The 60,948-nt window shown below is 45.6% G+C and overlaps 1 protein-coding gene across 1 annotated transcript; it reads left to right on the top strand.

Moving 5' to 3' along the window:
* Positions 1 to 3,085: 3,085 nt before the first annotated feature.
* On the top strand, positions 3,086 to 30,572 carry FAS (Fas cell surface death receptor). The gene is made up of 9 exons (XM_030335287.1): positions 3,086 to 3,195; positions 16,580 to 16,745; positions 21,105 to 21,242; positions 22,272 to 22,380; positions 25,050 to 25,108; positions 25,263 to 25,331; positions 27,013 to 27,074; positions 28,160 to 28,184; positions 28,894 to 30,572. Exons 1-9 carry the CDS (start codon positions 3,166 to 3,168, stop codon positions 29,178 to 29,180), a joined length of 945 nt encoding a protein of 314 aa, XP_030191147.1. The 5' UTR covers positions 3,086 to 3,165; the 3' UTR covers positions 29,181 to 30,572.
* The last annotated feature ends 30,376 nt before the right edge of the window (positions 30,573 to 60,948 follow it).

The raw sequence follows: 60,948 nt of genomic DNA, 5'->3' as shown, positions 1-60,948 counted from the left end.
TGTGGGAAAGGAGCTGCAAGCCCTGTAACTTGTCTGGCTTCCCATCTGAACTTTGACCCCAAATCAGCAACCCGCCTCCGGAAGGCCCCACATTCACGAAGAGCAACGGAGCAGTGAGAAAGCATTCACTGGTATTCTTGGAATGCGCCTGGTGCTCGGCGATTGTCTTATCTTTAACCCTGTAAGACCTAATACGTTGTCAGGGAGATGAAAATATCTAGGTGATGAGGCTCGCAGACTGCCTATCTAAACCGAAGCTCTCTCTCCTCCCTCTTCCCTCTCCCAAGAACCGAAATATGTTTCCATTAATTGATAGAAACAACAGCCAAGTTCATCACTTGACTGGTGTGGTATTTGGCGCCCTCTAGTGGTAGGAAACGCTTCCGTCATACGTAATGTCCGTCCCCCCCCCCCCCCCCCCCCCCCCCCCCCCGTCTTGAGCCATCTTGACAGGCTTGCTCAGGCAAACATCCCCTACGTGAAGCTGAAAATGTAACAGTTAATTTGTAACAACTAATTTTGGTACCAGAGGACTTCTGAGGCTGATGAGAAGCTCTGATGAGATATCATTCAGGATTCTTTTAGTTGCAAGAATCTGGCTTAAGCAAACACTGAGAATGTACCGAGTTTGGTAACTGGGTGGTGCAAGGTTCCGGATCGCGACCAAATCAATCCAGGATTCAGCGACATTACCAGTCTCTGCCTCTCAGCGTGGTTTCTGCTCAGCAGGAGCTGACTGTTCCTTCAGCCCTGGCGGGTCCACAAGCTCTCTTAACAGCCACATCTGTTCTGCATTTCACGTCTTCCCACTTCAAATCCAGTGGAAAAGAGAAAGTGTGTCCTACTGTTTCCAGCAAAGGTCACAAGGTTTATGACCTTCGACACAAGGTTTATCTGGTAGAGTGCCTGAATTTCTATTATTGAGATTGTTATTTTCCCTTGAAGGCTTGGAGGCCCTTAGGAACGTGTTGTTAAAAATAAAAATAACTAGGGGCGCCTGGGTGGCGCAGTCGGTTGGGCGTCCGACTTCAGCCGGGTCACGATCTCGCGGTCCGTGAGTTCGAGCCCCGCGTCAGGCTCTGGGCTGATGGCTCAGAGCCTGGAGCCTGCTTCCGATTCTGTGTCTCCCTCTCTCTCTGCCCCTCCCCCGTTCATGCTCTCTCTCTGTCCCAAAAATAAATAAAACGTTGAAAAAAAAATAAAGTTGTTTAAAAATAAAAATAACTTGTAGAAATGTCCAAACTGTTTTCCCTAGGACGCCAATGTATTCATGAGGTGTTCACTCGATACGTGGTCTTGAAAGGATCCCATAAAGAAGACACACAAGCGTGGGCCACAGTGTATATCATACCCCCTTGTAGACAGTCACAATGCATATTAGCCTATGAAAGGCTCTGAGAAGTCTCGGATTAAAAGACCTGTTTACATTTTTTAAATCTAGAACATTCTAAAATCGTTTGGCCCCACACGAAACACCCGTCTCCCCCACAAAACACCTATTACCATCTCACGGAACCTGAGGGTAATTGGGGGAGTGCGGGACAGCAGGAGCAGGGCCCAGGAGCAAAAATATCTAAGCTAATTCTTGGCTCTGCTATTGATTAACCAACTTTGCCAATGTTGCTTAACCGTTTTTGGCTACAGTTCTTTATGTGTCAAGTCAGCTTAATAATCACCCACCTTGCTGGCCTAAAATAGTAAGTACCACGTCAGTAGGAACCATTTGTGAAAGTTGCTGGCTCATCAGTCACACTCAGGAGATGTTGATGTTGTCATGGCCTCTCTCTCTCTCCTTCCTCTTGCCTCATTCCTTCCTTCTTCTTATGGTTTTGTTTTTTATTTCAATGAACTTTTTTTTAAAGAATGGTTTTAGATGTATAGAAAAGTCGCAAAGATAATACGCACAGTCCCCGTGTGATACCCCCCACGCCCATTTACTTCTTTTGTGTCTGTTCTGGGGGGGAACAGTGGCACTTGAAGGGGGCTGGCCAGCCAGTCTTCACAGGGCTCGCTGACAACCTTCTGGAAGGTGAGGCAGAATCAAACCAACACCTACAAGTCAGGGCCTTAAGTGCAGGCTGAACCACAAAGTGAGCGAAGGCATCCAGGAGGGCCACCTGCCCCAGGCTTTGGGGGCCTGAATAGTCTTCCAGAAGAAAATGTCTACAAAGACGAAGCCGGCCAAGGGGAAGGAAGCAGAAAGGGGGGCGGGGGCGGGGGAGACTGAGGCTCAGAACTCCACGAAGGGTGGGAAGAAATGCTGAGTACTTCACTCGAGCCCCGCCTGGGAACCGCTTTCAGAGTCACACTCCCAACGACGTCATACAAACTTCCCTTCTGTAAAATTCTTGCAAAATACTCTCTGACCAGACAGATCAATTTCTCCAAAACAGTAAAGACTTTGAACTGTGTTAACGCCATCACTAAAGAACTGCAATTTTAAAGAGAGAGAGAGAGAGAGAGAGAGAGAGAGAGAATTGGCCAGGAAATGATGAGTAACAAGGAGGGGAAGTCCTCGTGAACACGAAATGCTGCTGGAGCTGCGTGATGTGTCCTAACCCGTTAGCTTTGTCCTCTCCTTGAGCGATAAAGGCGAATCCCCAGGGCACAACATCTGAACCCTTTGCGGGACAGCTGTCACCGGGTACCGCAGTCAGGGGCTCTCGGGAGCCTCGATCGCAGCCACCGCCCGCGAGCGGAGGGAGGCCGGGTCTTCGTCGGACGTTCCCAGCCATCGGCCGAGGCTCCGGGTCGCAGCAGGACGGCCAGCCGGCCCCCGGGGTCCTCACCTGAAACCCCGCCCGCCGGCCGCTCGCGGAAACGCCTCCGCGCGGGGAATGCCCGTCTGTGCACCCGAGCCTGACCGCTCCCTGCGCCCCGCGCGGCGCCTCCCCCGGTCTCCCCCTGCCCCGGGCGCTCCCCGGCCGGGCTTCCCCCTGCGCCCCGGCCCCGGGACGGTCTCGGGGAGCCGCGGCGGGGCGCGCGCAGGTGCTGGGAGACTTCCGGGGCGCGGGGAGCGCGGTCGGGGCGGGCCGGGCGGGGAGCTCCTTCGCGGGCTGGCGGGGCCCGGGGAGGGGCCAGGCGGCGGTCACTCCTCCCGGGCCCCGGGGCGGCGGCGCTGGCGCTCGAGGAGGCTCTGGCGGGCCGGCGGGGCGCTCCGCAGCCATGAAGGGGCCCTGGGCCGTCCGTTGGCTGGTGAGTCCGCGGCCCTGGGGCGCACGGCGGGGGCGGCGCGTTGCGGGGTGGGGGGGGCTCTCCGGGATCTGAGAGCCGCCCCCTCCCCGGGGATGGGGGACAAGGTGGGGCGGGGGGTGGGGGGTGTTCGGGATCGGTGCTGCGCGTCCGGCTCCGGGGCGGGGGGCTGTGCGCGCTGGGCCCGGGGACCGACCCCGCGCGCTCCGCGGCCGCTCCGGGATTTGGGGCAGAGAGCGGCCTCCGGGCGGTGGGGGACCTCGGGCTGGGGTTTCCCGAGCCGTTTGTGGCTCGGGAAAGTGATTTTGGGGCTGAATGCGCCTCTGGAGGCTTGTGACTTTCTTATCAGGGGACAGAAAAAGAAACTGGTTTTATTTCCCTTCCGGGAATCCCTCTCCTTAAGACTGTAAGTCACCGTCTCAGGTTTGTGTTCTCTTTCGTCTCGTTTCTTTTTGTCCTTCCTTTTCTTCTCGAAACCTGGCTGCGCTGGCGCCCCTGCCGCTTCTGTCTCTGCCCCCCGGGGCGGGAGGTGGGACCTGATCCCAGCGCGCCCGCACCCGGGCGCCCGACCTTGGCCTCGAATCCCGGGCAGCAGGGAGAGTCCCCAAGCTCAGAAGTGCCAGCCTGGTGGCCCGTCGAAGGGACTTGGGTCATTTGAGCTCCATGGGAGTCCACGGATTCTCGTCCTATCGGGACCCACCCAAGCTCCCAGCGCCGTGATGGGGCCGCTTATAAATGCCACCCCAGTCCAAGCTCACCGCGGGTGCGGGCCGCGGAAGATGCCTTCAGCTCCATTTCACAGATGGCGACATGGAGGCCAGAAAGCTCACGTAAATGCACCCGAGATCGCACAGCGCGTGTAAGGGGCAGAGCTGGGCCTGGATTTAGACCTAGGTCCAAAGCCCAGGTAACTTGTTGCTGAGACCTGGTTTCCAGACCACAGACCACACCAAAAGTTGAAAGGGAAGGGGCAGGGATGTCTGGAACCATCTTATGATATGGGGGGGGGGGGGGGGGGGGAAACCAACAACAACAACTCACTGGGCCTTTCGGAAGTAACGCGCAATATTTGGCTTCCTTTAGAAGCTCTCTTAGAGAAGGTGTAAGATTCAAAATTGATCTGTACAAATCAGACTACACTCTCTTCTTCCTATCCTTAACCACTGCTTTATCGCAGGGCCGGTTGCTTTTGCAAAATCTCTCCCAGTTCTTGGGACAGCAGCACTAGTGAGTGTAGCAAAGTTATCCAAACCCAGAAGGGCTTCGTTTTTTAACTTGTATACTATTGCATCTTTTCCAGAAGTTTTTGCTTTTCTGAAAGAATGCACACACAAATAATGTGTGTGTATACCTATTATGATGGTATCTGTAATGTTACATATTTGTTTATTATAGTTACATATAATATATGGCCTAGCAGATTAAGAAGTTTCAGGTTTATTCAATAAAATTTGTAAGTGCAGACCAATAAAGAAAAAAATCTGGCACAACCCCATCACGTAGGCAATCGCCGTCTCTATTTTGTGGTGTGCGTTCTGTTTCGCCCCTCCAACGTGGCTCTTAAATTTAATTACACAGAATCCCGCCTCGTGCCCACTGCTCGCCCAAGAGCACACCTGTATTCTTCAAGATGTTTCCACGCTGTCTGTCGTGTCACCTCCTGTGTTTCCAGCAAATGCTGGCTTTTGTGCCTTTGCAGGTAGCAGTGCTGACTTACTAGTAACAAGAATGAGAAAATGGCGGGAGGAGTGGAACCCAGAAGCAGATGTTTAACCTTGGCAATGGGCTTGCCTCATGTATTCTTCCCCTCGGTGTTTTCCAGTCTTCAAGTCTCTGTTGCTGCCCGTGGTCCAGGGATGCGCCCACCTCTTACCTCCGCACGTCTCTCTCTCCCTTCTTGGAGCCTTCTCTCCTCCAGCTTCTCGCTGCTGTTCTGTGGCACCTACAAGAAATAAGTTTGAAATCCCCAGACAATTCACGAGTGTCTAAAGGAGACAGTAAAAGAGTCAGACCTCGTGTAGAAATGTGTCTGAGAAAGAGCTGTGGGGACATCTTGCTTGTTTCCTTCCTTTCTTCTTTTCTTTTCTATTCTGTTCTTTTTTTTTTCTTTTTCTTTTTTCTTTTTTTTTAGCACGTGCCTCTGGTAGGTTTTATCTTGTACTGTTGAGGTCTGTGGTCAGGCAAGTACTAGGTACACAGTTTCTTCTACATTTCTTAGAGCAGTTGTCTTAAAATTATGGCCAAGAGAAAGGAGAGGGCATTTGAAAAGAAACCAGTGTATTTATAAGCGATCATATGGAAGATTTTTGGTGGAAGAATTAAGAACGATTGCTTAATTTATAATTTAGTCATTTTCCTTTAAACCAACCTAAGAAACATGAAATGAGTTGTAGTGTGTGGTTTTTTTTTAATTTTTAAATTTTCTTATTTTTTTATTTTAGAGAGAGAGAGTATGTGAGCAGGGGAGAGGGGTAAAGGGAGAGGCAGAGAGAGAGAGAGAGACAGAGAGAGAGGGAATCCCAAGCAGGCTCCCACGGCCAGCGTAGAGCCCACTGCAGGGCTCGATCTCACCAACTGTGAGATCATGACCTGAGCCCAAATCAAGAGTCAGACGCTTAATGCACTGAACCGCCCAGGCATCCCTGTTTTATTTTTTTGACACAATGTGTTTTTTAATGGGTTTTACTTCTCTCACAATGGACTCAAACATTTTTAGAAAGAAATGAAATTACGAAATGTAATTTAAAACAATAACCACCAGGATGTAAAAACACAGACTTCTAAACGATGGCAAGATTGGGAGGCAGAAATGAAATTGCTACACGGAGCCCATCAGGGCCCCAGTCTTAGCTCCAGTTAGATCAACAAGTGTCCCCTCCTCCCTCTCTGACACACAGTTACCACCCCTAGTGGCAAATCAGAGTTTAAAACTTTAGAAAACGAAATTTTAGTTCTTGCCCTAAGTTTAGAGGGGGAAAGGTAAAAAGAGTGAGAAGCAAAGAGGACCCAGGATTTGGATGTAAGTCTCTTTGGGACACTAGACAAGTAATTTATTTCTAAATAGCTCTTAGAATAGAACTGTCAGGATTTTGAAAAAATCTCTCAGAAGGCTAGCGAAGCCAGATGACTCCAGTTATTACAACTAGCAGTTAGAGAAAATAAACAACACTGAAGGGATGTCTAAAAACCTGAATAAGGAAATCCCCCAGTTGAAAACCCCTAGTGAATGAAGTGCCTTTTGGCAAATCATCTTGGTCCCAAAAGTCCCTCGTGAGCACATGTTTTGTAATAGGTACTAAAGACCGTTGCCTTAGGATGAAAAATCATAAAAGGGCATATTTAAAAAGTGGACCCATAAGATGAAAAGCAAGGCGAAACCAAATTTAGGACAGTGAATCTCTTTCTTCCTTTTAAGTCAGTAGAGAGAGAGAAATTGACTATATGATGTGAAACAAAAAGTAATTCTTGAGAAAATAAAGCCACATTTTTTTTTATTTTTTTTTCTTTAACATTTATTTATTTTTGAGACAGAGAGAGACAGAGCACAAACAGGGGAGGGGCAGAGAGAGAGGGAGACACAGAATCTGAAACAGGCTCCAGGCTCCGAGCTGTCAGCACAGAGCCCGACGCGGGGCTTGAACTCACGGACCGCGAGATCATGACCTGAGCCGGAGTCGGCCGCTTAACCGACCGAGCCACCCAGGTGCCCCATTTTTTCACCACCAAATACAAGCAGTTTTTATTTTATTTATGGCCTCTTGGTTTCAGCTACACTTGCACATAATTACATGTTTCCTCAGTGGTGTTTATAGTCTGCTTTCTGTCCCTTCTTGGGTACACAGTTTTTATCTTTTAATTTGTATTGGATGTGTTTACAGAGAGGGCATTTATTCAGTGCACTTGGATTTCTATAATGCTCATCACTTACTATTTTATTTATTACCTTGTAATAATCTCTTATTATAAAGAAAACATTTCTAATTGTACTGGGATCGATCTCTATACGTCTTATCACCAAAAAAATTATTTGTAAATCACTGTCAGGACCTTAGTGTATATAGTACTATATTCCTTTTGCTGTCTGTGTGTATCTTTTCCCAAATGTGGGGAAATGGCATTTAACTACCTCAAAAGTCCTTTTCATTTCCGGAAGGCCCTTGCTTTGAAAAAGAAAAACAAAATGCCTTTAGCTTCCTAACACCAGCTAAGTGTCTTCAGCTCAGTCCTGAACAGGAACAAAACTCAATGCACTTGCGCCCTTTTCTTTCCTTTGAAGTGAGATGGAAACCGTAAAGCTCTAATTAGGAAGAAACTGATCGTGGTAGCATCGGTAACCCCACCTTCCCCCGAAGGAATGAGCTCCTTCTTGCCTTTGATCTGTTCCCTTCTTGTTCTGGAATGAACTTCTGTGCAAAGTACGATCTTTGCACCACCGCAGCCGTCTGTGGGCGTTTAGAAACAGCCATCTATGTTGGACAACTGGCCCGAGTTCCACCAGGTGTGAGGATGATAGTGAATTTAGCATGGACTTGGGCATTTGGAGCAAGACCAGCCTTATAAATGAGCAAATCAGACTACAGGTCAATGGGCAGACACGCTGAGCCCAGCAAGGCAAGCGCGCCTCTTGTGGGTTTTGTTAAACTGTGAGCTGGGATAAACTTGCAACATTGGAATAAACTTGGCCATGGAGTCATTAATGACAGGTTGTCCCCTGGTCAAGTCGTGCAAGATTCCAGATGTATTCACCTCTGTGCTCTGGGAGGCTGTAAAAATACAAGGTGTGGGAAACATGGACGCTTTTGATTTCTGAAGGCAGAGATCTTGGAAGAGAGAGACAGAGACAGACAGACAGAGAGAGAGAATATGTACTCAGAGCGTGTGGATTATGCTCTTGCCCCGTGCTGATGATTGAGCTTTGGTTTTTTGCCATCCTCACAAGGAATCCTTGATCAAAGTAGACTGTTTTTTCATATGGATGTCTTAGTAGATTTAGGCCACTGTCCCAGACTGGTTTTTTGTTGTTTTTCTTTTTTTGTCCACATGGGATTGACATACACAGTATATATGTATGTTAGTATGTATTTTCTTTTGACACAGAGAGAGGGTGCATGGGAGGGGCAGAGAGAGAGAGAGAGGAAGAAGGAATCTTAAGAAGGTTCCACACTCAGCATGGAGCCTGTTTCAGGGTTCGATCCCACGACGCTGGGATCATAACCTGAGCCGAAATCAAGAGTGGGAAGCTTAACTGATTGAGCCACCCAGGCGTCCCTGTAGGAACGTATTTTTAATATTAGTTGCTACCTAAATGGTGGAGGATTTGGGTTTCTCTTGAAAAGTGGGAGACCTAGGCCCACATGCCCTACTCCCCTCCCCGTTGCCTGTTACGTACTCTTGTGCTCCCTCTGTGGCCCCCTGGGCGTTTAAGGACTCCAGGCTCTTGTTCAGAATTTTGTAGCCCTCCCATTATGTGTTTCCTCCATCAAAGGTGACTTCCCTTCCTTCGGGCCTATTTTTGGAAGGGTGATTGTTTCTCGGGGAGAAGTCAACTTCTGGTTTGCAAGGGCAGAACACAGGCTGTTGGTCTGTAAAGCTCTCAACTTGTCACTTGTAAACGTCATGGCTGGCTCCCCTCAGATCTTCCTCTAGGAGGACAGCCGTGGTGAACATCCACGGGACTGAGAACTTGCTGAAGGTGGCCATAGGGAGAGCCTTGTCCTCAGAGACTCTGATTCTTTAGGTCCGTGGCAGGACCCGCACGTTATTATTATTATTTTTTTAATGCATCACTACATGATTCTGATCTCCATCACAGTTTTGAAAACTGTTTTTCTAACTCTAGTCAAAATCTAATCCCAGGTAGAATTTTCTAGATTCCCTCACTGTATTTTGTTCATTGCTTGATCACTCAGAGATCTTGCCAGTCCCTTACCGCCGCCCCCCCCCCCGCCCCCCAACTGCCTCAACTCTTTCTCTCTCTCTTGGTCTTTTCAGAAGCTGGCCTTAAGAAAGAAAAGAGATTACACCTTTTGAAAGAGTAAGAAGGAGTGGAATCTTCACTTATCTCTTTCATGCAGAAAAATTTATTCTATTTCTCTGCCTCTCCATGTTTCAGTAATGTACCTATTGCAAAAGGACATTACTGTTGCCTGATTTTTTTTTTTTACCCAAATACATTAGAAATGCCTTTCATCATTGGAAATGGTGGACTGGCCATGGCCGAAGACGTCTTTCTCGTCCTTTGTTTTAAGTAACTAAACATCAAAAAAAGCAAGCAAGGAAACAGAATCATTTCTTGCTCCATTTATGTCCTCAGCAGCAGGGGACAGGGCGAAGTCCTGAAAAAGTTCACACTGTTTCGATGCACCTGTTACTCATTCTTGCCATTCGAAGGGCAGCCATTTTTCACCACCTCACCAACATTATTTTCCCGTTTGCTTTCAACTTCACTAAGAATAGAAAAAAAAAAAAAAGTTGTGTGTGTTTTTTTTTTTTCCACTTCCATTTCAGATCCTATTTCCTCTCTCAAGGGCAATGGATTTCTCTGGAGTAATCCAAAGGGAAGTCCCAGTGTCTTCCAGCAGCTTGCTTAATTCAGTCACTGAGACGTCACTCTCTCTGAAACTACCGTGTTAGACCTTGAGTGTTTGCAAGTCCGGGGAGCGTGTGGACAGCTTGCCACACTGCGGTGTGGTGCGTGGTGCGGGGCCCTGATCAATTTCCGGGTCTGGCCGTCCCCACCTCAGTTCTTGTATTGAGGGACGTGGTGGGCTGTGAAGGGTGATCCATCACTGATGCTGGGGACTAATGAATGTCCAGTTACTCTCTCAGTGTCTCGTCACCTGCTACAAGGATTAGACTCTCATGCAGCCCTGTTTCTGAGTCTCAAAGGGAGCCAGTGCAAAGATTCTAGTGGGGGGGGAGAGACTTGGGGTTCCTATTTGTGCATTGCAGACCCCCACCCCTGCAGGAGACCACAGACCCAGTGAGCATCGTGCCAGTGCTCAGAAACTCAGCACCCACGTCGGAGGAAAGGAGACGTAAACCCCACTTCTTCCCAAGTTGCAGACCAGGATGCGGAGTTTCGCCTCTTGTGCCAGCCAGAACCCCAGCCAGGAAGAAAACTTCCTGCCTCAGTTTTCTCAGACTTGGGACTGACTCTGGTTCTCAGGGAGTTCCTGCCAGACCCCCTCTTTCCACCCTCAATATGCATTTCCTTTGCAGATTCTTTGTTTCTTGTCAACAAGCGTCTGAAAACACACTGAGTTGTCTGTGTGCCTAAGTGGAGTAGAAATAGTTAGGAAACCATTTTACAAACCTGAAACAGAGCCCAGGTTTAGGTCAGGAGTGCTGGGTTTTCCCTTGGCCCTTCCCAATCGTAGATTATTGGACGAGTCATTTCGTGTGTTCTGGGCACTATAAAATACGACAGCAGGGGGCGCCTGGGGGCTCAGTCAGTTAAGCGTCCAACTCTTGGTTTCCACTCAGGTCATGATTTCACAGTTTGTAGGATCGAGCCCCACGTCGGACTCCACGCTGACAGCATAAAGCCTGCTTGGGATTCTCTCTTCCTTTCTCTCTGCCCTCCCCTGACCCCCTCTCTCAATAAATAGAGAAACATAATAAAATAAAATAAAATAAAACAGTAAAGTAAAATAAAATAAAGTAAAATAAAATAAAATAGTAAAGTAAAATAAAGTAAAATAAAATAAAGTAAAATAAAATAAAATGAAATAAAATATAAATAAAAGACAGTGAGAATTCCTCATGCAAAGGTTTGTTGTAACTACCACGAGGAGATACATATTGTTGAACTTTGTACTGGGCCAGGCAAATGTCACACCGGAGCGGGGAAAACGGCCTTCCGAGGGACCAGAGCTCCCACTTCACATTTTCGTGGATAATTCAGGAGAGAGAGAAACAAATATTCTGATTTGCAGAAAATACTAAAATCCAGGGGCGCCCGGGTGGCTCAGTCGGTTAAACGTCCAACTTCAGCTCAGTCACGATCTCAAGTTTGGTGGGTTCAAGCCCCACATTGGGCTCAGGTCCTGGAGCCTGCTTTGGATTCTGTGTCCTCCTCTCTCTCTGCCCCTTCCCGACTCACACACTGTCTCTCTCTCTCTCTCTCTCTCTCTCACACACACACACACACACACACACATAAATAAACATTAAAAAAATTTTGTTTAATGTTAAAATCCTGTAGATAAGGAACGACTCCCGGAGATCCACTTTTTAAAGTCTGTCTTGCAGCTGAACACGTGTTTGTGGCCCCTCTCTGCTCTGACATTCCAGGGGTCCATGAGGTTGCTGTGTCTACGGTTATGGTGGCCATAGAATCCCGCTGTGGCTTGCTAGTCAAAGTGCTAATGACTCGTGTGGCTCGGGAGACGTGATCTTCACTTATTTTAACAGCTAGTTGTTAGTGATGATTTCGCTGAGGACCCCAGGCTCTTCCCTACTTTGGCAGGTCTGAGTGCCACCTGCCCAGAAAGCCACCCGTTGGCTCTTCCCCACATTTCCATCCACTCACTGCGCAAACATCTTATTTGGTGGCCTTCCCAGACCACGCTTTCTCAAACAGCACCGCCCCGCCCCTCAAAGTCTCCACACCCCCTAAGCTTTCTTTATTGCTTTACATAGCACTTACCCCTCCCTGGCATAGTATGTATTTCTCTGTGTGTATTCACGTCATATCCTTGCATGGGATGCTGAATTGTATGTGCCAACGTGACTGGACCACAGAGCTCAGATATCTGCTCACATGTTATTCTGGGTGTTTTGATGACAGTGTATTTTTGGTGTTGTGTTTGTTTTTTGTTGTTGCCACTGTTTAACAAGATTAGCATTTAAAGTGGTAGACTTTGGGGTGCCCGGGTGGCTCACTCAGTTAAGCATCTGACTCAGCTCAGGTCATGAGGTCATGATCTCATGGTCTGTGAGCTTGAGCCCTGTGTTGGGCCTGTGCTGACAGCTCAGAGCCTGGAGCCTGCTTCGGATTCTGTGTCTCCCTCTCTCTCTGCTCCCCCCACCCCCGCTCATGCTCTGTCTCTCTTTCTCTCTCTCTCAAAATAAATGAACATTAACAGAATTAAAAAAAAAACAAAGTGGTAAACTTTGAGTAAAGGAGATTTTCCTCCCCCGTGTGGGTGGGCCTCATCCAATCAGTTGAAGGCCTTAACAGCACAGAGACTGCAGACCTCGAGGAAGAAGAAATTCTGCCTCCAGACTTGAACTGGAGTCAGCTCTTCCTGACTTCCCATCAGATTTTGGACTTGCCAAGCCTCTCTCTCTCTCTCTCTCTCTCTCTCTCTCTCTCCCACACACACAAACACACACACACCCTCTCTCTCTCGGAGTCCTATTTCTCTGGAGAACCCTGACTAACACAGCTCACTTACATATAATCTGTATGAGAATAGAGTCTTTACGTGTTCACTGCTCTGTTCCAGGCACCTGTCTGGCACATAGTAGGTACCCAACAAAGTATTTGCTCAGTTAATTAATGGATTAATGGATTAGAGAATATTCCCAGCAGAATACACAACTGAGGTTCTCTGACTTTCTCATCTTTAGGATGATGGAGACATAAAACTCTTTTTCTTTTTCATTGTTTCCCATTTGGTTATCATCTGACTTAGTTTCTTCACATTTCAGACCTTTAATTTAACCCATTTTCGGGCCTTTTCAGCTTTTCTGCAAACATTTTTTTTTTTTTTTTTTTTTTAGCATTCAGATCATTTAGTTCTTTGTGGGTTTCCTGCCTTGTCACAGTCCAAATGCCTCAGTTCCTGCCCGGACAGTTTGGGTTAAATCTTTGCATACTGCAAACTTGAGTTAATGCAACCATCAAAAAGGAAATACAAGCTGTATGGAGCACGGGGCACTGCCTACATCACATTTTGTACCAGTCACTGCTTGCCCTTTAGATCAGCTTTCTTTTTCTTATTTAACGTGAGTCTCCGAGGCTCACTTGAGCTCAACTCTGTGAAGCAGATGTGATCAGACATGAAATGAAGTTGGGCCTGATGTCTGTGCTCGTGGCCAGTGATAGTCGTGTCTTTCCATGTTCTACCCTGGGTTTTACATGTCTCAATGTCTTGATGGATTTGGGACAGTGGATTTTGATTTCCAATGAAAAATTTCAAACCTGGGGCGTCTGGGCGGCTCAGTCGGTTGAGCGTCTGACTCTTGGTTTGGGCCCAGGTCATGATCTCACAGTTTCATGAGTTTGAGCCCCACGTTGGGCTCTGTGTTGGCAGCACGGAGCCTGCTTGGGATTCTCTCTCCCTCTCTCTGTCTCTCTCTGCCCCTCCGCTGCTCGTGCGCTGTCTCTTTCTCTCAAAATAGATAAATAAACTTAAAAAAAAAAAACTGTGAAACAAAAACAACGTGAGTTAGAAAGTACATTGGTTTTAGACAGCTCTAGAAAGTCGACTAGACGCATGGTTCTCCAGAAATCGAATTCGTATCACAACCCGTGAGTGTAAGATGTGAGCACTTATCGCCTAAACCAAGAATGACTCGTGGACCCGCTCGTAACACTGTCTCAGCAATACTGGATGGAATTAGAATACCAAGGAGGATGGGGCCCCCTGGGCCTAGGAGACCCCCACGCACACAGGATTGGGTATCAGCTCTCAGCACTTTTCACTTGTCAATTTGGGCTGACTCAGTCCCCATCAGTCTCTTCTGAGTTTAAATATGTACCATTTTCTTCAGTTTCTGGTGGGAAACCTGAGTTGAAAGAGGAGAGCGAGTGTTACTCACTGTGACCTCCGTCTTCACAGCCGTGGAGGTGCCTGACGACGGGAAGGAATTTGGGGTGCTTACATCCAGTCTTGCGTTACCGGTTGCAAACAGCACTCCCTGGTAACTTCCGGCAGTGGGGAGATTTTTACACTGGCTCGAGACTTTGTACGTGCTGGCGACGCCTGGAATGTTAGATGGCTACTATGTTTAATCCCTGACCGTCATATAGAACAGCCAGACGGTTTTGGAATAAGGATCCTAAAAATTTGGAAAATTTTCATTGGAAAGCCCTTCCCATCTCAGCAGTCAACACTTTGCTATGCTTACCGTCACGTTATTTTTCCCAGGACGCCCAATTCAGTTACTATGCATTAGCTTTCGATTCTCTGATCTAGCAGAGGGACTGATATTAACCGGATGACAGGATAACCCACAGATAAAGTAAGAAGTGGGCAACAGTCACCCGGAAAAGAGAGTTGGATGCTAATAAAGATCTTTTGTTCAAAGTTGCACATTTTGGCTTAGAAAAAGCTCATAGATTCAAAAGTCTTTTAAAAAACCAAGAGGCATCCCGGGGCGCCTGGGTGGCTCAGTTGGTTAAGCGTCAACTCTTGATTTCGGCTCAGGTCACAATCTCAGAGTTCGTTGAGTTCAAGCCCTGCATCAGGTTCAGCGCCGACAGTGTGGAGACTGCTTGGGATTCTCTCTCCCTCTCTCTTTGCCCTCCCCTGCTCACTCTCTGTCTCTCACAGAATAAATAAACTTAAAAAAAATTAAAAAGTAAGAGGCATGCCAATATAAAGTGTAAAACATCCCCAAATTATTAATGCACCACAACCTGCCTGCAAATCTGTTTTTGGACACTTAATACTCATTGTCTATTACAATCAATGTTACTTTGTATTCTTGGAACCTGGCGTATAGTAGGTGCTCAAGGAACGTCTGTGGGATTGAAGAGGCAGTGAAGCCAGCGTATTTAGGCATTATTCCTCTGATCTGGATACCAGTTCTTTACGCAGAAGTGTTCACATAGAAAGCATATGTGTAGGCTATAGCCTGTAGTAAGTGCCCCTGTCTCTTGGGTGCAGGGAAAGAACGCCACCGTGAAAGGCATTTGGAGACTCAGACAAGTCCTACCTTTTGCTGGCGAGAGACCCCGGTCAAGTGAGATATTTTCTTGATATTTTGGTGCCATTCGCCCTCTTGGAAGAAGACCGAATTTTAGAAATGCATTTTTAAGCACAACCGTCCCAGGAGGAAAAGAGGGCCACCTCATCTCCTGTAAGGTTCCGTGGTATCCTGTGACCTGAAGGGGACACAGGCTTTGGTGACATGGGGGGAGGGGCTAGAAGGGAAGACGTAGGAACTTGTGTGCAGGGGCTTATACGTGAAGAACACTTAGTTCTGTTGACTCAGAAGGTGCCGGTATTATTACTATGCCGTAAAGTAGAAAAAATAATATGTGCCATGAAAACGGTGAAAAATGACCTTAAAAAAAAGTCTTCGGAATTCAGAGTTTAAATTTTTTGGATGCTTAGCAATAGAATTCACATATTCCACCTAAAAGAAGGAATTATTTATATTTATGGTTAGAGACACCAAAAATACTTAGGCAGTCAGAGAAAGGAACCAACCAGAGAGTATGTCCAAATGCTTCTGTACATTTTGGGGGGCTCGTTTTTCCAAGGAATTCTGGTGTGTAACTGACTAAGATAAATTTGACACCGATATCACTTAAACCGATGGACTTTTATCTCCAGAAGAAGGGAACTGAAAATAGATTAAAGACTGGTTCTCCACTAAAAGAAGTTCATTTTTTTTTTCTGAACAAAGGTGAAGAAAATCCCATCGGATTCATTGTATGGTTGGACAACCAGACAAGACTTCATCAAAACTGTTTGTTCTGTGGTTAGGTATAAAAAGAGAAGAAATAGAACTTGTTATAAACTAAATGCCAGGTTTGGGAGAAGCTATCACTTCTTATCCTCCTAATAACTCTCCAAGACACAAAGTGCTGTCGTCACCTACGAGTCAGGAAATTGAGGGTCAGGGTGGTTTTATAAATTGCCTGAAGCCACACTGTTGGTAGAAAAGCCGGGATTCACACCGCAATCAGTCATTTTGAAATTTACTGGTTTTCGTACGTCACGACGTCCCTCACTAGAGCTGTGTGACAATAACCATAATGGTAATTAAGAAAACAGTAGTAATACAATTTACTGGGCACCTATTTCTTATGTGCCAGAAATCGCGTGAAGAGTTTTAAGGGCGTATTCCGTTTAATTATCACAACAAACTCATGAAAAGGACATCATTTCCACTCTATAGATAACGCAATGGAGACTGGGAGCATTTGAGGGACTTTACCCACAGTGATGGGGCCGGTAACTGGGGGGGCCAGGGTTCACTTGAGCCCAGAATCCTGGCTCCTATCATCCCCGATGCCATTAATAGAGTAGTTTGGATTGTCACACAACCAGTGTGCTCCTTTTCTGGAGGCGAGTCAGCAGAAGGAGGCAGCCCCGCGTGGATTTTGCCTGTGCGACACCAAATGTAACCATTCGGGGCAGGTCACCCCTGTTTACCACGTTGCCTGGTTGACAAGTCAGTGTTTGCTCATGCTTTCCTTTTTCAGATACTTACCTCTGTTGCCGGATCACTGTTCAGAGGCGACAGTGCTCAGGTCACCGATGTCAACTCCGAGGTGTTGAAATTGAGTAAGAACGCTACCGAAGGGGAGCCTGGATGCAAGGAAGGTCTGCATCGTGGGAGCAAGTTCTGCTGTCTGCCATGCCCTCCTGGTACGTGACCCAAAACATCCAGCCGTTAGCTGGAAAGTCAGGGTGAGGCGTAGCACGGAGTAATAATGGAGAAAAAATGTTTGCAGTGTTTGGTTCTCCTCTATCAGCATTGCTGGAAAGAGGAAACAACTGGGAAATTACTTTCCGGACGCTAATGTAGTTCAACTGTATCCTGCTTGTTGGGTGCGGGTACAAATAAATACCATTTATAAATGACAGGTGCCGCTGGAGGGAGAACATTTCTTCAGCTCTGTTTTTCAGGAGCAAAAGAAGACTCATGTGTGGATGTTAAAGGTTATCACAGGGGCGCTTGGGTGGTTCAGTCAGTTTGACTTCGGCTCAGGTCATGATCTCATAGTTTGAGTTCGAGCCCCGCATCTGCCCTCTGTGCTGACGGCGTGAAGCCTGCTTGGGATTCTGTCTTTCCCTCTCCCTCTCTGCCCCTCCCCTGCTTGCTCTCTATCTCTCTCTCAAAATAAATAAAAACACACTTAAAAAAAACTCATCACAATGGGCCTGACTAAAATATATCATAGTATATCATAGTAATTGTGGGGCTCCGAAAGCAAGGGACCCTCCACCCTTCAGAGATGTGTCTAGCAATTCCCTTTGGTTGGAAGGTCTCTGGAGCCTGCAAAATACATTTGCATTTTTGCAGCTGCGACTCGGTGAGCCAGAAAAGCAGTGGACAAAGGCCAACAATTTTAGAACACCAGGGTTTTGAAACGCAAACCAATTTCAGATCGGAAATCCTTCGAACACGAGCAAATTCGAAGCTTAGCAAAAACGCAGTTGTGGGGCAAGCCTGGTTTTCAACATGGAGTAGAGTTGAGGGCTAGTTCCTGCCGGCATGAACCCCTCTCAGCTGCACGGTGAAGGGAGGCAGGAGGGTAGGGGGAGGAGCACCTGGGCTGCCGTAGATTAACACAGCCAATAAGGACCGAGCGTGGTAGGTTTCGTAGTGGGTCTGCAGGCTTCCAGAACTGCAGCAGCTGAACAGGCTTAGGTCCTGTGCCTAAAGATGCTACCAGCCTCCCTTGGGCTCCTGTCCAGTTTTTAATAACCTTCATGGAAAATCTCCCTTAGAATCCCACCCACTTAGACTTAATCCTCTTTACATTTATTTCGTCTTCTCCAAATGGGAATAAAGAATGGCTTCCTAGCTTTTTTATACCTTGTTAAACATCACCCATGGGGCCTCTGGGTTGAGATCCTTATGTCTTTAAAGCGTAAGTTGCAAATTCAAACATGGATAAGAGGCTCTGCGTATCAGACTGTCAAGAACTTTTGTGTTTGCTTTTTTTGTTTGATTTGCTTTGTTTTATTTTCTCTGAAGAAGTGCTTTCAGCCCCGCTGAGCTGGCTTGTGAGATAAGAACTCTCAGAAACCACGACTGGAATGTAAATTATTACTAACTTTTTAAGAAAGAAATTTGGACACACGGAACAAAAACTTGAAAATGTTCATGCCTACTGTTACAGTAATAAATTTATGGGGAAAAGGTCTTTAAAAATCATCAGACATAGGGGCACCTGGGTGGCTCAGTCAGTTGAGCGTCGACTTCAGCTCAGGTCATGATCCCGCGGTTGGTGAGTTCAAGCCCCGCATTGGGCTCTGTGTTGACAGCTCAGAGCCTGGAGCCTGCTTCAGATTCTGTGTGCGTGTCTCTCTCTCTGCCCCTCCCCTGCTTGTGCTCTCTCTCTCTCTCTCTCTCTCTCTCTCAAAAATAAATAAACATCAAAAAAAATTAAAAAGTAGTCAAATGTAAAGGAAAATATTGTATGCATGGCATTTCATTGTGGTACCCTGTGATGTGGGATCAGTGAAGTAAATCTGGGAGTATTCAAAAGTTAGAATGTCTCGAGCAAATATATCATGTTTTCTCATAGATTTCTGGCATGAGCCTCAAGGTGTAAATTCCCTGAGGGGATTTCTCACTGATCTGTCGATTGGATTCCCCGACTGTCTCTGCTGCATCCCTAAGAATCCTGGGCGGTGACGAATGCACACTGATCCGCTGCCCTTCCTTCTCCCTCCTGTTGAATTGTAGGCTTATCGCTATTCACATTGCTTCCAACTCTTTTTATGCTCATGGGTGCTGTGATATTCATGTGTAATTTAATCAACTATTATATAAACCCATGCTATATGAATACGGAGAAAAGGCAGATTTTATTCCTATGAAAACCCATTTCCATGTTTGCAGGATTTCAGTAAAGGCGAGTCGCTGAAAGAATTGTTGATGAACGAGATGAGATCAAAGTCAATGGAACAATCACAAAGTCCTTGAAAGCTTTTCGTACAAATTACTGGTACCTTGAAGGTTTTATTTCCATCAAAAAGAGGAAGAAAAGAAAAAAGGGAGGGAGGGAGGAAAGGGAAGAAAAACAAGAAAGGAGGCATTTTGGATGTCACTTACATGAGGAAGAATCTGGAATTATAACAACTTTTTCTGTGCCATCAGACTGGGAAGTCATTATATAGTTATGTTTCATAATTTGAAATATTTACAGTATTTTTTTCAATGATTCTCTACGTGAACTGACTTTTGATTGACTGATCAAAAAGCCATCCCTTCACCATATCCGATAAGAAGGATTCTGTGGTACACTGAATACATCACACACACACACACACACACACACACCGCATGCACATAGACTCGCATGTACGTGTGCGTGCATATGCGTTAAGAACACACCAAAATGATAGTGAATCTCTCGGAGTGGTTGACATATAGGTGCTTTTTAGACTTCCTTAACTTTTCCAAAGTCTCTACGGTGAGCAGGTATACTATCACATTCAGAAACACATGTATTTTAAAATCTGATTTGCAAGAAAACAACCGCTCACTTTTGATACTTTGATAAATTTAGGTTGTATACATCGGAGGAGAGAAAACTCTGGGTTTCTTGTATGCCTGTCATGCCCTAGACCTTGGGCTGGGCATGTTGTGCAAGGTAATCCGCTAGGGAGGCCGATTCGTTTAGAAATAAACCAGTATAACACTACCACTGGCAAGCGAGGAAAATTGAACTTTGGCTCAGTTTTCTTAAGCATCCCTGTGATGTTATACAGCACTGTATTTGAATTTGAAGTTGGTTCTGGGTTTTCACAATTGGTTTATTTTTTTCTATCGGCACACTATTGTCTTAGTTTATGATCATATCATCCATGTTTAAATTGCATAATTTGCGTATGTAGTATTTTGTTTTATCAGAAAGAATGCTATTGTGTTACTAAGAAAGTTACGTATCCAGGAAAAATAGCTTAAATTATTGTTGCTGTGCACATGTGTGTGGCAGACAGACTCTGTTTATTCTTTTAATTTTTTTAATTCTTTTAATACCATGAATAATTGGGGTCACGAGCCCTGCTTCCTCTTAGATTTTCCTTCTCTAGCTCTTGCCCAACATAGCACTTACCCCCGTGTTTTCCCCAGAACACTTACCATCACCTGACATCATATACTTACTTGTGCAGTTTCTGCTTCTTCCCTGGAAACACGGAGCCCCTGAAGATCTAGGCTTTGTCTTGTTTCCTGCAGCATCTCTGGCTCCTAGAAAGTGCCTGGCACACAATAGGCATTGAATAAACACTTGTTAAATAAATGAATTTTCAGGAGAAAGCATGGTTGTATAAAGCTTACTAACACCGATACAGTGACTCACTTTATTTGTAAAGGAAATGTGAATATTATTCACGATTGTGTGTACTGAGATAAAAAAAAAAACCTGATGATAAATGTTATAAATACGTTCACGCCTTCCCATCCAAACGTACTCTATCCCTTAATGGCAAAGGAACAGAAAGAAATTGAATGAATACCAACCTCTGACCTCCTTGCAAAAAAAGTTGCTAGAGGCATTTCTTCAAGTGCATTTGGTCATCGTAAGCTTTTAAAAAAGATATACTCCTGGGGTGCCTGGGAGGCTCAGTCGGTTGAGCGTCAGACGCATGGTTCGTGAGTTCGAGCCCCGTGTCAGGCTCTGTGCTGACAGCTCGGAGCCTGGAGCCTGCTTCGGATTCTGTGTCTCCCTCTCTCTCTCTGCCCCTCTGCAGCTCGTACTCTGTCTCTCTCTCTCTCAAAAATAAACAATAAAAAAATTAAAATTTATAATCCTATTGTTAATCATCCTACGTCTGTAGGCATATTCCTTCAGTCGCTCTTTTAGGTTTAGTCTTGGGAGCCGTCCTGTCTGTTGACGTGATTTTCACAATAACCTTCTCCCCCGTTGTATTTGTACTTCGTTAGCCTAACAACCCTGACCCCCATTTTGTTGTGATACCTGCATGTCTCCCATGCTGTTGCGTGACCACCTTGTGTTCAAACACTCGTTCCATCTCTCTCTTGGGCAGGCACACGAAAAGCTGCCGACTGTGAAGAAGATGGGGGTAGACCATCCTGTATATCCTGTGAAGAAGGGAAGGACTACACAGACAGGAGCCATTTTTCTCCCAGATGCAGAAGATGTAGAATTTGTGATGGGGAGCATGGTAGGCGTCTTTAAAAGCAATCAAAAAGACCAATCATGGGGCTCCACGTAGAACCATGCATAATCCAATTTGAAATTGGGGCCTACTCTCGTACTATGTGCGCACACAGAAAAGGGCAGCATGGAGCTGGTCGGGGTGAAGCGGGACCAGGTACCAGGCTAATCACCTGTCTACACATTTGCGGGTCAAATCCAGGCAATTCTCCCAGAATAACTACGAACCTGGTGAACAGCGTTCATCAGCTCCGATCAAAATTGCATACATTTTTTCGCCACCTTGATTTATGCTCTTGTCGTGGCCCTCAAGAGCTCAGAAGCCTTCTGATACAAGGACAGAGGAATCCAGAGGTGCGTGGGATGCTCCCCCTTCTTTGAGGATCGATTTTGTCCTGATAATTCCAATGGGGGACCTGAATTTTTACGACTGTCCCAATCTATTGTGAGAACCTAGATTCAAATGTAACAAATACTCCCAGTTTCATTTGATATCAAGAAATCTCTGGACATGAAGCTTTCCTTGGCCCCACGCAGGCTCTAAAGCAATGTTTCTCAACTGTGGCTGTACATTAGGGTCACCCAGGGAGCTATGAAAAATGTCAACTGTTAGGTCCCACCTCAGAGCAATTAAATAAGGATCTCTGAGTGAGGGCTTTGGCCTTGGTCTGACTGACTGGGTCTGGAGCAGGGCCTGATATTCTGCATTTCTCACAGCCTTCCAAGTGCTGCTGATTGCTGCTGGTCTGCAACCCAGGCCCTGAGCAGCCAGGCTCCAGAAGAACAGGGGAACTATTTAAGCCAAAGTGAGGTGGCATTAATTGCTGGATTGTCTGCCCACTTAAAACTCTGCTAAAATGATTTCGACTATTTCCACCTGGGGTTACCCGTTTGCCATGTAAATACTCTCTGTGTTACGGAAGATGCGCCGATTTAAGCGGTAGATCTCAAAACTTCTTGTGGCCCCTGCTCACCATCTGCAGGGTCCACTTACCACCAGCTGCTCTAATTAATAGTCTGAAAATTGGCTTTCTAGGCTTAGAAGTGGAAAAAACCTGTACCCGGACCCAGAATACCAAGTGCAGATGTAAATCAAACTTTTTTTGTAACGTCTCTCTGTGTGAACACTGTAACCCGTGCATGATGTAAGTTTTCATCTTTCTTTGATCAAAATGCTAGAGATCTACCTTGACAGACCATGTCTTCCTAGGGGGGAAACAACACTGGCTGGGAGTCAAGAATTTGGGTTCTAGTCTTGCTTTGCCTCGTCGTTCATTCAAACATCCAGTATCCGAACGTTGATTGAACATCTCCTATGTGCTGTGTGCGAGCTGTGTAAGCTAACAAATGTTCTGAGCAAGCCATGTTCCTGGCATCAAACGTCTCAGGAGAGAGGCAGAGGCAGAGAGAGTCAAGAAAAACAATGGTTATGGGGCCAACACCGTGTGTCGAACAGCAGAAGAGACTTGCGCCCAGGGTGTTATGAGTTCTACGGGAGGACCTTTCCCCTCGGCCTGGGGAGGTGGGGGGCGGGGTGTGAAGATATGACACGTGGCCAGAGTCTTGAAAGAGGAAAGAGAACATTCCCAGGAGTACACAGATGGATAGGACATCTCGAGCAGGGGACAACATCTGCCGAGAGACAGGTGGACGCTCCAGAGAGCAGGGTAGCCGGCCGGGGGTGAGAAGGAGCCAGGGCCAGATGACAAAAGGTGTTGTCTTTCATGCTACAGATCTTAGTTTTGACCCAACGGTAGAAAACCTGATGGTGCATCTCACTTTCCTTCTGATTAATTGGGGGATTTTGAGCAGAGTCAGCTAGCCTCCCTGACCCCCAGTTCCCTCACTCGGAGGACGCAGATAATACTCACTTCTCCTGTCAGCCTCACTGCTGTGACGTCAGGGTGGGTGTTATGTGTTGTATATTAGCTTTTGCTTTGTAAGTTATTGTTCTGTGCAAACAGAAACGTTTAGCATTATGTTCATGTGCCTGGCCTTAAACTTGTATTTCACCTTGGGAACGTTGGCTTGACAAGTAGGGACATGATGCCTTATGTCTCTTACTTACTAGAAAATTCTAAATTACGGGCAGTCAACCTAGCCCTTACTTCTAGTCCCACATGTCTGAGAGTGCCTCATGGCGACAGGATAGGTAGGGACTACTGTAAGAAAATAAGAAGAATAATAGTGTGGGTTCACTTATGTGTGAGTTTCTTTCAAGAAGTCTAGTGCAGCATTGTAAATGTATATTCTCTTCCTTATGATTTTTAAGTGTCATTTTCTTTTCTCTAGCTCACTTTATTGTAAGAATTCAGTATAGGGGTTGCCTGGGTGGCTCAGTCATTAAGTATCTGACTTCGACTCAGGTTATGATCTCACGGTTCGTGAGTTTGAGTCCCACATCAGGTAAGCTCCAGCCCCTCTTTGGGTGAGCCCCGCTTCTCTCTCTCTCTCCCTCTCTCTCTTTGTCTCTCTGCCCCTCCTGGGATTGTCTCTCTCTGCCCCTCGCTCATTTGCACTCTCTCTCTCTCTCTCTCTCTCTCAAAAAAGAAAAAATACAGTATAGAATGCATACAGTATACAAAATATGTATCTTTAAGTTTATTTATTTGAGAGAAAGAGATAAGAGTGTGAGAAGGCAGAGAGAGAGAGGGAGAGAGAATCCCAAGCAGGCTCTGCACTGTTATGACAGAGCCCCATGTGGGGCTCTATCTCACAACTATGAGATCATGACCTGAGCAGAAACCAAGAGTCGGATGCTTAACGCACTGAGCCACCTGGGGGCCCCAGTGTACAAAATATGTTAATCCACTGTTTATGTTATCAGTAAGGCTGTTGGTTAACAGTAGGCTGTTTAGTAGTTAAGTTTTAGGGGAGTCACAAGCTGTATGCAGATTTTCAGCTGTGCACTGGGGGGGCTGGCGGTCAGTGCCCCTAGCCCCATATCCTCGAGGGTCAGCTGTAATAATAGTTCTAAATACCTCATAATCTCCATTCCATTTTCTTCCCACCATAACTGTTGGATGCAGATGGTATCTCTTTGTTATTGATGGGGAAACAGGCTCATGGTGGATAAGCAACTTATCGTAGCTCGCTTACTTAGGGCGTCGGCTGAACCGATCTCATTCAGGCAATCGGACAATCTGACTGTCAGGGTTCGGCTGTCTGAAGAAAACCCCAAGGATTTTCCTCTCGAGTGTCCTCATCACCACCGGATGCCCTGACATCTCTACTGGCCAGCTGGGTGGGATTTCTAAGCAGTATCCTGGGTAGTGCTTGTCCTCGGGTCTTTTTATAATTCAGTGGGACTGTTTTGAAATAGTTTTTTGGCAGTTTATGATTTCAAGTTGTTTCCTACCAGTTTTAAGATCTTTGTCCATTTCATCCTTTTTCCTAATTGCCAATGTTTTATTACCTTTCTGTAATTCTTGGCAGCGTAAAGATTTTTTTTTAAGTAATCCCTTCGCTCACTGTGGGGCTCAAACCTGCGACCCCGAGATCAAGGACTTGCGAACTGTGAGATCGTGACCTGAGTCGAAGTCGGTGGTTTAACGACTGAGCCACCCAGGTGCCTCTCAACTCTTTGTCTTTTAAAACATAGTCCCTCTGTAGGATATTTCTCACCCGAACATATAAATCATGTTATGAATTTGTGCCAGCGTTAGAAGCTAATCTAGCGACATTTGAGGGAATATGTTTGTCAGAGATGCGAAGATAAATAAAATGGCCCTGCGTGCATAGTGTGTCGTTGCAGACGATCAAGGAGCCAGTCCACCAGGCATTTTGAATTTCCTCTGTGTTCTTTGCTTTTTAGGTGTGAACATGGAATCCTTGAGAACTGCACACCAACCAGCAACACCAAATGTAAACAAGGTGACTATTTCTTTTTATGACTGCATTCTCCTTTCTCTCGTCCCGCCTGGAGAATCTGACGAAAAGCCAATCCCTTCTGATTCTTTGGGAGCACTCTGTTTAATCTCACAGATGACTTGGTTTCACGTTCAGTGCTCCATGTTTCTCCCTACAGGACCCAGCTCCAAACTTCTGTGGCTTTGTGCCCTGCTCCTGATTCCACCGTCCGCACTAGTATGTTGCCGTAAGTTCTTACTGTGTTCAAACTGCAGGATGAAATAACTTGGGAGGTAGTAATTCACAAGAATTCCCATCTGTCTCCTACCCATAAGAAAACTGCCAGGTAGGCAGCCTTGTTGTGTTGTTAAATTCTTGCCACTAGATGCGCCCCCCTGAGACCTGATAAGAACGAGGGGTACGGCCATCCCTCGGCTGCTGTTTTTAAACAATTGTTCTGGAGTCCCGAATGGATATTCCCATCCTCCCTGTGAACAAGGATGTTTTCATCCAGGCCCCAGCTGAGTTGGCCAAGGACGAGAAGTCATCCTTTACTGCTCACTGAGACGGTCCCATGCATTAAGAGAACAAGAAGTGGGGCGCCCGGGTGGCGCAGTCGGTTAAGCGTCCGACTTCGGCCAGGTCACGATCTCGCGGTCCGTGGGTTCGAGCCCCGCGTCAGGCTCTGGGCTGATGGCTCAGAGCCTGGAGCCTGCTTCCGATTCTGTGTCTCCCTCTCTCTCTGCCCCTCCCCCGTTCATGCTCTGTCTCTCGCTGTCCCAAAAATAAATAAACGTTGAAAAAAAAAAAAAAATTAAAAAAAAAAAAGAGAACAAGAAGTGGGGCGCCCGGGTGGCTCAGTCAGTTAAACGTCCAACTTCGGCTCAGGTCACGATCTCGCGGTCCGTGAGTTCGAGCCCCGCGTCGGGCTCTGTGCTGACCGCTCAGAGCCTGGAGCCTGTTTTGGATTCTGTGTCTCCCTCTCTCTCTGCCCCTCCCCTGCACGCACTCTGTCTCTCTCTGTCTCTCAATAATAAATAAACATTGAAAAAATTAAAAAAAAAAAAAAAGAGAACAAGAAGGTTCTTCCTGGGCAAGCCTGCAGGGAACACTTAATAAATTCATCCTCTCTGTGCCTCCTCTCCTTTTTCAAACTCCATGGGTTTTTCTTTTAATTTTTTATTTCTCCCCCTTAATTTAAAATACTTTGGCAGTGTAGTTGATGCCAGGGCTACCGAGAAAGTCAACACATAAGCCCCAATTGGGTATGTTCGTAATTACTGCAGGAAAATCGCTCATAAAGGCACAGAACGGTGTCAGGTTTTGAGAACTCTAAAGCATCCGGTTTTTCCTTCCCCATTGGAACAAATCACTGTCTCCGGTTCAGGTGAAGATGAAAAGGGTGCTTTGCCTTCGGAGACCAGATAGACACCAACTGTGCTTGGAGATGTACCCACTCCTTTCTTGCATCTCCTACTGACTTGAAGGCACACGCACACTGAGTGTGTCTACTTAGCTATTTGTGTGAGTATGTACTTGAACTGCCAGGCGTGAAATGTCACCCCGTGGCAAGCTGATGCCAACTTTCCACATCCTCTGGCTTCTGTGTTCTGCAATTGACACGCACCCACCTCCAAGCTGGTGAAAGGGGGCGGCGGGGCCCCACGATAAGTGAGAAGCCAGTCTCAGGCTAGGCCAGGGTGTGATGAACGGATGACTCGCGTGAAATGTGACATACCTCTAGAACATTCGACCGAGGGGGCTGGGATTTCCAGAAACGGGACAATGCTGCCTGTTGGGTATTGGTCACGTTAAGTTTCAGGGAATTGCTCCCTCCTTCTCACGCTTCTCTTCGTGGGAGAGTGTGTTCGCACAGGCTTCCTGCAAGCCTGAGAACCGAGTCTGATAGAAATCTCTTTATCTTTCAGGTGTGTTGAAAAAGTACAGGAATACAAAGAATGGCCGCCGGGAATCTACAGTCTCAATTACTGTAGGTGTTGAAACGTGCATCGGCTTCCTTAAGAAAACAGAGAAAGTAGTCATTCAGCTTTTTATTTGTTCTTTTTTTTTAAACAAACACCTATGGTGGGTGCGTGTGCGTGGGCTAGAGGGGCATCAAAAATGAACTAAGGGGCACCTGCGTGGCTCAATCGGTTGAGCATCTGGCTCCGGATTTCAGCTCGGGTCATGATCTCGTGGTTGGTGGGATCGAGCCCTGCGTCAGGTGCCGCACGGAGTGTGGAGCCTGCTTGGGATTTTCTCTCTCTCTCTCTCTCTCTCTCTCAAAATAATAAAGTTTAAAAAAGAACTGAACTAAGATATGGTGCCCAGTTTATAAGAAGCCTCGACACAAATAACGTAAGTACGAGAGTGTGCTCAGCGTGAGTTGGAGAGAGAACGTGGCCAAGCTTCTGTGTTCTGCGTTGGTGTTATCCCTGCAGACGCACGGCGGACAGACGTTCTTTACGAGAGCAGGGACTCATTATCCGAGCCCCGGGCACACAGAAAACTCTGAAAGCCTGTCGCAAAGGCACAACTCAGCTCGCTCCGGCCACTTGTTACCTTCTCTCTCACCGTATCTTTTATCAATGTGGATCAAAGCATTTCAGATAGCAAAAGATAACAGTGGGGAGAGAAAACAGTTCACTTGATGAGTGATGATTTCCATTTGGGGTCAGGGCTCGGTGAAAGTCGGGATTTATTAACTAATTTCAACTTAAACCATTTTCTCAGGTCAAAAAGAAGAATAGTAACTGTAAAGAAAATTGTAGAATAATTATGTTTGTCATGTTTATTCTTACGAGTCTATATGAAAAAATCATCTCAGCACATTCCATGAATCCTTAGATTCCTTGCCTGCCTAAAAAAGAAGCTAATATTCCTTAGTTTCGGGCAGCATAAAACTTTGGATGGTGGGAGAATCCTTCTCAATCATGTAGTCTAGCTAATTTTATACATCAAGCTACTGACTGTGCCTCCTTTGTATTAAGGAAGAATTAGTTACATGTAGAATATTATATACAAATGTATTTTTATTTATCTTGCTCCTTCCCTCCCTTTTTCTTGTCTCCTCAGGAGAGTATGCCGATGAATTTCGCAGGTAAGGCTTCTGTCTTTTCATTTCACGGAGATGGCTTCCTTAGGCGTTTACGGGCCAATTTCAGTGACATATCGCGAGGTCTTCCTCCTCGTTAAACAGTCCTTCCTGCTCACCGTCAAGTGTTTATCCGACAGTGTGTTTGAATGTATAACTAATACTCACGGTGAAAACTGAAATTGGGTAGCAAGAAGACAGTATATTCTGAGGCTTAAGAGAATTTTCCTCCATAAACTGGTTTTTATAGAACGCCTGCTTAAGTTGACCTAGGGGCCAAATCAGCTGAATTGCAGACTCTGTTATTAGTGGTGTATTCCTGGTTCTGTAATAATATTCATGATTCTGTTCAGTCCTGCTCCTTGGCCTGTGAGTCAGAGAGAAGATCATAGAGTCTTGCCTACCATTGAACTTTGTGGGTCATTGATCATCCAATCCATAGGGAACGTCAGAGGTGATCTCTCCCAACGCTCTTAGTTTATAGCTGAGAAAGGAATCTGTACCGAGATGTTATGTGACTTGCCCGGGTCATCGAGCGCATTACTGGGGTCACGGGAGGGGTTGGGTTTTGCTTCCTGCCCACCCCCTCCGACCAGCTCTCTCGATCTCTAGGACTTAACGAGTATCTTTAATACTATTGGAGAAGTAAACATGGTTTTCTATGAGCATTTCATTTAGAGAAACCAATGTTTAGAGACTGTCCTCTATTTTGCAGACATCGACTTGAGTAAATACATCAGTAGCATTGCCGAACAAATGAAAATAACTCAAGTCAGAGAATTTGTCCGCAAGAATGGTATCAACGAAGCCAAAATAGACGAGATCAAGAACGACAACCTCCAAGACACAGCTGAACAGAAAGTCCAACTGCTCCGGAATTGGTACCAGCTCCACGGGAGGAAGGGCGCATATTACGCTCTGGTGAAAGGTCTCAGGAAAGCCAATCTCTGCGCTCTTGCCGAGAAAATTGAAGATATGGTCCAGAAGGACAGTGCGAGCTAACTTGAGAATGGAAACTGCAAACACGAAAATAAAAGACAAAGTCTGGCTGAATGTGAAAAACAACTCAGTTCTGAGTATCTACTAATCCATAGAGAGCAAAATGAGCATCGGAATGAGTTCTTAATCGCTGTTGACCATCCACACCGTTCGTGTGTTTACAGGGCGTGTTTACTTTTTCATTCGTTAGGTTCTAGAGCTAATATATTTACGGGTTTGGAGGGTCTCATGATTCTGACGTGAAGGACATTGGGAAGACAGAGCCGGTTCAAAGTAAATATAGTAGCATGACTTGTGTACAAGTGTGTGTGCAGAGGAGAAAAGATTGGGAACACACTCTCGGGTCTAAACTCGAGTCAGAGGGTGTGGGTGTGAATAGCATCTGTGCATGTGAATGCAAATGTCTATCCCTAGGTTGATTCCCCTCCATAAATCAATAGAAGCTATGAGTTTGTTGCGATGTCACAATCACTGAAAAGACCACTTCGCCTGTACCTTTTCGTCCGTACTGACTCTAGAGATCCTATTGTTTTTGTAAACTTTCCACTCCGAGAAGAATATCCGAGGAAAGTTTGCATGTGCTCTGAATGTTTCTATCTCAAATATCTTTGTACAGGTTACTGGCATTTCCTTGTGAGGTATTTCCATGTTGAATTCACACAGAAAATGCAGACTGGATTATGACGCTTGGATATTTCCTATTCGTCCGTACGCCATTTTTCTGGATCGTGATAACTCACTCACTTCTCAGGTGTCGAAATGTTTTCAAGGAAGGACTACTGGAGCTTTGTTGCCTGTCCATTCTCTGCCTGATTGGCCTTGTTGGCCAACACGCTCTCCAACCCAGAAGTGCGGCCTAAGAGACACTTAATGATCCGCTAAAAGCCGCTTAATGATCTATCTGCCCATAGAAACTTCTGGCCTGCTTTGGAGAGACTAACTGCTGTTACAGAAGGTGGCGTCGTGGTCTTTCAAGGACCCATGTCTACCACCGAAGATGATAATGTAGATTCCTATCTTGTCCTGTTCCTCGAAAAATGCTCAGTAAGGCTGCACGTGTCCTCTCTGGCGACAAACCTACAGACGCAGCTCAGACACGGAAAAAGGGTGAAATCATCCTCAGGTTTTAGGAAGGCTCTTGTTACTCCCTGCAGCTTCCGAGACAACGAAGCCCCCCTCCCCGCTGCTCCTTCCTTTTACCTGTAAACACTTCTGAAAGTTTGTGTTAAATATGAATTTTAATAAACGCTATTTATATGTAGGTAGATGTAAATCGAAGATAGTGATAAACCGAAGCAGATAGTTACAACCACCTAAAGAGCTTCCATTGGCAAAAGATCTTTTTTTCTTATGTTTGGAAACATAAAATGTTTCATTAAAATCCTGTTTTTGGAAGTTCTGGTTGTCTCTTTTTTGGTTAAGGGCTTGCTTTCTGTTTGGGTTTTCCTGTGCTCTGACTACTGCTAAAGGTAGCCTGCGTATGAATCTCTAATTCTCTCTTGGATCTCTCAGAAAGTACTAACTTTTTTTAAAGTCCTCCTAGTAGTTAACCACCCAGAGGACCTGTCCCAAATAGTACATAATTGTTATTACAAGAGGATTGGATGTGAGGCTCTGAAATGTGGATAAGAAAGTAAATATTTCAGGGATGCCTGGGTGGCTCAGTCAGTTAAGCGTCCGACTTCAGCTCAGGTCACGATCTCACGGTTTGTGAGTTGGAGCCCCACGTCGAGCTCTGCGCTGACAGCCCAGAGCCTGGAGTCTGCTTCGGGTTCTGGGTCTCCCTCTCTCTCTCTGCCCCCCCCCCCAAATAAATAACATTAAAAAAAAGAAAAATGTTCTACCCTGCATACTTTCCATTCTGGCTACTTTGTGACCACTAGATTATCTCTCTTTTTTAATTTAATTTTGATAATATATCTTACTTAATCCCATTTTTCCCAAAATATTCTTATTTCAAGCTGTAATCTATATAAAAAGTTCTGATGAGATAGTTTACATTCCACATTCATTTTTCATACTAAAACCTTCCAAACCTGGTTTGTATCTTATTTATTATTATTTTTTTTTATAATTCTCTCTCTTTTTTTAATGTTTATTTATTTTTGAGACAGCAAGAGACAGAGCATGAACAGGGGAGGGTCAGAGAGAGGGAGACACAGAATCCGAAGCGGGCTCCAGGCTCCAAGCTGTCAGCACAGAGCCCGACGCGGGACTTGAACTCACGGAGTGTGAGATCATGACCTGAACTGAAGTCGGATGCTTAACCGACTGAGCCACCCAGGTGCCCCTGTTTATAATTTTTTTTAATGTTTACTTATTTTTCAGAGCCCAACATGGGGCTTGAACTCACGAACCATGAGATCATGACCTGAGCTAAAGTCGGACGCTTGAGGCTCTTTTACCAGACCTTTCGGAGTCCCCAGTGCTGAGCCAAGATTTTATAGAGCTGTTTTGGGAATCACACCCCCTGGTGACATTGGGGCTCTGGCAGATTCAGCCATGCATCTGGGGGCAGCTTGGCAAGGCTTCCAAGGTCATGGGGGTTAAGCCCCCATCCCGGACAGTGTTTGGCAATAACTTCATTTTAGCTCTTTCATGAATTGGGGAAGCTCTCCCTCAGTTCCTGGGTTTATGAAGGGAGCCTGGTCCCATATTCTCCCTCAAGAGGGACACACATACTCTCTCCCACACGGGAGAGGCTTTTCTTCCAGGCACTGACCCAGCGAGGTTTCATTTGTGCCATGGTCACTATCTTGCAGGGAAGGCTTTATCTCATTCTTCAGCCTGGCTTTGCCTTTTTACTTTCCTTTTTAAATGCTTTATGCATCATTGCTGTTTATTGAGATGGGGAAGGCGCGGCCCTCAAGAGGTAAACTTACAATGCTGTATTGATAATAAGGCCTCAATTTTGTCACTAGATGAGAAGAAAGAATATTTTGTGCTACAGCATTTTAAATATATTTTTAAAGTTTATTTATTTACTTTTGAGAGAGAGAGAGAGAGGCAGAGAGAAAAGTAGAGACAGAATCCCAAGCAGGCTCTGCACTGTCAGCACAGAGCCCGATGTGGGGCTTGAACTCATGAACCATGAGATCATGGCCTGAGCCAAAGTCAAGAGTCAGATGCTCAACCGACTGGGCCACCCAGCGCCCCTATATTAAGGTACTTCTTAAGGCTAGAGTCTGGAACCAGGCTGCCAGGATCTGACTCCCGGGTCTACTCCTTGCTAGCTGTGTGAGTCACCCAGGCGCCCCTGTTTGACATTCTTAAGTTATGAATGTCAAGTTGATTTCAGTTACATCGGGCCCTTTGACAGGAATCAGGAGAGTAGAACAGAGGCTGTGGGGGTTTTGTGTAGACCTGAGGATTATTATAGTGACGAATCTAGAGTCATACAGATCTGGGGTTAAATTCAATGTTGAGTTTCTCCGAAACAGTAAAAACAAATGACTTAATCTCTTTGAGCCTTAATTTCGCCATCTATAAAATGGAAAAACTGTTCCAACGGTTTTGAGTTTTATGAGGATCAGATGAAGTGTATGTGAGGTATATCACAATATCTGGTTCTGTACCTTGAAAGACAGTAAGGAACCCCCAGCTCAGATGCTGAGGCAGAACAGAAACTGATTGGCCTAAGTTTCTGGAGGCTCAAAGACATCACTCGATATGACCCTTAGGGGGAGGAGTTACTTTGCTCAGATACCGACGACTTTGCATTTTTTAAGTAGAAGAAATGGGCTCATAAACTGAAACCAGGTGACCACACTTGGTTACACCTCCTTTTGGAGATTTTGCTGCCAGCTTGAAAGTCCTACCTTTCGTTTCTAGTCGCCAAGCTCAGCTTCAGGCTGGAGACGTTTCCCACCAGTAAAGCTAAGGCCAATCTCTGTCTTCCTTCCTTCCCCTGGGAAGTTTAAAGGGAGGGATCGACTTCTGGGGACGAGCGGTGATCACTCGTATTTATTTTATTGAAAAGGGACAAATCCAGCCGGTAACGTCAGCCCCCTCGAGAGACAGACGCTTGCAGTCAACGGTCTTGTCTTTTCCTCCACCCCACGGCCCGCCTGGCACAAGGTCCTGCGGGTGGCACCAGGTCCTGGGGGGGTGGGGGGACTTCCCGCCCTGGGATCCAGCCCAGACACTGAGCATCTGAGCCCCGCCCTCTCCCTGACCACCCTTGTCTCTTGCATTCCTGCCGCGGCGTCCGGACGGGTCTTGCTTTCTCTCTCGGCCCTCGGACCCACGGTCCAAGCAGCAGCCACCGCGGCCGCCTCGATGGCAAATCGGACACCGCTGCTTCCCTGTAGAAAATCCTCCATGGCTCCCGTTGCTTCTTGAACAGTCTACACTCGGGTTACGGGTCCTGCCCGTCGTGGGCATGTGCACCTCTCTAGCTCCCTTTCTTGACCCGTTTCCCTCTCCGGTGTAAAGCCCTGGCCAGGCCAATCCACTTTTGTTCCTCAGAGCTGCTGTGCTGCTCTGGCCCCGGGTTTTTTGCCTTCTTGCTCCTTCCCCCCCCCCCTTTTGTCCAGCTGCATACAGTTTAACCCTCAGGTCACAGCTTGAGTGCCACCGGCCGTGGAACCCCACCGTGATGCTCTCTAACCCATGCAGCTGTCAGGTGTTCCCATGCAATGCCCCCCTCCTTTTTTTTTAATTTTTAAAGTGTATTTATTCATTTTGAGAGACAGAGACAGAGAGAGCAGGAGAGGGGCAGAGAGAGAGAGAGAGAGAGGATCCCAGGCAGGCTATGCCCAATGTGTGCACAGCCCAACGTGAGGCTCGAACTCATGAACGGTGAGATCATGACCTGAGCTGAAATAAGAGTCGGATGTTCAACTGAGCTACCCAAGCGCCCCTATTTTTTATTTTTTTAAGTTTATTTATTTATTCTGAGAGAGTGTGTGAGCAGGGGAGAGGCAGAGAGAGAGAGAGAGAGAGGCAGAGAGAATCCCTAAACCCCAGCCCAAGGTGGGGCTCAAACTCACGACCGTGAGATCATGACCAGAGTCCAAAATGAAGAGTCAGACGCCTAACAGACTGAGCCACCCAGGTGCCCCTCTAATGCCCTTCAGGTGGCTGCTCGTCTCTCCGTCGCTGGACCACCAGGCACCTGAGGGCAGAAATCGGGATTGACGCAGAGCAGGTATCCGTGCGATCGACTTTTTTTCACTGAATGAGCTAACAAAGGAATAAATGTGAGTCTAGCCATTCGTGTTGGTTCGTGGGTTTGTGACCGCCTTTCTGGAGGAAGATCCTCGCTCGACAAGGAGGCTGACCTTTTGTCTTAAACAAATTATCTTATGAAGTCATCACCTGTGTCCAAGGCCCTTCGAGACGCTTCCCTCCCCGTGTTGTTCCAGCCTCTTCGGCCCCGGCCTCCTCAGCGCCCTTGCTTCTCACCGCAGCACAGAGTCAAAACGCCGCCCTTGACTGCCTGCACCCTACCTCTGCCCCAGCCTCCAAGACACATCTCGCCAAGTTCCACCCTTCCTCAAAGGTCCAGGGAAGGCACGAGCTCCCCCAAGGGGCTGCCACCAGCTCCCAGAAGCCTCGAGTCTCCTGAAGTCATCGCGTGACGCCTTCCGGACCTCCCCTGCCCGCCCAGCAGGTGCTCTGTATCATCTGACTTGGGAATATGCATGTGTCTGTAAGGCCCATCGGGGCAGGAGAGGAGCCATAAGGAAGGGGTTAAGAGGGCTGGCTCTGAAGACAGTGCTTTGGACTCTGTCATTCCTCTCTTGGGACCCGGCCACCTTGGACACGTCAGTTACCCTCTCTAGGCCTTGGTTTCCTTCCAGGTACTGGAAGAATAGTACCTGCCACGCAGCGCTGCTCTGAGGTTAGATGGGCTATTCCACCGAGTTCCCGGAATGGTGTCAACACAGCCCTCCTGTAATTATGTCACCTCCAGGGTTCCAAGGCCAAGCCCAACGCTAGCACGTGTGCAGTGTTGACACGTGATCCTTGAAGCGGATGCCTGAGGAGACCACACAAAAAGCTAGGGACGTTGGGCTATGCATCGGCCGTCATGCCACAGGATTCTTGCGGCCACCGCTTTAGAAAGAGAAAATACAGGAGTCTGCAGGAGAATGCCCTGAAGTGGCCACTAGGAGGCAGGCAAAGCATGTGACAAGTGCGGCGGTCGCAGGTCACAGGCAGGAACTCTTACCCCTCCCACCTCCTTTCCGTGCTGATTGATGTCGCAAGTGTGACAGACAAGCAGAGCCTCCTAGCCACCATCCCGGCCACCCAGCGAATGGCACTCCAGCGGGAGAAGCAAGCAAGTATTTCTTTTCCTTCGCCTGCTGCCCACTGCCCTGAGAGTACAGACCCACTCTGCATGGCAGGGACTTAGATCTGTCCCCAAAACCTGGCGCCCAGGTCCCCCTGCGTCTGCTCCCAGCCCGGCTGATGACATCTGAAAGTCTCCGCATCAAAGCTAACAAACTCAGTGGTCCAGCAACTGACCCAATGACTACCCCTCCTAGGTACCTCCTCTCGGACCGCGTGGGATGTGGATGTCTCTCTTCCACCTTGGAAGGTCAAATGCCACCTTCTTTCGAGGCTTTGGTGAAGACCACGTGTCCAGTGAAGCCCTCCCTGGGGGCTCAGGCTGAAGACGCTTTTCTGACTCTGACATTCTCAGGGCTTGGGCCCCATCTGCGTATCAGAGCTCATATGCCGCCTTCACTTTTGTAGAGAGGATTAGAGATGATGGTGCAAAGGATCTAGAACAGCATCTGGGTCACTCAAATACGGAATCCATTTTTACAATTGTCACTCTCATCGGGGCACCCGGGTGGCTCAGTCAGTCAAGCAGCCGATATTTTTTTAACGTTTATTATTTATTTTTGAGAGGAAGAGAGACAGAGTGTGAGCAGGGGTGGGGCAAAGAGAGAGGGAGACACAGAATCCGAAGCAGGCATCAGGCTCCGAGCTGTCAGCACAGAGCCCGACGCAGGATTCCAACCCGTGAGCCGTGAGATCGTGACCTGAGTGGAAGCTGGGCACTTAGCCGACTGAGCCGCCCAGGTGCCCCAAGCATCTGACTCTTGATTTCGGCTCAGGTTATGACCTTGCGGTTCATGAGTTTGAGCCCCGAGTTGGGCTCTGCACTCACAGCCTGCTTGGGATTCTCTCTCTCCTTCTCACTCTGCCTCGCCCCCTGCTCTCGCTCACTCTCTCAAAATAAATAAATAAACTTTTTAAAAAAACTTAAAAAAAGCAATTATCACTCTCGTCAAAATTAATGCAAAGCTTATCACCACAAAAGCGGGAAGGGCGGAGTTGTGTCTGACTAATCTCCCACATGCAAGCATCTACGAAAAGTTTGTTGTTCAAACCACCACCTAAATTAGTGAGCCAATCAACCTCGAATTCATCCCTCAAGTAACAAGGGAGAGCAAATGACTCCTTGTGGGGTTTTTTTTTTTTTCTTGTAATTATGATTCTGAAGTGCATGTCAGTAAATGCATTCATTGTTTTTCTTCCCCTAATTTTGAGGTCAACATAGTCACTTAGGAAGTTCAAGTAATACAGGAAAATTGAAGGAAGAAAGTGTGCATCAATGTAATCTCACTGACCAGGGATAACCACTCTGATGAATCTACGCACACACAGAGTTAAATAAAAGTGATCTACCTACCGTAGATGCTTCTAAGCTGGTTTTCTCTCAACAGTAGGCCGTGGATGCTTTTCCATATTAATAAATATAAACAATCTTTTTAATATATTTTAAAAGTATAACATACGCTTGGGGTACACGGTATTCTACCCCTGAGGCAGCATGCTTTATTAAAACCCAAGTGTTATCATTCATTTTGCTAAAATACAAGCCTAGGAATGTCACAGTCATGTCGCCACTACGGGCATTTAGTCCTTTGAGTCTCACTTACCTAACCTTGAACTGAAGACGTGGTGGGGAAGCGCAAGGAGACAGTGACCCAGAACTTGGGCACTGCTAAGGCAGCAGGCCCAGAGGTGAACAGAGTGCCTCCAGATGTCTGAGGAGTAGGACACCCGGGGGACAAAGACTAAAGGAGAGCAGCTGGGTGCTAGAAATGGTCATCTCCGAGGAGGCACATTTCAGTCCACCCTGCTAAGGTTTGGGTCTCCCCAACTCTCAACCCTTCAATGCAAGCCTCAGCCAAGTTCAAAGATGCAGGGTCCGGAGCTGCCTCAAGCAGAAGGAGGTTCTTTCCATTGCACTCAATGCTGGCCAACCAGCCAACGAGGAAGTTACTAGAAGGAGGAAAATAAAGAAAACGTAGCTATAGAGGAAGGAAATGAGTTTTACCGAGTGCTTACTGGGAGCCAGGCTATCTGCTTATTTGTGAAAAGCAGTGACGAAATTGAACATCTGTTGAAGACGAAATTTCTACGAAACTGGAAGTAGAAAGGAATTTCCTCACCCTGGTGAGGGGATGTCAAGGAACAACGTATCACTCACATCATAGGTAATGGGGAAGGATTAAAGGTACCTTATCTGGCAACTCCTTCCAATGGCTCTGCTTTTATTTTATTTTATTTTATTTTATTTTAATTTTTTTAGTACCAATACTTTTTAATATATTCACTGCATTTTCCCAGGGTAAAGAGGGAGGGGAAAGGGTCAGCGTGTACCCAGTACAGCAACATCAGCCAACAAGTAAACACTGGCCCGAGATGGAGTCACTACAGCCTGAAAGGGCTCATCTCCCGCAGTTCAGAAATGAGGGCAGGGGACCAGGGACAGAACAGATAGGTACACCCTTCCTTACCCTCCCACCCTCCCCAGAAATTCAAGATCTCACACAAGGCTTTGGTTCCTAGCAGTAAACGTGTAGCTACATGCGTCCGCGTCCTATTAAACGATCTTGTGGCCACCTGGACGTGAGTTTCTTCGGGTTGACGCTCTGCCCTCTTTCTCTCAAAAATAAACATTTAAAAAATAAAAAAATACTTAGAGATGAGGACTCCTCTGCCCCCTTCAGCTCCAGCACAGCGATCCCTGCAAACTCCCGTAGAAATCACCCAGGCGGACTTCCATCGGGCAGATGCGTCCACGGAGCTACCCAGACAACCCCCCAAACGGCAGTGTTACCTGGCCAAGGAGACAGGCCACCATTTGTCCCCAAGATAACAAAAACTCTGCTCAAGCCGCCCCAGGCGTCCGTGCAAAGTCTCAAGCGCCGCTCAGGGCTCAGTTCTGGAAATCTTCACACGTGCCAGTCCTGCCTCCAATGGCAGACTTCCAAGTGGCCGCACAGTAGGGCCACAGGGGCCCCTCGCGCCACCCCCACCCCCTGCCCCCAGGGCTCCACACCAGTCTCTTCGTTCCTTCCGCCCCCACTCCTGCTCACTGCTGCCACGGGAGCCTTTTACATCCTCCTCCTACTTTCGGATTTCAGGTCATGGGCCGTTTTCTTGACCTCACCCACCGGGCCATGCTGGCCCCCTTCCTTTTTTCCTAACGGCGTGTGTCAAAGTCGTGGTTGAGCGTTTGGTGGTGCCACGCTCTCACTACTGTTTGCATTTAGACTGCAGGCTCCTCGAGGGAACGGCGTTCACAGGCCTGAGCCTCGCACGGTGCCTGGCACAGACTAGAAGTGCGGGAAGCGTTCACTGATGGGCTGGCAGATGGACCGAAAGCGTTCACTGACCGACTGACGGACAGACGGGACATAAAGTCGGGCTCATCCTGCTGCCGCAACCCGATCCTTCCCACCTTCGGGTCGTACCTTCCAAGCCGTAACTTTGTGAGGTTGCTTGGTGGGGTGCCAGCTCTCTCAAAGTTGCTGCTTAAACCCTGTTTACCCAAACCCCAAGTTCAAGGTGGGGAGAGGTCAGACCCACTCACAGTCCTAGCCAGATGGTGAAAGATGGCAATTTTGCTTGACACCAGCCTGGCAATTTCTTGAGGACCTTCCGACTCTGACTGTGTGACTTTGGATGAGTTCCCTGGCCTTCATCTGTAGAACGGGGATCACAGAACCATTGGGGGCCATGGGCTCCGCCCACTACCCTGGGCTCTGTGTCATTGCCACTCAGGCGCCCCCAAAATCTTTTCGATAAAATTTTAAAAAGTGAAACGACTAAGCCTCTAGAGATCTAGGATATGTTGGTTCCATAAACTTTGTCACCAGGGTCCCTTGGATCTGTTGGTTGTTACCGGGCATGAAAGACGTTGCGGTATCTGCCCTAGGTGATAAATTAACTTCAGCTACGAGAAGTTCTCAGTTCCAAAAACCAAAGGACAGACCGGTCAGCTGGTCCTCCAGGCGCGTCCGTGGAGAGTGAGGATGGCTGAACACAAATGCATCAGTGAAAGGTGCTACACGGGGAGAGAGGAAAGGGTCCCTCGTTCAATAAAAAAAAATACTGTTCCCTCGTTCACTTTGCTTCCGGGCGGCCACAAGATGGCACTGTTTCCCCTGACTCACTTCGCCTCTGCGCCTGTAGAAGATTTTGTTATCTCTGTGGAAATAATACCCCGATGGTCGTCGTTTGATTCTTTTCTTTTTCTCCAGGAGAGGAGTAGCACAGCATGGGTCAAGTCAAGGATGAGATCTGAAATCAGGCGAATTCAGGTTCAAAGTTTAGCCCTGCCACAAATTCTTCTAACACAAACTGTTACCGCCTTGGATTTAACATCTTTTGAGTTTGTTTCCTTATCTATAAAATGAAGACACATCTCACCTGTCCTTCTTATAATTATGAAGAACAAGAAGAAAATACATTTCAACCATTAATGTGCATAAGAATCGTCTGAGGAGGGGCTCCTGGGTGGCTCAGTCAGTTGAGCGTCCAACTTCAGCTCAGAACATGATCTCACGGTTCATGAGTTCGAGCCCCAAGTCCGGCTTGATGCGGACAGCTTAGAGCCTGGAGGCTGCTTTGGAGTCTGTGTCTCCCTCTCTCTGCTCCTCCAAGCAAAATCAATAAATATATTTTTTAAAAAAATTTAAGAATCACCTGAGAAAAAGTTTACATGAATATTTGCAGGCTCCGCTCCTAGAGATGTTTCAGTAAGTCCAGTGTTGTGCATGGAAACCTGTATGTTACCAAGCACCTTTGATCATTGGGAGGCCCGGGGACCACAATGTAAGGAACTGCCCTTTGCAAATACATACCAGTGACAGGAGAGAGACTCAGGCACAGAAGTTATTCTTCGCTTCCCTTGTAACAGCATTTGTGATTTTCTATTTTATTTATTATTTTATTTTTTTAAGTTTATTCATTTTGAGAGAGAGCACGTGTGTGTGCGTGTTCACGCGTGCGAGTGCGGGGGAGGAGCAGAGAGAGAGCGACAGAGAACGAGAATCCCAAGCAGGCTCCACGCTGTCAGGGCAGAGCCCGATGTGGGGCTTGAACTCATGAACCGTGAGATCATGACCTGAGCCGAAATCGAGAGTCAGACGCTTAACCGATTGAGCCACCAGGTGCCCCTGTGATTTTCTATTTTAAATAAAAGTTCCACAAAATCTCCACTGCTCATAGATTAACTAGCGAGGGCAGGCATCTGTATTTTGTTCATTCTTTGGTGGTTCATAGCCAGTGTTTGAAATATTTCTGTGGTGGTGGCTAGACCTGGGACGGCCTGTGGAGCATTCCCAGAGGTTTTACTCCATTTATTGGTATATTTCGGCGACAGGACTTGGCAAACTCAACAGAGTTGTCTTGAGTTTTGCCTTTGGAGCCCCAAAGGCTCATTTCCGCTTCCAGATAAATGACCCAGTGCCTTCCGGTAATGACCGAATCATGGCTTCATTCACCCTGCAGACACAGCTCCAAGGTTAGCAATGAAATTCCATGACTCCCGGGAGTTGTCCATCACCGTGGCTCTGGATGACCCCCAGGATTCCTTGACTGGTACCAGCAAGGTGTTCACAATTCCTGAGCAAAGACCCAGCCCCCACCCCCTCCCCAGAGGGTGCACCCCTACTGGGCTGTTGCCCCGCAGGGAAGGTCTGATTCGAAGCGGGAATATAGGGGTGCCCGGGTGGCTCAGTCGGTTAAGCATCTGCCTTCGATTCAGGTCATGATCTCACAGTTCAGGGGACTGAGCCCCACGTCGGTCTCTCTGCTGTCGGGACGGAGCCTGCTTTGGATCCCCTGTCCCCCCTCCTCTCTCTCTGCCCCTTCCCTGTTTGTTCTCCCTCTCTCTCTCAAAAAATAAACAATCATTAAAAAACAAACAAAGTGGGAACGTAGTGGAGAGGGATGCAGTGTGGCCCCTCGGCCGTGGCCGGGGAGGAATAGCTCGGATTATCTAACCACGGCCCCCGGGGGGGTGGCTGTTTTCCTATCGTCTTAGGTACGAGCAGACAGGGCTGTTAGCACAGGTTCAGAACCGGCTACAGAGCCTTGCTTCACTTGGACTGTGTCCAAACGTCGCACCGATGGAGAGAAGACAGCATTCGGCCACAACTACAGGATTTGGTTTTCCAGCAAATAGCTGCCGAACGACTACGACGTTTGAGTCAGGCACGTTTCCAGTCCTTTCACTAAAAGGCTGAGACTGCCGTTGGCGAGCTGAGAGCCTGGCCCAGGGAGACGCTCCAGAAAGAATCCGTGGACTCGATTGCCCTTAGGGGGGCCCGCGGAGACCGTTTGCCGGATCGGCAGAACCCTGAATCCGTGCAGGAAGGGGCCTCAGTGGGGCGCGGTCCACACCCATCCCGCCAAGGCTGTCTTGTGAAGGTTTTCCTCTGTTCTGGGGTATTTTCTCCACTCCTGCGATGCTCAGCGTTTCCCACGCATCACACCTTACTCATCTTTTCACTGAGAAAGGATTTTCTTAACAGCTTGGAATTTGGAAAGTCCCTTCCTTCCTTCCCACCGCCCCCTCGCCACCTTTTTGTTTTTAATTGAGGTGAAATTCACATCGCATACGACGACCTGTGTTGAAGTGTGCGGTTCGGTGGCATTTAATGTACTCACAGTGTTGTGCAACCACCACCTCGTTCTAGTTCCAAAACATCTCACCACGCCCGAGAACACCCAGTGCCACCCGGATCCTGCTGCTCACTGCCCCCTTCCTCCAGCCTCTGGAAACCACCACTCTGCTTTCTGTCTCTGAGGGTTTGACTAGCCCGGATAATTCATATGATCTAATACGCCTGGCTTCTCTCGTGAAAGCGCACTGCTTAGCACAAGAAGAATTCAAGTGATGCTGTACGTTTTATTGTCTTGTTTTTTAAGTTTTATTTATTTATTTTGAGAGAGACAGAGACGGCATTAGTGGGGGAGGGACAGAGAGAGAGAAAGAGAGAGAGAGAGAGAGAGAATTCCAAGCAGACTTTACAATGTCAGCACAGAGTCCGAGGCAGGGCTTGATCTTACACACCGTGAGATCATGACCTGAGCTGAAATCAAGAGTCAGATGCGAAACCGAGTGAGCCACCCAGGTGCCCCGAGGCCATAGATTTTAATCGCTGCATAGTCAGAGGAAGAAAAGGCTTACTGGTCTCTTCAGTATCAGAGGGTGACATAAGGAAAGGGAAACATATGTAATGCTGACAGATTTCTGTATCCTAGGGCTAGTTTCCTTTGGATAAAGATCCAGAGTTCAGAAGACAACAGTAATGGCTTAGCTACATCATCTCATACCCCTACCTCAATTTCCTCCCTCCTGGCTCTGAGAGCAAGTGTTTGCAAAGGGAAGTTTACGGAGATGGTCTCCTGTGGGGGAAATGGGATGGGACAGAGGATCTCAGACGTACAGAGGTCTGATTCTCATTCTTCCCTCTTACGGAGTATTATCCTTGGGCCATGCAAGTACCCATTTTAATTTTATTCATCGATGCATGTTATTCTCAGACTTCGTGGCCGGTACCGTTACCCCCTTTGAAAGAAGAAGGTTCCAAGAAGACAAAGTATGTAAACATTCATGCGTCTTTCTGCTGAAAACTCACACTGAGTTTTTTACCCTAGACAGATTCCTAAGTAATGAGCAATGCCCTCGGTAGGAATGCTTAGTCACGCACTCACTGGAAGCCTAGTGAACTTTCACTGAGAGCCAACAAGGCTCTGGCAGGAGATCTAGCAGTAGGTGAGCAGTGCTTGCCCCTACCTGGAGAAGGTTCTCGACTGACAATACAGGTGACCGGACCGGGCTCAGTTCAGCCAGGTACCTTCTCGGCCTCCTATGGCTTTTCAACTGTGTGTGTGTGTGTGTGTGTGTGTGTACGCATGCGCACGTGCGTGAACTCTTCACTCTGTTTCAAGTTTACAAAGCGTGATGGTTCCCAGTGAGGGCTAAAGTGGCGTTCTTTGTTTCCACGGGATTCTTTCATGATTACCCTTTACCCCATGACTGAGGAGGCAACTAACTGGCTTTCGAAGCACAAGCCCATACAGACCCTTAATATTAGAGCCTGTGGACGGGACAGCTACGTATTGAGTAGGTACCCAACGATATCCTTGGAATTCGGTTAAATTCTAGGGATACAGTAATAAATAAGATGGACACTCGGGTTTATCTCAGGGTGGAAATATACAGCAGGAAACAACTACAGTGATTAACCAAATAATGTATTCTCTGATAAGGGATACCAAGAAAAAACACAGGTGCTAGGAATTGGCGTAACAGAGGAACTTAATGTAGAAGGTTGTCAGGATAGAAGATCAGGAAAGAGCTTCTCAAGAAAACGGCATCACACCTGCGTCCTTCCGGATCTAAATGCCTCTCTCTCTAGATATGAGCAGAGATATTCATGAAAACTTCAAGACGATGATCTCCAGGCAGAGGGCATTGGAATTACATGGGATTATTCTTTTTCCTTGAGATCTTAGAACACGGATGTATATACCCTCAAAAGTTATACGTTAAAGACATTTCCTGGGCAAATAAGGTACACACACATTTGTTGAGGGTCCTGGTCAAGTGGAATCGAGTCAAATCCATCCTTGGACTGAACTGTGCTGATTTTGTAGTTTAATATGGAACTCTTTGATATTCACAGAGGAACTTAGGAAATCTCCAGTTTCATTTTTCTGAGAAGTGGATTGCAAAATATCCATTAGCAATTCAAAAAACAGACAGCGTCTGCTAGACGCTAATTGAAGCCATCACATGAGGCGAACTTTCCCGTACTTCCAGGCAGGGTGCTTTTATGAGGCATCCCGCTGGTCAGAGACTCTCTACTGTGCAGATGTACAAAGGAGGATACTGGGCAGAGTTGCTACTGCATGGAAGCTTGCTCTCCAGCCGGAAAGACAAGCCAAGCACCTGGAGTCACAGGCTGAGTGCACGTGGTCTGTCTTCTCTTACTCCTGCAAATAGCCCAGGACGTCAGGCAGGGCATTTTGACTTGGTCCTTTAATTTGACCTTGGTGACAGTGAGCGCACCCAGATCATCTGGTGGGGTAAGTTTAACCTTTAGAGGACGGTACTCGTGCCCAGAATGTGTAATGTGGAGGCTCAGTGCAAAAATCTGAATTCCTGCTCAGTGAGTGGAGCGTCTGATTCAGCTCCGTCCATGATCTTGCAGTTCGTGAGTTCGGGCCCCGCGTCGGGCTCTGTGCTGACGGCTCAGAGCCTGGAGCCTGCTTCGGATTCTGGGTCTCCCTCTCTCTCTCTCTCCCCACTCATGCTCTGCCTCTCACTCTGTGTCAAAACTAAATAAACATTAAAAAAAATGTTTTTTAATCTGAATTCCTAACTTATTTCTCCAGTAATGGATTCTGGTGATGCCCCTTTGAAACACACTTACCTGGAGGACCTGTAGATGCTCTTCAAGGGGCTCTGAATCCTCAAAAATTAAATACCATGTATGAGCTTGAACTTGCATGTACATTTGTCAAGGAAACAGTCCATTCGGTTCATGAGTTTACTCTAAAATCCCTGTTGGAAATGGGTTAAAAATTACCTCATGGAGAGTAAATATTGCTTTGCACTTCCCGAGTGTGAGGTCCTCCCTCATCCGGGCAGTTGACACACATCGTCTCATTCCCACAAAAACCTGTGAACTAAGGAGTCTGCCAATAATGAACCTGAGGCTCAGAGAAATTACATATTCCATCCTCACCCCCGTGCCCCGGTACGATTCATCCATTTAAAGCATATAGTTCAATTTTTTTCAGTATATTCACAGAATGGTGCAGCTATTACCGTAATCTAAACGTAGCACGTTTTATCACCTCCCCCAAAACCCATACCCATTAGCAGTGAGTATCTCCTCACCCTCAGCCCGAGGGAACCGCTCGTGGCTTTCTGTCTGTATCTTGGGCCTTGCACATCAGGGCAATCACGCACTGTGTTGCCTCTTGGGACGGGCTTTTTCCAGCTAGCGTATTATTTTCACTCTGCTGTACTAGCTCGTACTCTGTATCAGCCCCTCACTCCTTGCTGGGGACCCATGCGACTCCACAGTACGGATACGTCACTTTCGTTATCGGTTGATGAACACGTGGGTCGTTCACGCTCCATGCTGCGGACACCCGTGTACGAGTTTGCGGCGGGCAAACTCCCACTTCTCGTGGGTGTAGACCTAGGGCTCAGTAGAATTGCTGGATTACAGTTCACGTTTTGATACACTGTCGAAGTTGTCTACAGAGGGACGGCACCACTTTACACATCCAGCCGCTACGAACGCGATCCCAGCTCCCCCACGTTATCCCTGACACTTGTAACTGTCTTTTTGATTAGAGCCAGCCTCAGGGAGTGTGGTATCTCACTGTTGTTCTGATTTGCAATTCCCTACTGACTAAGGATGTTGAAAATGTTTTTGTGAGCATATTGCTATCTGTACAGCTTCTTTGGAGAGACTTCTCTGCAAGTCCATTACCGTTTTTCATTGGCTCATCTATTAAAAAGACATCAAATTGTAAGAGCTCTGTATGCCCTCTGGCTGCAAGTCATTTATCAGGTACATGCTCTGCTATGTGTCCTATCCTGTGGGCTCTCATTTCACTTTCTTAATGGCATCATGTGCAGCATGAAAGGTTTTTTTATTGTCTTTTTGTTTATTATTTATTTATGAGGGAGAGAGAGAGAGACAGAGACACAGAATCGGAAGCAATCTCCAGGCTCCGAGCTGTCCGCACAGAGTCCCAACTCGGGGCTCGAACTCACGAACCACAAGATCATGACCTGAGCTGAAGTTGGATACTTAACCGACTGAGCTACCAGGTGCCCAGAAAGTTTCTAATTTTAATACAATTCACTTTGTTTCTTTCTCTCGTCATTTGTGCTTTTGGTATTTTATCTAAGAACCCATTGTTTAACCCAAGGTCACGAAGACTTGCGCTTTGGTCCAAGAATTTAATACTTTTATAACTTGCATTTGGGCCTATGTTCTATTTTGACTTAATTTTGGTATATGGTGTGAGATAGGAATCCAACCTGATATATTTGCCTGGGGAGACCCAGTGGTCCCAGCACCACCTGTTGAGAAAAAGATTCTTTCTTCTTTGAGTTGCCTCGGAGCACTCGTCAAAAATCAGTTGAGGGTAAATGCTAGGGTGTCTATATGAATACTTCGTTCTAGTCCACAATCTACATGTCTGTCCTATGCCGGTACCACACTATCTTTATCACAGTACATTTTGAAATAAGAAAACACACATGCACAACTTTGTTCTTTTTTGAAGATTACGCTGGCAGGGTGCCTGGGTGGCTCAGTCAGCTAAACGTCTGCCTCTTGATTTTGGCTCAGGTCACGACTTCACAGTAGTGAGATCAAGCCCGGCCTATGGGCTCTGCGCTGGGAGTGGAGACTACTTAAGATTCTCTCTCTCCTTCTCCTTCTTCGCCTCCCCCACTCTCTCTCTGTCTCAAAAAAATAAAAGACTTTTAAAAGTTTTTAAAAAATCAAAAGAAATAGGGGCATCTGGATGGCTCAGTCAGTTAAGCATCCAACTCTTGGTTTCAGCTCAGGTCATGGTCTCACAGTTCATGGGATCAAGCCAGCCATGGGCTCTGCACTGACAGCTGGGAGCCTGCTTGGGATTCTCTCTCTCCCTTTCTCTCTGCCCCTCCTCTGCTTGTGCACTCTCTCTCTCTCTCTCTCTCTCTCAAAATAAATAAATAAATAAACATTAGAAAAAAATTTTAAACAAAAAATAAAGATTGCTTTGGTTGTTTGGGGTCTTTTGCATTTCCACATAAATGTTAGTATCAGCTTGTCAATTTCTGCCCAAAAAACAAAACCCACCATGTAACTGCAAAGCAAATTTATGCTTTATCTTCCTTTGCTTGCTTGATATTAGACTCAGAATATATGACATTGGCAGACATATATATTCAAGATGTTGTGCTATTGAAAAATATTTCTAGAGTCAATTTTCACCAAGTAATCATAAAAACAAAAACCTGACTACGGTAGTCAAAAATGGAAAAACCGAAATATTTGCAAGATTCTGGGTTTTCGAAGCTATTAGAATTTAATGTCCTACTGAGTGCCATACTCCAAAGGCTTTTTTACCATCTTAGTGACTGATCGCCGCATGGAAGTTAATGTCACATGCTGAGAGTCTAACATTTGCAATAAGAAAGCCAACGGGTTTATCGTTAAAATTGAAATGATTTGTTTCTAACTGGTGGAATGAAGGTTCCAGTTGGCTTTCAGTGAGCACTCTTCGTAAAGAGCATACTTAGGTAACAAGAGTATTCCTACCAATGAAAAATCAAGTTGTATATAATTGAGACTCTCTTTTTTTTTCCTTTTAAACTATGTTTTTCAGCATTCAAAGGTGCCCAGAGTCTTATGATTTCAAATAATTCCACAAGAGGAAAGTTGAGAAGGAAGAATTGCACATGTAATATTGTTTTCCTAGTAACGGCGTGTCTTATTTACTAAACTCATTTAAGCAGTACTGAGTACTTACAATGAGGGAGATACCATGCCCAGCTGTGGGACCGTAGTGAGAGCAAAACAGAGACTCAACTCCTGATGCCAACGGTCAAGTTGGGGGAGACCTTCCTCCAAGCCTGCTGCTTTCGTGCTGTGATCTGTGAGTTTCTTCCGAATCTGCCTGAATTCCCAGCAGCATGGCCTTGGTCAACACTTGTAGCCTCGCGTGTAAAATGTGTGTCGGGCTGTGAGGATTCCGTGATGTGAAGAAAGCGCCCAGTTTGCAGCAATGCTCCAGGAAAGGAGCGCGGCTTATGCACAGGGCACAGGTCTTACGCATCCTTTCAGACTCCTTTCTCTGCACCCACCTCTTGGAACCCAAGCTATCAGGACAGCTCCTTAAACTCTACTCGTGCCCCCCATTCTAGTCCCAAGGCCACGTCATAATTTGCTTTGAGGTGTTCACTCAGCCTTGACTGACCACCTGCACGCTTGGAATTTTTTCTGGTTCTGGTCACCATTTCTGGCACAGAACACCCACATGCTAGCGTCCCAAGGTCACTGAGAGGGTTGGATGACCGCCAGAAGCACAAGGATATTATCTCCTTGAGGGGAAAAATTTGACCACTGGGAACCATCAGGCAAGAGGAATCTGGGCAGATAAATCCTGTCTCCTTCCTCTTTCTTCCACGGAGAGTGTTTCCTGGCCACTCAAATGGAGAATACCCGAAAAGCTATGCCTGCTGAGCGGCTCTCTGGGTGTGTTTTCGCGACTTGCCGTGGATCGGTAGACAAGCATCATTGCAGGTGGACTCACCTGCTTCCTTGTCCAGACACACTTCAGCAGAGTTCAGGCAGAAATTCTCTTGCCGTTACTGCCTTTCTTGGTCTGAGATGATTTTTCGTGTAGATTTCGGGTAAGAAATTGCTAAGAGCATTGACACAAGCATTGATAATTTAACAGAAAACTCCCTCTTTGAGCGTAACCCCAATGTTCCTGGAAACCTCTTTTTAGATCAGGCTCTCTGGAACGCTGGAAATGGTAACACAAGAAAAGAAACATCCCAGCTGTTGATTCTGTCCTGCGGAGGAAGCTACAGAACTCAAGCTTCCTCCCTTTTTTCTCCCACTTTCCACATGCTGTCACCGATGGCCAATGCAAGTTGATATTTTTGAACCACTTCCTTGCTCTTGGTCCCGCTATCAACTTTTTCAGACTTTAGTCATCACTCTTCCAGAAAACATCCTCAGAAGTGCTGGTCTGCCAGCCTCCAGCGTCACTCTTCTCGAACCCATTGTCCAAACTGCTCCAAGATCAGTCGGTCCAAAAAATAAGGTAAATTGCTTCCTCCTCTGCTCACCAAACCTCGAAAACTCCCCACCGCCTTTTGGAAAGAGCCTTCAGGTCAAACCCCTTCTATGACCATCCGCCCCTCCTCCAGGAGTAAAGTACAAAACTGTATGATAAATATTGAGGAGGGACATGCTAAGCGTTGTGAGAACACAGAGACAGGCTCCCATTGTAGCTGGGAAGTGGGCGCCATTGTCAGGGGGCTATTGATAATTGAGCAGCGTCTTTTCTGAAACTAGATTTAGAAAGAGTACAAACCACTTGATGAGGGAAACAAAGGCGACAGAAATGTAGCTTACCTGGAATCTCCTTACAGCCCACAGCCGGCTGGTAGACACCTGAAACATGTAGGGTGTGACCTTCCTCAAGCAACTCATGGCTGCCTTACTTCCTTAATGTTCTTGTTTCATTACAGACTAAAAGTAACCTTATCTTACCAGCAGCTAGCCCCTCAAGGTCCTGAAAGCCTGGCTTTCAAATTCCTTAGAGACTTGGTGCTATCCCTAACCCCCACTAACTTAAAAGGGTATAATCAGTCGCTCCTCAACAAGCCCAGTGCAGCTCTTTGTGCCCGTGGGTCCTGTGCCCATGCTTTCATAAAATTACTTTTTTGCACCAAAGACGTCTTCAAGAGTTCTTGCTTGGCCATTTATTCAAGAACCCCAGCACACTGACTCTTTTACTGTTCTTTCTCCCAGATAAGGATGTTCCCTCTGGCAGATCACAAGATTGCTCAGCCCATACTCCTCCTTTTTGGGGGAGGGGGGTATGCGTTCCTTCCACACTCCCTACCCCACTTCCCCACCCTCCACCCACCCTAAACCCTACCCCCCACCACCCCACCATCCAAATTACAATTTCCCATACGCTTTGAATTGTCAGCCTCGGCCACATGACTTCTTTGTCCAGTGCAATGTGAATGGAAGCATGTACCTCTTCTGAGGAGAAGCTTTAAGAGCCATACCGTGAGTGGTCCCATCATTTTTTTTTTTTTTCTCCCTTTACTAGGAGATCAGCAGGTTGCCGCTAAAGGCTGATCTTCCAGTCTGGGTCCAGAACAAAGATTATTTGGAATGGAACTGTAGTGGACCCACAATGGACAAGTGATGCGCCTGAGAAATAAATATTTGCCGTTGTACGTCTCTGGGGTTTGGGGGGTTGATAGTTACTGTGGTAAAACCCGGTCTAAGCGGATCCATACCTTCCTTTACCAAGTGTCCCGGCCACCCATTGCTGCCTACAATCCACCCCGAAATTAGTGACTGAAAAGGATGTATTTAGTTTGCTTACAAATCTGCAACTTGGGCAGGCCTTGGGAGGTGGGGGGGACGTTGGGAGTACCTTTCCCTGCTGCAACGAGGCATAAACCAGTAGAGGGCAGCAGCTGAGAGCTGGCACACTTTAGTCATCACTGGCTGGTATGTCTGGGGCTCGAGGTTGGTTGTGACCCGGATCTCAGCTGGGCTGTGGCCAGGACACCAACGTGCAGGTTTTCTCTTTTTCATTTGCAACCTCCCAGCATGGTGGTTAGGTCTTGACCGCTAGCGCCCCTTTTATCCACCTGATCTTAGACGTCATATGGAGTCATTTCTACGGCACACTTCATATCCTCATCATCAGAAAATATGTATCAGGGCTCTCCAGGGAAATAGGATGGCGAGGATGTGTGCAATGAGCTTTAAGGAATTGGCTCACGCAAGTGTGGGAGCTGCCGTCTGCAATCCACAAGGCAGAAGGGCAGAAATCTAGGTTGCTGTTCTGAGTCTGAAGGGGGTCTAGGCACAGAATGCTTTCAAATTTAACTCAGATGTTGTAAATTCCCCAGAAGAAATACAGCTCTAATGACACAAAAGAGGTAATCAGTTCTTCTTGTGACCCAACGACACAAGTAATCCATTCATGGGTATTAATGAAAAGTGGCTATTTTACACGAAAAAAATGGGAGGGGGGGCAGATGGGGCAGGGGAAATTTCTAATGCACATTTAACTTAAGATACTCCAATTACAATGAAAAATAATCAAATGCACTTCACGGGAAAGAAAATTAAATTCTCGCAGAATACAGAAGTAAAGGAAAAAATAATCTGAAAAAGTTGAAAGGAGATGACACATATTTGTCATTAAAATGACCTTAAAGTTGCCATTAATATAGTCTGACATTAAATAGATTCATTTAATCCAATCGGTTAATAAGACAACCTTGGTAGGAATCACAGAGTATCATCTAACCACATCAGATGACAAATTTGAAAGAAATTAAGAAAGACATGAACCCAGAGAACAGGGTTTAAAAACTAACCCCTTGTGATGAGTATGAGCTTGGAATCTCCCTATTGAGCCTACAGCTGACACCTTCACACGGTGGGCTGGGTGGTCCCGGCACACAAACTCATGGCCTTGGCACTGTCAGCCTGCACTTTCTTCGGGCCCTTCCTCTGTGGCCTCTAGCTGCCGTAATGCATTTAAGTTGAATGCTATCAAATAATTTGCCAAAATACATAAACCGTATTGAGTGTTTAAGGTGATTTGGGATTAACTATATTTACCGGTGAATTCATTAGGTGTACAATTGTTTCAGTATTTGGGAAAAACTTGATAGTCGGGGTTGCAAACTTTGAAGTATTCGACACGAGAATTGAACACAGTGATTACAAATACATTTAAACTGTTTTAATGATCTAATATTATTAAGTTTGTGAATAGCTTAATATGTTTGAATTGAGGTATCACACGTTAATCAAAGCCTCTCCCAAAAATAAGTTCATATTTTATATAACATGTACTCAGTTGGTAGATTTACAAGATTGGCAAATAATATAAAGGCTCAAAGAAAACTAGGTCTCTAAATTTTTACTTTAGTAAATATTAATTTAAGACCCAAGTAGCTTTAAGTAGTTTTTTTTTTTTAACTTGAAAATTCCCCCATGAAGACAAAACTGTCATTGGTAATCTGGAGGTCAGACACGAAATTTTCAAATTAATAAGGATGGCGATTCCAAGTAACTGGAATCAAAGTTACATCAACACATGACTGAATTAAACTTTCCCAGACAAATACCCTTCTTTATCAAGGCCTTTTCCATGCTGTATTCCTATGAAGACCAAAGAATGTGTTAAATTTAAACCATCAGTATAATCTCTAGATACACATATAAAAAATATAAAGCGTTATGCTAATATGTCAACTCTGAGTGGTGCATTTGTGTGATTTTAGTTTTTTATGTATTTTGTATTATTATTGAAATTATCTCTCAGGATATATTACATTTATAATCTGAACACATTAAAAATTTTTAATTGTGCTAAATGTCATATAAAGTAGTCATACTTACATCAAAATGTATGTCCAGCAGGATTTAATAAAGGGCTCCCAGTGGCCAGAGCTGGAAGCATTTGAACAACAAAATAACAGAGTATTGGGTTATAACCCAAAGCGTAAAGCATTGACTCCACCAGTCCATACTGATACAACAAATAGGTGAATAAAAATAATGAGAAGAGACAACTCCTCTATTCAGAAAAATTTCAAATAATTGCTGTAGATACTCCTCACTTTAGAAAAAAAATGTTTATTGGGATACGCCTGGGTGGCTCGGTTGAACAGCTGACTTCTGCTCAGGTCATGATCTCATGGTTTGTGAGTTCAAGCCCCACACCGGGCTTGCTGCTGTCAGCCTGGAGTCTGCTTCCGATCCTCTGTCCCCACCTCGCTGCCCCTCCCCTGCTCATTCTTCTTTTTCTCTCTCTCTCTCTGTCAAAAATAGACATTAAAAAAGTTTTTTAATAAAAAATATGTATTTCTTTACTTATTTCTTTATTTAAGCAATCTCTATGCTCAACATGGAACTCAAACTCACAACCCCGAGGTCAAAAGTTGCATGCTCTGCAGACTGAGCCAGCCAGGCACCCCGATATTCCCCACTTCTTAAGTGTGAGCTGTGTGTGTTAACTTCCTTCAAAAGAGCAGAGTATGGAAGTTGGGAGGTGGGGGGGGGGGGTAAAAGTAACTTTACAGTGGAGACACTGGACAAACACTATCTCAGCCAGGTGGTCAAAGTCAACGTCAACGTCATCAAGCATGTTGATAGTATGGTACCCTGATGTGACGTGATCAAAATGGCACTTCGCCTATGTGATCTTCCTTGCACAAACTCATAACCCTGGTCTAATCATGAGACAGCATAAGACAAGTCCAAAACGAGAGACATCCTATGGAACACCTGATTAGTTTTCCTCAAAACTGCCAAGGCCATCAAAACACAAGGAAATCCTTATCAACTGCCACAGTCATGAGGAGCCAATGGAGACATGTGACTAAATGTGATGTGGTATTCCGAGCGTGATCTTGGAGCAGGACAAAGGCAGTAGGTGAAAATGAAACAAGTATGAATAAAACATGGACTTTAGTTAATAATTATGTGTGAATATTGCTTCATTAATTGTAACAAATGTTACATATATGTAACATAGATTAACGTATATGTTAATGACAGGAGAACCTGGGTGCTAGGTAGGTGGGAACTTACTGTATTATCTTCTCAATTTTTCTGTAAATCTGCTCTAAAAAAACAAAGGTTATTAAACAAAAATGTTTCCCTGTCTTCCTAACACAAAACTTCTGAAAATGGAAACTTCCACTGGAAGTACAGGTCCAGAGGCTCAACGAGGAGGAGAATCTACGTGCTATGATTTGAGACGGATGCCCACAGAGGCCGTGCTCCCAACTTAGTATGCAGAGAGCAACTTGGCCCATTTCTTGAGTTCCCAAAGGCTTTCCTGAACTTGAGATATAAAAGCCTTTTTGAGGATCTAAGCCTTGTGTTTTGGAAGACTTCGAGGAAGGTAGGGAAGAGAGAGGGGGGGAAATATGGAATTATACTATTTCTTCTTGTTTACTAGGTGGTGCATTTTCCCTGCACCCCAGTTGGTTTTTGTTAAACTGAAGTTAGAGCTTTGCTTTTCCCTTTATATGAAGACCTTTTGGTAACTGGCAACCCAGGCCAATCTTTTCACCTTCCTTCTTCTTGTTGCATTGGATTTAAATTATTCTGGGATTCGCCTCATTTGTTGATGCTGGATGTTGGGCTCTAGCTGTTGAGCAGTGATGCTGATGCGAAGAATTTAGGAGTACTGTAACTGGGCAAAAAGTTTGTTTCTATTTTGAAAAATGTAAATAAAATATAACACTGTAATATTATATATGTGTATGTATATATTATCATATATATGGTGAATATAACAAAACCATAACACTACACAATACAATAATAAAGCATTAATGTACTCACTACGCAAGTGTAACAAATATCAGCAGCTTGCCATATGTGTTTCAGATATCTTAATAAAAAAAAATTTTAAATATTTGACTGGGGAAAAAACACCATAAAAACCACAGACAAAAAATTCCACTCTAAGAATTTTGCACTGTATCTTGGATCAAGTAGGAAGTTAAGATGTACATCCTCAGGAAAAAAGAAAGTTACAATACAAAGCTCCAAGAAAAAAAAATTAATAGAAATCTGTACTGTTAAAAGGAGGGAGAAAATATCATGCAAGTTTCCTCTTAAAGTTTCAGGAAGTAATTTACTAGAAAAGAATACAGAAAAACTAAAACACAGCCTTGGGTCTGTCTTTCCTGGAAAAATACAATTGTGTGTAAAAATGTGCGTGCGCGCGCACACACACACACACACACACACACTGATTTGCCCCGGTGTTTATTCTTTCTGGAACTTTCTAAATCACCGAGAGGTCAAATTTACTTTGCTTCTAATTTCTTTGGCTCTTACTGTCTAAGCAACCACTACCTTATCGTTTGTTATCGTATTTCTTGATTTAGACAGTTGAGCGGTCTATTTCATAACTCCACAGTGTGGTTAGGTCTTATCACTAATCAGTTTATAATTTCATATCTTTTAAACCCAACTGGGCTTGTGTGTCATGATTTTGGAGACAGAGCACCCAGTGATTTGAGAAGTTGTGTATATTGTAAATCTTCAATAAATACACATTGTGTGATTGAGTGAATTGATATTTTTAATGTATAATCAGTGGTTGGTTTGTACTTTAAACTTCCTGTATTAATTCAGAGCAAATGCCCTCTATTCTTGAGACCCTCATTCACTTCTATTAATATTTCAAAGCCCATCTTACTAAGGCCACACTTTTGAAAGAAGCCTTTTCTGACATAATGTGTCAAATGTAGTCATATGTAATAGAAAATGTGTATTTCAGGACCCATCGCTGGCATGGGCCTGCCTTTTAGTTTCCCACAGATCTAGTGGATTTTCTCTGCGTGGATCCCCAAGATATCTTTCTCTTTGCCTTTGAAGGAAAATACACCTAATTCATTTTTTATTTCTTCTTTCACAGCACCCCGTCTATTTCCTTCATGCATGTTTTTTCATGTACCCAACACTTCTGGATAGTATTGTTCACCTGTAGGGTCTCCCATAGATCCCTCCCTCGCCCCCACAACCACCCCTCCGGCACTGAGCTTGACAACTCATTTGCACCTTTTTCTGAGGATTATCACACCACACCGTTTGCTAAGTGGGCTGCAGCTCCTGGGTGGCTTGCGTGAGTCACCCTCTGGGACAAAAGGACAGGATCTCTGCCTCCACTGCACTTGCAATCGTGAGATAAGGAGAATGACTTATCCTTTCCCCTGAGAGGCGATGAGGGGACACTGGCAGGAAGTGGGTGCGGGGACTCCTCCCGGGAACTGGGAAATGCACTGGCCTCTTGGAGAGGTCTATGAACTCCGGCAGGACAGAGGACACATTTCTAAAGAAACTTCTTAAGCAGGGGTTTTCTAATATTTGAGCATATAGGAATATTTGAGTGCATAAGAGTCACAGAAGGAGTTTGTTAAAAATACAGACTACACTAGGGGTGCCTGGGTGGCTCAGTTGGTTAAGTGTCAGACTTTGGCTCAGGTCATGATCTCGCGGTTCGTGGGTTCAAGCCTCGAGTCAGGCTCTGTGCTGACAGCTCAGAGCCTGGAGCCTGCTTCAGATTCTGTGTCTCCTTCTCTCTCTGCCCCTCCCCTGCTCAAGCTCTGTCTCCCTCTCTCTCAAATATGGATAATAAAACATTTACAAGAATTTAAAAAAAAAGAATGTTTGCTCCAATATGACTGAGAATTTTTAAAAATCTGAAAAAATCCTGAATTATCAATAGCAGGGGCTTTGTTAAATAGTTTATTTCATTTCAATACATTCAAATAATACTGCTTAGTTACTTTAAAAATCACACTTAAGTGTAAATTTATTCAAATGAGAAAATAACTTTGAAATATTGTTAAGAGACAAAGAAAGATACAAAGGAATGCATATAATGTCTTTTATGGCACATATGGATGATATTTAAATGGTTAAGACCATCAGCAAATGATTGATTTTTCTCTTCTCTTTTTTATAACTACAAGATTTTCTACATTAAATACTTATTATTTATGCAATCAGAAAAAGTGTATGTGAATAAAATAGTGATAATTTTTTTTAAATCTCCTGGGAAGGATGTGGCCTTTTTGAGAAATGAAAGCAAGTTTGAGAGAAAGCTGAAAGCCTAATAAAACAGGTACTAAAATCATGTTAGTGGGGAAAAAAAGACTCAATATCGTAAATTATAAAAATTTCACTTCTCCTGGGGGCATCTGGGTGGCTCAGTAGGTTAAACGTCTGACTTCATTCAGCTCAGGTCGTGATCTCACAGTGCATGAGTTCGAGCCCCGCGTTGGGCTCTGTGCTGACAGCCCAGAGCCTGGAGCCTGCTTTGTATTCTGTGTCTCCCTCTCTCTCTGCCCCTCTCCTGCTCATGCTCTGTCTCTCTTTCTCAACAATAAACACAAAAAAAAGTCATTTCTCCTCAAATTGATCTATAAATTAATGCAAATCCAAATACATTTCAAGCATGCCTATATGCCTGCTATGTGTGTGTGCATGTGTACATGCAGAAATTAATAAGATGCCTCTATCATTTGTGAAATACAAAGATCTGAGAATAGCTGAGATAATACTGTAAAAGAAAAACAAACCTAAAGGTCTCACATTACTAGATACAAAGATTTGCTATAGAGCAGTTAAGCGGTGTCAGTGTGGTACTGGGACAAGAAGAGACAAACAGACCAAAGGAACAGAAAGGAGTTTCCAGACACAGACCAGTTCATAAACGGTCTCTTGATTACTGCAGTGTCGTGGGGAAAAGGAAAGGATCGTCTTCACAAACCTGCTGGGTCAAGTGGAGGTCCATATGAACAAAGATGAATTTTCACTCCTACTTCTCACTGCCAAAGTGATTCTAGGTGGACAGATGGCATGGCAACATAATAAAGCTTGTAGGTTAAAATATGGAAGAATGTCTTTACGACTTCGAAGTAGGCAAAGATTTGCTAAATGAAATCCACTAAAAAGCACTAATCGTAGAAAAGAGACATTAGACTGCATTATCATGAAGAATATCCATTCTTGGGGCATCTGGGTGGCTCAGTCGATGAGGCATCTGACTGTTAATCTAGGCTCAGGTCTTGATCTCAGGGTCGTGAGTTCAAGTCCTGCATTGGGCTCTGCACTGGGAGGTAAGCCTATTTTTTTAAAAAAAAGAAAAGACAAGACATTTTACGAAAGGAGGTATTCAGATGACCAATCATCCCAAGAAAAGGTGCTCAACTTTGTAAGTTGTTAGGGAAATGCTCATCAAAAACAATTCGAATGCCGTTTCCCAATTACATGAATGACAAAATGAAAAAGACAAGCACTTCATGTGTTGGTGATATGGCGGCTCGACCGGAAGTCTCCTGCACTCGTGGTGTTGGGTAAGTACTTGGGCATACTGTTTGGCAATATCTAGTAAAACTGAACAGGAGCATTGTCTATGACCCAGAGATTTCTTTTGTGAGAACACACCCAGAAGAAATGCATACCATAAAATAGGTACAAAAATGTGCATGACAGAATTATCTGCGATGGCCCCACACCGAAACCAACTCAAATATACATCAACAGTAGAATGGATATATACATGGCAGTGTTTTCATACAACATGAGGAAGACAATGCTATGTGCAACGATGTAGGTGATTTTCAAAAACGTAATACTGAACAAAAGAGGCCAGTGTATAACCATTATTCCACATCTATGAAGTTTTTTAAAAAAAAACAAGAAAGTAATCTATCTGTTATAGATATATCCCCGCAAAGGTAATGCCTGTTAAAGGGCATGAAGATATGGGTAATGTTTTAGTTTTCTATTTGGGTGCTGGTTACATGGTATGTTCACTTGCTAAAAATAAATCAATAAGCTAAACACTTGTACGTGCGTTACACTTTAGTAAAATATACATTTTAAGAAAAGTGGCTGAAGGATCCATTTGTATATCATTTGGTGGAAGGGTGAGTTAAAATACATATATTTTTTTAAAGATGAAAGGTAAACCTAGTTGCCAAAAACCCAACTTGCCTCAAGCTTCTGTGTGTGTCGAAGTCTTGATACATAGGCAGGACACAGATTCCAAATACTTTTTCCTCTTGAAGTTTCCTGAGCTCTGATCTGGCTCTTCCAGTAACTTCTTGACTCAGCCCCTTATGGTAGCGGTCTTATCTTGGTGCTTCAGTCCCCGGCTTCCTGTCTCACTGCCACTGGACTCAGTCTCCTGCGCGAGCCCAGGTCCCCATCCCCTGGACTGGCTTCGTGTCTATTCTATGGCTTAATCTCTTCAGATTTTGCCTTCACACCAGCGGACTCTGATGACTTACCATCTGAGGTGATGAAATTCCTATGTAGATAAGCCCTGGAAGGAAAACTAAAACCATTAAGATTTATTCTGCAGACATTACTTTCCTCTCTCTCCATCTGGCTTTTGTAAAGCTCCCAGAAATTAAAAGCATAGAATGTCCATCACAGGAAAAAAAAAAAAGACAGCAGGGCACGAGTTGAAAATTGAAATGTCCAGAGAGGCCAGGCAGATGAAACATGATGAACTGTTTATAAAAATGTGTTTCCCATGAAAAGAAAAACATACGCTCGCTTTCATTTTTTTTCTAAAATTATGCAACCGTCAGTCTAAATTCGTGGAACAGAGAGAGATGCATTTACTCTACATATGAAGGATAACTGTGCAAATAAAATCCTTAATGGCAGCACCTCTTAGGGCAGACGTCTACTCTAGTAAGCATAGGGCTCGTGTCTTAACTACAATGGATAGCTGATACTCTGTTCCACCCGTGTGATGCTGTGGCGAAGTATAAACCTGGCACTAGAAGAGATAGAACCTATATGTTTAGGTAAAATCTCCTGATGCATAAATTCTCGTGTAAAAAAAAAAATTTACAAGACCATGAAAGTCAAATCGAAAGTGTTTGGGGGCTGGATTTGGCCCAGGAAACGTTAGTTTGTAACCCCCCCCCCCATGATCTATTTGCATATTCATCAAATTTATCTCTAAGGAAATTCTAGGATACTGACGATGGAAATAACTACAGATCTGGGGATGCTTGCAAGCTTTGGGCCAAGCTAGGAAGAGTCAAGGTCAAGTACTTTTTCTTGGATTCAGAGACAGAAGCAGGTTTAGGAGGGTAAGCCCAATTCATTCATTCACCCGATGAGCACTCACTGGACAGCGGCTCCCCACATGGAATTTGGTTTAACTTGGTTTGATTGGATTTATTCAGTTAATTTCAAATTTATTTCAGTTAATTAATATACAAACTTATTCAGTTAATTTCCAAATGTAAGCAAATCCATAAACCAAGAAAGCTTTTGGTTGAATGATAGGCCTAGACTGAACACTCAAGAACCATAAACCCTCTCTGGGAAAACTTTTGGCATCAGCTTTTATGGTGTTTATTCAGGGGTTAGTCATAGAGTCTAGAAGGAAAGTAGAGGCCTCTGAAGGCTGAACTTTCTTTTTGTTTTTGTTTTAAGTTTATGTATTTTTGAGAGAGAGAGAGAGAGGGAGAGAGAGAGAGGGAGAGAGAGAGAGGCAGAAAGAGAGGGGGACAGAGGATCCAAAGTGGGGTCTGCCACTGACAACAGGCAGCCTGATGCAGGGCTCGAACTCACGAACCATGAGATCACGACCTGATCCAAAATGGGACTCTTCTTTTTTTTTTTTTTTTTTTTAATGTTTATTTATTTTTGAGAGAGAGACAGAGCACGAACAGGGGGAAGGACAGAAAGAGGGAGACAAAGAATATGAAGCAGGCTCCTGGCTCTGAGTTGTCAGCACAGAGCCTGACGCGGGGCTCAAACCCTCAAACTGTGACATCATGGCCTGAGCCGAAGTCGGACTCTTAACTGAGCCATCTGGGCGCCCCCATGAAGGCTGAACTTTCAAACCAAAGTCTTGTCATTGCTCAATTCAAACTCAAGACAGAGAAACAGAAGACGGAGAAAAAGCTCACTAGACACAAACAGTTAAATAAGAGTGAATCCATGCATTTGGAAGTGGGAACAGCACTGGGACTGTTCTAAGAGCTAAAGAGAGATCCCAGAGGAGGATTTAACACATACCCAGGGGGTCTCACTCTTCCCCTTTTTATTTTAAAGGGACGGGCACAAAGAATAAAATGTGTATCATCCCAATAGCCCTTTTTTTTTTTTTTCCTACTTTCCCTAATGGGACGAGGGTCAAGGTCTCT

Source organism: Lynx canadensis, chromosome D2 (genome assembly GCF_007474595.2).
Source record: "Lynx canadensis isolate LIC74 chromosome D2, mLynCan4.pri.v2, whole genome shotgun sequence".
Lineage (NCBI taxonomy): Eukaryota > Metazoa > Chordata > Mammalia > Carnivora > Felidae > Lynx > Lynx canadensis.
Note: the sequence above shows the minus strand (reverse complement) of the source record. Positions and strands in the feature narration are given on the sequence as shown.

Coding starts and splice junctions, on each gene's coding strand:
- FAS (XM_030335287.1), top strand. CDS start 3,166: ATGAAGGGGCCCTGGGCCGTCCGTTGGCTG. Junction 21,243..22,271: donor AATTTGTGATGGGGAGCATG/GTAGGCGTCTTT, acceptor TTGGCTTTCTAG/GCTTAGAAGTGGAAAAAACC. Junction 27,075..28,159: donor AATCTACAGTCTCAATTACT/GTAGGTGTTGAA, acceptor TTGTCTCCTCAG/GAGAGTATGCCGATGAATTT.